The sequence below is a fragment of the Zingiber officinale genome, chromosome 11B (assembly GCF_018446385.1).
Source record: "Zingiber officinale cultivar Zhangliang chromosome 11B, Zo_v1.1, whole genome shotgun sequence".
NCBI lineage: Eukaryota > Viridiplantae > Streptophyta > Magnoliopsida > Zingiberales > Zingiberaceae > Zingiber > Zingiber officinale.
Window position 1 is genome coordinate 74,855,425 of NC_056007.1, and position 69,413 is coordinate 74,924,837.

The 69,413-nt window shown below is 42.4% G+C and overlaps 2 protein-coding genes and 1 non-coding gene across 6 annotated transcripts; all 3 read right to left on the minus strand.

Annotated features, from left to right (window-relative positions):
- Positions 1-24,476: 24,476 nt before the first annotated feature.
- On the minus strand, positions 24,477-25,301 carry LOC122034050. Its single transcript, XM_042593186.1, has 3 exons — positions 25,017-25,301; positions 24,829-24,890; positions 24,477-24,750 (listed from the first exon to the last, which is right to left on the minus strand). The coding sequence occupies exons 1-3, from the start codon at positions 25,240-25,242 to the stop codon at positions 24,631-24,633; spliced, it is 408 nt and encodes a 135-aa protein (XP_042449120.1). The 5' UTR covers positions 25,243-25,301; the 3' UTR covers positions 24,477-24,630.
- Positions 25,302-25,827: 526 nt separating this feature from the next.
- On the minus strand, positions 25,828-44,184 carry LOC122034676 (pto-interacting protein 1-like). Of its 4 annotated transcripts, XM_042594006.1 has the most exons (7): positions 44,140-44,184; positions 28,282-28,418; positions 27,881-28,167; positions 27,490-27,740; positions 27,298-27,424; positions 26,495-26,555; positions 26,001-26,048 (listed from the first exon to the last, which is right to left on the minus strand). In XM_042594006.1, the coding sequence occupies exons 3-7, from the start codon at positions 27,963-27,965 to the stop codon at positions 26,033-26,035; spliced, it is 540 nt and encodes a 179-aa protein (XP_042449940.1). In that variant the 5' UTR covers positions 27,966-28,167; positions 28,282-28,418; positions 44,140-44,184; the 3' UTR covers positions 26,001-26,032. The 4 variants fall into 4 exon arrangements, with proteins under 4 accessions (XP_042449939.1, XP_042449937.1, XP_042449938.1 ...); XM_042594005.1 differs by lacking the exon at positions 26,495-26,555 and having other exon boundaries at positions 25,828-26,048; positions 28,282-28,415; XM_042594003.1 differs by lacking the exon at positions 26,495-26,555 and having other exon boundaries at positions 25,828-26,048.
- A 13,539-nt stretch (positions 44,185-57,723) lies between these two features.
- Positions 57,724-57,829, minus strand: LOC122035604. The gene has a single exon (XR_006127137.1). It is a non-coding gene; the product is annotated as a small nucleolar RNA R71 (small nucleolar RNA).
- Positions 57,830-69,413: the final 11,584 nt, after the last annotated feature.

Here is a 69,413-nt window from a genome sequence, read left to right on the forward strand (position 1 = left end):
TAGATCCAACCCTTTTTGTAAAAACCTTTGAAAATGATATCTTTATAGCCCAAATTTACGTTGACGATATTATTTTTGGATCAACCAACTCAAAATTTCTAAAAGAATTTACCAAACTAATGGAAAATGAATTTGAAATGAGTCTAGTGGGTGAACTTAATTTCTTCTTAGGGTTACAAATTAAGCAAACCAAAGATGGAATTTATATTTATCAAACCAAATATGCTAAGGAATTAATTAGTAAATTTGGAATGGAAAACTCAAAAATTATTAATACACCAATGGCTACTAATGTTAAAATTGACTCAGACTTAGAAGGTAAACCAGTAGACTTGAAATACTATCGAAGTGCGATAGGAAGTCTACTGTACCTAACTGCAAGTCGACCAGACATCATCTTTGCAGTAGGTATGTGCGCAAGATACCAATCTTGTGCAAAAGAGTCTCACTTAACCCTAGTAAAAAGAATCCTCAGATATGTTAAGGGAACCCTAAACGTAGGACTTTGGTACCCTAGATCGTGCACCTTTGATCTAACCGGCTACTCTGACTCTGACTATGCCGGATGTAAGCTAGATAGAAAAAGTACAAGTGGCAGTTGTCAATTTTTAGGGCACTGCCTAGTAAGTTGGTCAAGTAGAAAGCAACACTGTGTTGCCTTATCTACCACTGAAGCTGAATATATAGCACTAGGTGAATGCACATCTCAATTACTATGGATGATGCATACCCTTAAAGACTATCAACTTGAATATCAAAAAACAAAAATCTCAATCGATAACATAAGTTCAATAAATCTAACAAAAACCCCAATTCATCACTCAAGGACTAAACATATAGAAGTAAAACACCACTTTGTAAGGGATCATGTAGCTAAGGGTGACATTGTACTCAACTATGTTGAGTCAAAATCAAACTTAGCTGACATCTTTACAAAACCCTTACCTGAACTTGAGTTCAGTACACTTAGAAGACAAATAGGAATGTGCTGGATAGAATAGATACTTTCAATTCAGTCCTTGTTAATGTTTTGTTTCATTTTTTATAACTTCTAGGCAAAACTGATTTTCCAAAATCCCTACTTTACTAGACTTTCGAAAGTTGGATTTAGCCTAGGATTTCCCCCTAGAAATCATGTTCCCCCAGGACTCAGCCAGAGCATCTCACAAACACCTAGGTTTACCTTGATTGTGTTTGTAAACATAGAACGGTGTGAGATGCATAGGGTACAGCCTGGACTCGAGAATGCTTATTTCTATGCATCAATATGAGTCTGGGCGTTAAATACATGATTAACAGTAATCAAATCAAGTCTTCCAGCCTTAGTCAAATCTAACTGGATCAATTGACTTGACTTGACTAACCAAGTGAACACTGTTGCCCTCTAGGCAATCAGCAAGTAGCTAAACGGTTAGACAGTTGATGAAGGAAATAATAAGTTTAAGCATGTCTGTACTTAAGGGATCTGATACCTGATCAAAACAAATCTTTACTCATGCTTGGACTTTAGGGCTCTGATACCTTACTAAAACAAAATGACAAGCTATTAACAAATAAGGTTATCGCTTCTCCTTTGCCTTAAGTATTTTTGAAACACATTTCAAAGCAGCCTTTTCAAAAACTTTCTCCAAATTTTCAAGTGTCCTCTATTCTGAAATTTTTTTTTTCTTGTTAGAAAGTTATTTAAGCTGAAACCTTTTCGAAAATTTGTCAAGTTAAAATTTTTTTTTGAAAATTATTTAAAGCTTTGAAACTTTTTTAAAAAAGTTGAAAATCTTCCCTGGAAATTTTCTTTAAAAACCTGAATATTTTCTTCCAGAAAATTTCTGAAGCTGAAAATTTTGTTTGAAAATTTTTTTTGAGATTGACATCTTTTGTTTAAAAATTTCTGAAGTTAAACTTTTGTTTGAAAATTTTTTCTATGAAAATCTTGGAAACTCCTAAAACACACTAAGAGTTCCTCTTTGCAAATCACTTCAAACAAAATCAATTGACAAAATTTTGAAAAATATTGCTATTCTAAAATGTTACCTTGCTCCTTGCCTAAGTTAAAATGTTTTCTGCAAAAATCTGTCTTGAAAAATTAAGTTTTTCAAAACTAGCTCATTTTTTATATATGGCAAAGGGGGAGAGTAGAGAAATTCAAAGAAAGAAATAAAATAGAAATTCAAATTCAAAGAAAATATTTTAAAGGGAGCTTGTATTAAGGGGGAGCTATGTTTATGCTTATCTTGCTATCACGCTTATCTTGTGTCTTGTGCTTATACATAACAACATATTTCTTTTACTTAACATTGAATTTCGGTTGCCATTATCTAGTAGAGAAATTCAAAGAAAGAAATAAAATAGAAATTCAAATTCAAAGAAAATATTTTAAAGGGAGCTTGTATTAAGGGGGAGCTATGTTTATGCTTATCTTGCTATCACACTTATCTTGTGTCTTGTTCTTATACATAACAGCATATTTCTTTTACTTAACATTGAATTTCGGTTGCCATTATCAAAAAGGGGGAGATTGTTGGTGCGGGAAGCATCCGACGATCGAACCTTAGTTTTGATAATGGCAAAGGATTCAAAGTTAAGTTAGTGGGTGATCTAACATGTTTGAATAAGTGTTTCAGGAAAGTCCTAGCTACGGTTAGGCAGGTGAAAAACCCTAAGGGGTGGTAACCTTAGGTCCTAGGGGGCGGTAACCCTAGGTGGAGGAAAACCCTAAGGGGCGGTAACCTTAGGTCCTAGGGGGCCGTAACCCTAGGTGAGGGAAAACCCTAAGGGGCGGCAACCTTAGGTCCTAGGGGGTGGTAACCCTAGGTGGAGAAAAACTCTAGGGGGCGGTAACCCTAGGTCCTAGGGGGTGGTAACCCTAGGCGGAAAAGTCCAGTTGGTCTGGAGGACCGGACTGACATCAGGTAATCTCTCCTGAGGGGAGTAGGTGAGGACGCGTTCCCCGTAGAGGGAACAGTAGGTGTCGGGTCGACCTAGGGTTTCCGGTTGGGAATCCGAAGTCAGACTCGGACAGTCCGAAGACTGTCAGTTATTCCTTACTGTGTTTTATCAGATTCTAACACTGTCTTGCAGGGGATTTTGCTCGGACTAACCTTGTTTTGCAGGTGAGGAACCTGCTGGAAAAAGGTGGTCCGGGCGCTCGGAGGTCCGGGCGACCGGAACAGGTCCGGGCGTCCGGGACCAAACTTTATCCCTGCCACGACTTCTCCACGTGGAGCATCCTGGTTGGTTGGCCACGTCACACTCCAGGCGCCCGGAAGGGATCCAGGCGCCCGGAACCGCATATAAAAGGAGGGTTGAGGTGCAGCTTCAAAGTACAACGAATTCCAAGCTTTCTTTTGTGAAGTGATGCCAACGAGACGACCTTGAAGTGCTACTACTCGACGTCGACAACCCGAAGCTCAGACTCTTCAATCTTTTGTTGTCGGTATTAGTTTACTTATTGCATTAATTGTAATTCTAATTGTAATCTTTCCGATATATAGTTGTTGCCCACCGAAAGCGGTCAAGGACCGCGGGCCTTCGAGTAGGAGTCGCCATAGGCTCCGAACGAAGTAAAACACCTGTGTCTCTGTGTGTTTGATTTTACTTTCCGCTGCGTTTCTATTCTGTGTTTAAAATCGTTAAAATAGCCATGAGCGCTATTCCCCCCCCCCCCCCCCTCTAGCACTTTCGATCCATCATTAGGCCCTTCGAAAATGGATACGGATCCGTGGCTTCTCTCTGATTCTGCTTCTGATTCGTTCTCGCTTTCGGATTCGTTGATTTGGTCCTGGGTCGTCAATGCAAGGAAGCTCGTCTATTCGAGCTCTTCATCAGACTCTTCTGATGAGGATTCGCCCCAAGTTTCCTTCAGAGCTTTCTTCTTTCTTTGCTTCTGTGCATCCTTTTGATTTAGACAGTTGGCTTTGATATGTGCCTTTTGGTTGCACCCGTAGAAGGTTACTTCGAACTTCACCTTTGAACTTGGTTGAACCTCCTTGGACTGGATCACCATCTTGATGTCCTTCTTGTTGAAGCCCTTCTTCTTTTTGTAGAGCTTTCTTACCAAGTTGACGAGTTCGATCGGCTGTGATATCGTCGTCGTAATCGTCTGAGCCCAGTTTTTCTTTTGACTCCGATTCAATTCTGCGTCTTACTTTTGGTTCACGCGCTATGCTTGTACCTGCAATCAAAGTTATACCCTTCTCGGCTGGACGTGTATTAATCTGTTCGTACAATTCAAATTCTGAAAATAATTCATCTAATTTGATTGAAGAGAGATCCTTGGATACCTTGTAAGTATCTACCATGGATGCTCACAAGGTATTCCTCGGAAAAGCATTGAGTGAATACCTGATTATGTCTCTATTTTCCACCTTTTGTCCGACTGCATGGAGACCGTTGAGGAGGTCTTGGATGTGTGCATGCAATTGGCTTGCCATTTCACCCTCCTGCAACTTTATATTATATAATTTGTTAAAAATGAGATCCCTCTTACTTACCTTTGTGTCTGATGTACCCTCTGTTGGAACCGAAATGTAGCTAAAGGGGGGGGGGTGAATAGCTCGTCGCATGCTCGTGTGCTTCGTTGCTTGTTTCTTCAAAGATATGCAGCGGAAATACAAAGAAACAAATGTATACAACGCTAACAAAAAGGATTTACTTGGTATCCACCTCACAAGAGGTGACTAGTCCAAGGATCCACGCACACACACACACCTCCACTATGAATAACACTCCTTTACGGTAACTACCGAAGGCGGAGAAGCCCTACAAGACTCTCAATACAAGAAGAAAGAAAAGGGCTATAAAGAACAAGCAAAAGCTTACAAGAAGTGCAGTAAAAGCCCTAACCCTAACTTCTCTTCTTCATCTCTTGACTTGGACAAAACTTCCAAGAATCTTCAAGATCTGGCGTGGAGAGCTCTGTGGAGAAGTTGTGGAGTCACCTAAGATGATCTGAGATGAAAGCCGAGAGTTCTCGAAGTTCTACCGAAGGAATCGAGCGCGTGCAGCTAAATATGACGCCAACGGTCGAATCCCGATCTATTGGATTGCTCCCAATCGATCGGAGAGGCTTTGGATCGATCAACTGATCGATTCAGAGCGCCTCTGTGCTCTGGGAATTTGCCTGGATCGATCAACTGATCGATCCAGGGCTTATCGCAACAAACCGCAGCTTCCCAATCGATCCACTGATTGATTGGGACCTTTGGATCGATCAGCTAATCGATCCAGCAGGCTTCTGCGCGCTCGCGACTGCCTCCCAATCGATCCACTGATCGATTGGGACGAAGGCTTCTCACAGAGACTCCCAAATCGATCGGACGATCGATTGGGCTCCAGCCAATCGATCGGCTGATCGATCCAGCTGCTGGTTTTTGCCCAAAACTAAGTCCCAAGCCCCCCAAACCAACATCCGGTCAACCTTGACCTGTTGGTACATAAAACCTAGCATCTGGTCACCCTTGACCAGCTAGGACTCTCTCACCAAGTGTCCGGTCAATCCCTTTGACCCACTTGGACTTTTCTCCTCGTGCCAAGTATCCGGTCAATCCCTTTGACCTACTTGGACTTTTCTTCTCGTGCCAAGTATCCGGTCAATCCCTTTGACCTACTTGGACTTTCACCATATGTCTGGTCAACCTTGACCCATCTGGATTTCCCCGTGCTTGGCATTACTCACCAGGACTTCCCTTCTGCCTAGCTTCACTCACTAGGATTTCTCTTCTGCCTAACTTCACTCACCAGGTCTTTCACCTAGCTTCACTCACTAGGATTTCTCTTCTGCCTAGCTTCACTCACTAGGTCTTTCACCTGGCTTCACTCACCAGGATTTCCTTCTGCCTAGTTTCACTTACTAGGTCTTTCAATCTGCCTGGCTTCACTCACCAGGACTTTCACCTAGCTTCACTCACTAGGTCTTTCACCTGGCTTCACTCACCAGGATTTCCTTCTGCCTAGCTTCACTTACTAGGTCTTTCAATCTGCCTGACTTTACTCACTAGGACTTTCACCTAGCTTCACTCACTAGGTCTTTCACCTGGCTTCACTCACCAGGATTTCCTTCTGCCTAGCTTCACTTACTAGGTCTTTCAATCTGCCTGGCTTCACTCACCAGGACTTTCACCTAGCTTCACTCACTAGGATTTCCTAGTCAAGTATCCGGTCAACCTTGACCTACTTGACTCTCCATCACAATCTCCACACATGAACAATTACACCTGCAATCTCCATGTGTTGTCTACAGGTATCGTCAACATGTATTGTCAAACCATCAAAACATAAACACTAAGACTCGAGCTTAACCCAATTCAAGCTCAGTCAAACTAGGTCAACCTTGACCTGGGGAATATTGCACCAACAATCTCCCCATTTTTGATGTTTGACAATACGTTCTTTAAGTTAGGCTAATCTCATAGCCTCAACCTTCTTCATGCCACTAGGTAATGAAGACGTAAGTTAAACCCTACATTCTCCCCCTAAGAGGGCAAACTCCCTCTTAGATAATGAAGGCCTAACTTAAACCCTTCATTCTCCCCCTATTGGCACACATCACAAACATACCCAACTTTGGGCACACATCAACAAGAAACTCTCCCCCTGAAGAGTTGCTCATCGTTGTTCACAACTTCACTCGTTGTGATTAACACGATAATGAAGGTCCCATACCCTTCATTATTTTTAACCCTACATTCTCCCCCAATGTAGACAAATGCTCATCCTTGAGCATTTTTAACTTAAACAATGAAGATATCCACTCTCCATTGTAATCCAATGCTCAACCTTGAGCATCTTCACTACAGAATAACCCAAATGAAGGTCACATACCCTTCATTTGTATCGAATGCTCATCCATGAGCAAACACAACTTGAACCACTTGAACAATGAGGATATCCACTCCCCATTAAAGTTCAAACGCTCAACCTTGAGCAAGGTCTTAAAAGAAGGTTAACCACCTTCCAAGGTTCATGAGACAAATAGTTTTCATGTCCTTAAAGAGTACCTCCCCCCAAAGACATGGTGGTAACTTCTATCATTGCACCAACAATGACTTGGAATCCCTAAACCTTTAGGAAACCCAAATTTAAAAGTTTTGAGGTTCAAAAATTCAATATTGAAACCAAACCTCAACCTAAACTTCAATTTAGTCTCTCTTAACCAATCCATCCTTGTTTTCAACCTGAAAACACCCTTTTCATGTATACAAATGTATTTTGAGGGGTTAGGAATGATTTCCTAGACTAAACAAAGGTAAAACCACTGAAAATCAGCTTTTCCGGCTGAAATCAGGTTCCCCGATCGATTGGAGTTGGGTCCCAATCGATTACACTGCCTTGAATCGATCCACTGATCGATTCAGCCAGTCTGGATCGATCGACTGATCGATCCAGCGAGCTTCTGCTCGCAAGAATGGCCTTCTTAATCGATTGCCCGATCGACTGATGCACTCCAATCGATCAGGTGATCGATTGGAGTTTTGATAGTTGCTGAAATTCCATTTCAGTCAACTTCAGAAACCCCTAGAAAATTCTACAAAAATTTAAAAATTATGAAAATTCGTGTAGACATTATTTAGGGTATACTTTATCATGGAAAAATAGTTTCCTATGAAAATACATCATATTTTTAAAGATTGATACAAACTTGAAAACTTACAAAAACTTTAATGTTTTCTTCAAGTTTGTGCTTAACTATTCAATGGTGATTACTATCAAAAGATAGCCTTCACCAAGGTTTTTCAAAAGCATTTTAAAACCATTTTCAAAACCAATATCCCATCATATTCCTTGGGCTTAATGCACATGACTTGTACATTAGTTTTCCCAATGATGGGAAACACATAACTATGTGTTTTGATGAATTTAAAACTCAAAAGAATGCACTAAATCAACATCTTGAGTTTTGTTCATCATTCTAACATCTCACTTGTATCTAATGTGCACTAAAACACATACAAGTCACCTTATAGGTCTTTGTGAGATGTAGATTTTGGTTTTTCCCTAATCTAGGGATCATGCATATCTATCTAGGCATTTTTGAATTATAGACATCCACCAAGGATGTTACTTGTTAATTAATGTCATTAGTCCTTAATAAACAAGGAATTAAAATATAATGCATGATAATGTTATGGCATACATTAAAAAGAAATAATTTTCAAAAGAAAATTTCCTATAACTATATGATGTATGTATGACATGACATGGTATTTTTGTATTTTTCATAATGAGTCATGAATGCAAAATACAAAACTAAATATAATGTCATGGCATATAGTGAGCAAGCAATCATGACAAGGTTTAGCATAAATAAAATATACCTAGATTTTCTATCTAAATATCCTTAAGCACATAGCTAATCCTAAAACTTAAACCTAGATTGCCCCTTATAGTTCAAGAAAATGCCAAAACCTAAATTGACATTTCTATTTCTCTTGATTAATTTATGCCAATTAACATTAAGCTTATTCCTCAAATGTTGGCATATTTCATTCTTCCACAAGAGTAACACTTTAAATTAAGACTTAGATTTGCCTTAAATTACTTAAGAAAATACCAAAATTCCAACTTGGTATTTCTTATGTTTTCCCAAATTATGCCAACTAAGATATCTCCGGAATTAGGCACATTTTACTCTTCCAAAGAGTAAATGATAAATCTATTTCATTTTCAAAGGTTAATAATAACCTTAAAAATGCTCTTTGAGTAAACCCTTTATTCTTTTCATTTTCAAAGGTTAATAATAACCTTGAAAATGTTTCTTGAGTGTCAATTTCTTCAAAGTTGGGTTAACTACCCTTCTTCTTAGAGTTGACACTCTCTAACCCATCTATGGGATAGAGAAAATACTCCTAGGAACCCAAAACCTATTGGTGCTTCTTGGATACTCTAGGTATTCACTAGGGATAACTTCCCTAGATACCTTCCTAGTGACCTTGTTTGGCTTCTTAGAAGCCTTGGTCACATTTTCTAGGTCAATTTTAGGGATCTCTTCCCTTGTGACATTCTTTGTGACTTTCTTAGACTTATTAGAAGTCTTAGTCACGTTTGTTGTTGCAAAGATACTTCTAGGAATAACTTCCCATGTATCCTTGACTTGACCACTAGACCTAGAGTTTGTTCCATAACTATATGGAACCCTATGGTAAGTAGGTACATCCTTTTTAGTTTTAGGTTTGTATCCTAAACCTCTATGGCCCTTGGATGACCCTTGTTGTCCTAAACCTAGGTTTTGCTCATTTTGCCCTTTAAGGATATTTTCCATCCTTTTTAGGGTCTTTTCTAGTTTGTCAAGTCTTGACCTCAAGACTTGATTTTCCATTACTAAGTCCTTAGTTTTTGGTTTTCCATTAAGTCCATGAGCATTTTTGTTTCTAGGCTTGTAGTTATTGACCTTAGTGTTCTTGCCTAGATTTTTATCTACATTCCTAGCCCTAGGTGTAGTGGTTTTAGCATGAAAAGCTACATGATTTTCCTTAACTTTATCATGCCTCCTATTTTCATGGTAAATAGCATTGAAATGATATAAATTAGAACTATCATGCTTTTTACCATAATTTAGAGGGCTAGGCTCAATAAAAGTTACCTTTCTTTTTACCTTGGAGGCTCCCCCTTGAATTGAGCTTCCTCCTTGAGCCTTGACCACCTTCTTCCCCTTAGGGCATTGACTTTAGTAATGCCCTTTTTGTTGGCACAAGAAGCACACAATGTGCTCCTTGCTCTTCTTTGTTGTGGGGATGGTCTCCTTGGGCTTCTCTTTGCCCTTTAGTGCCACTCGGCCCTTCTTCTTGGCCAATTTGGGACACTTGCTCTTGTAGTGTCCATTCTCCCTACACTCAAAACATATAATATGATTTTTATTATTAATTGAAATGTTTATACCTTCATGTGTAGGGATGGCACTTGCTCCTCCATTTGACTTGGAAGTAGAGGCTTCCTCTTGATCCGAACTTGATACTCCTCCAATAGATTTGTCTTGACTTGTGGAGGTGGAAGCTTCTTTATCCTCTTCTTCCTTTGACCTAGATGTGAATGCTTCTTCCTGCTCCGGGGTCAATGATCTACACTCCCCCTCAATCCTAGAGGTGGAGGCTTCATCATCTTGTACATGGAATAAGGAGTACGCTCCCTCCTTGTTCCCTTCATTGCATTCCCTGGAACAAGGCTTCATCATCTTCTTCTTGGACTTCTTCTTCGGAAGTTGAGCATCTCTCAACTTCGGAGTCCTCCTCTTGGTCTTGCTCCAATGAGTCGTCCACTTTGGATTCCTCTTGATTCGGTACAGTGGAGGGTTCTTCATGGAGCTTAGCCAACTTGCTCCAAAGCTCCTTGGCATCTTCAAATTTTCTAATTTGAGCCAAAATGTTGCTCGGCAATAAGTTGACCAAAAGCTTGGTCACTTTGTCATTTGCCTTGCTCTTTTGTAGTTGCTCTTGACTCCATTTGCTTTTCTTGAGAAGCTTGCCCTTGGAGTTTGTTGGAGCTTCGAAGCCTTCTATTAGAGCAAACCATTGCTCTATCTCCACCATTAAGAAGCTTTCGATCCTTGATTTCCAAAGATCGAAACTTGTAGATGTGTACGGTGGAGCCACCCTTGTGTCAAAACCAAGTCCATCTTGGAATTGCATCTTGAAGTTGAGCTTCTTGAATTCTTTAACTTTGATAATTTTGCTCCAACTTCTTCACCCTCTAGCTTTGGTTGTTTTGTTTGTCCCTTCCGGCGATGATTCCGGTGAAGAGCGACCTTGCTCTGATACCACTTGTTGGGACCGAAATGTAGCTAGAGGGGGGGGGGGTGAATAGCTCGTCGCGTACTCGTGTGCTTTGTTGCTTGTTTCTTCAAAGATATGCAGCGGAAATACAAAGAAACGAACGCATACAACGCTAACAAAAAAGATTTACTTGGTATCCACCTCACAAGAGATGACTAGTCCAAGGATCCACACACACACACACACCTCCACTATAAATAACACTCCTTTACGGTAACTACCGAAGGCGGAGAAGCCCTACAAGACTCTCAATACAAGAAGAAAGAAAAGGGTTGTAAAGAACAAGCAAAAGCTTACAAGAAGTGCAGTAAAAGCCATAACCCTAACTTCTCTTCTTCGCCTCTTGACTTGGACAAAACTTCCAAGAATCTTCAAGATCTAGCGTGGAGAGCTCTGTGGAGTCACCTAAGATGATCTGAGATGAAAGTCGAGAGTTCTCGAAGTTCTACCGAAGGAATCGAGCGCCTGCAGCTAAATATGATGCTAACGGTCAGATCCCGATCGATTGGATTGCTCCCAATCGATCGGGGAGGCTTTGGATTGATCAACTGATTGATCCAAAGTGCCACTGTGCTCTGGGAATTTGCCTGGATCGATCAACTGATTGATCCAGGGCTTATCGCGACAAACCGCAGCTTCCCAATCGATCCACTGATCGATTGGGACCTTTGGATCGATCAGCTGATCGATCCAGCAGGCTTCTGCGCGCTCGCGACTGCCTCCCAATCGATCCACTGATCGATTGGGACGAAGGCTTCTCGCAGAGACTCCCAAATCGATCGGACGATCGATTGGGCTCCAGCCAATCGATCGGCTGATCGATCCAGCTGCTGGTTTTTGCCCAAAATCAAGTCCCAAGCCTCCCAAACCAACATCCGGTCAACCTTGACCTGTTGGTACATAAAACCTAGCATCCGGTCACCCTTGACCAGCTAGGACTCTCTCACCAAGTGTCTGGTCAATCCCTTTGACCCACTTGCACTTTTCTCCTCGTGCCAAGTATCGGGTCAATCCCTTTGACCTACTTGGACTTTCCTTCTCGTGCCAAGTATCCAGTCAATCCCTTTGACCTACTTGGACTTTCACCAGATGTCTGGTCGACCTTGACCCATCTGGATTTCCCCGTGTCTGGCTTCACTCACCAGGACTTCCCTTCTGCCTAGCTTCACTCACTAGGACTTCTCTTCTGCCTGGCTTCACTCACCAGGTCTTTCACCTAGCTTCACTCACTAGGATTTCTCTTCTGCCTAGCTTCACTCACTAGGTCTTTCACCTGGCTTCACTCACCAGGATTTCCTTCTGCCTAGCTTCACTTACTAGGTCTTTCAATCTGCCTGGCTTCACTCACCAAGACTTTCACCTAGCTTCACTCACTAGGTCTTTCAATTGGCTTCACTCACCAGAATTTCCTTTTGCCTAGCTTCACTTACTAGGTCTTTCAATCTGCCTGGCTTCACTCACCAAGACTTTCACCTAGCTTCACTCACTAGGTCTTTCACCTGGCTTCACTCACCAGGATTTCCTTCTGCCTAGCTTCACTCACTAGGTCTTTCAATCTGCCTGGCTTCACTCACCAGGACTTTCACCTAGCTTCACTCACTAGGATTTCCTAGTCAAGTATTCGGTCAACCTTGACCTACTTGACTCTCCATCACAATCTCCACACATGAACAATTGCACCTGCAATCTCCATGTGTTGTCTACATGTATCGTCAACATGTATTATCAACATATATTGTCAAACCATCAAAACATAAACACTAAGACTCGAGCTTGACCCAATTCAAGCTCAGTCAAACTAGTTCAACCTTGACTTGGGGAATATTGAAAATCACTACAAAAAAATACTTGATTGGTGGTTGCACTAAATTAAAGCGACCCCGCTCTAATACCAATTGTTGGATCGAAAAGCGCTAGAGGGGGGGTGGGGGTGAATAGCGCTGGTGGCTTTCACTTTTCGTTTCGTAAAATCAATGAGTAAATGCAGTGGAAATATAAAACACAAACAACGCAAATGCCAAGTCTTTTACTTGGTTCGGAGCCTGGGACGACTCCTACTCCAAGGTCCACGCTCGTTGAGCATTTACTTTGGGCAACAACTATAAGCTTGCAAATATTGCAAGAGATTGTTACAATAAAACTGTACTGAAAAACTATACTGACAACAAGAAATTGAAACTTCACAACTTCGGGTCGTCGGGGTCTTGTTATAGCTCATCCGGATTGTCTCATTAGTAGTGCACTGAAGAAAGATTGCTTTTTCTATGTTGTCCTCAGCTGCTGGTCGAGGATGGCTGATATAAGCCGTTGAGGGCGCCTTCTTGGCCCTTGAGGCGCCTCCATCACCGGCGGATTCTTAGCGTGGATAAGATTTGTAACTCCCGCAGCTTATCCTCTTGAGGGTGCCTCTAATGCCCTTGAGGGCACCTCCAAGCCCGTCTGAGGCGCCTCCAGCTCCTTTGGAGGGCGCCTCCAGCTCCGCTGCATAGACTCCTCAATCCTTGCACCCGAGGCGCCTCCAAGCTCCTTGGAAGGCACCTCGAGTACTATTCATCCGAGGTAAAACTTGCTCTTTTGTCCCTGCAAGATATGTTAGTCTCAAAATACCAAGCATATCCTGCAACACAAAGTTAGCACATAATAATTATATAAACATAAATGTTTGACAGTCACCAGACTGTCCGGTTCTGACTTTGAATTTCCGTTCAAAAATCCTAGGTCGAACCGATGCCTACTATTCCCTCAGCGGGGAACGCATCCTCACCTACTCCACTCAGGAGAGTATACCTATTGCCAGTTCGATCCTCCAGATTGACTGAGCTTTTGCTCAGCATCCAAGTCTTCAGGTCTTTCCGCTAGACGCCCACTCCATGACCCACCCAGACTTTCCACCTGATCCGCGACACCGGGATTTTCACCTAGAGTTCCCGACTCTAGGACTTTTGCCCGAAGACCTCGACCCGTCAAGGCTTTCTGCCTAGGGTTATCACCCCCTTGGGTTTTCTACTTGCCTAACCGTAGTTAGGACTTTTGCCTAAGATACCTTAGGACTTATCCTGCAAACTCATTCAAACACATTAGATCACAAATAACTTTAACTTTGAATCCTTTATCATTATCAAAACTCAGGTTCGATCGTCGGATGTTTCCCGCATCAACGCCTTGTGTGCTCCACACAAGTCTAAAGATGAGTTGTTTGAGGTGTGCTATCCCTATGGTGAGCAATATGCAGTCAACCTAGATGTTAGAACTTGTGGTTGCAAAATATGGGATTTGACTGGGGTGCCATGCATTCATGCCTTTTTAGCTATTTGGGCCGCTGAACAAGAGTCATTGGACTTTGTGGATGAGTGTTATAGTGTTGAGAAATATATCCAGTGCTATGAATATGACATTCTCTTCCTTAATGGATGCCATGAATGGGAGAAATCTACCGAATTTGCCCTTTTCCACCATTAAATGAAAGACATGTAGGCCGACCTAAGAAATTGCAAAGGGTATCACAAGCTAAAGTCTTTGAGAGTAGGTACAAGGCCATGAAAGTAAGCAAGAAGGGGTAGGTTGGAAAGTGTACATTTTGCAAAGGGGTGGGTCATAATTGGAGATCATGCAAGCTCAGGAAGAACACTCACATTGCTGCCAATGAAGATAAGAGCTATGAAGTTGATGATTTAGCAGTTGGGGCACAGTTAACTCAGCAAAATGAATAAACAACAATGAAAGGTGTGGATGTGCTACAGTCCCAAGACACGAACTTGAGTGGAATATCTGACATTGATACTAAAGTTGGAAGTGATCAGGTAGTCCTTTCAATTCTGTATGGAATATGATAATAATTAAGGGTCACTCAGAGTTTAATTGATTTTTTTAATTGCAGATCGCATTGCATGAAGATAACTGTAAAGTCAATCTGGAAGCTTCTTTAAACACAAATGCAAAGCATAGGATGTCAAAAATGAGAAAAGTGGAACAAACAATGGTGCAAATCAATGCCATATTACTTTACAATAATTTTAAAATTTTTAGTATTACTTTATCAATGTTTATGTAATGATAGGTTACAGAGGGCTCAGCCTTTGATAAGCTATCTTATAAAGAAAAATATGACATGTTTGAACTCCAAGCACTTCCTTTTCCAATTGGTTCTTAGCCAACATTGCAGAGTAAGAGAAAATATACCCTAATGTCAGAGAAAAAGGTGAGAGCTCTATTTTATATTATTCAATCATTATGCATAAAGTCTAACATGAACCAAATAATGCAATCTATTGAATCTGTGGGTGTTGTGCAAGCAATTAATGCAAAAGGTAAAAATAAATTTGGTGGAAAATTAACTCACAATGTAACACAATGCACAAATAAATCTACTATAAAAACCACGAGAGGATCTGTCAAAGTTAGTTTACTTATTTTTTTGTTGTCATTGTTAGAGTAAATGAGACACTTGATGTAAATTTTATTTGTTCAATTTTTTTTTTTATAGTGTTCAACTCATTATGTTTTTAGAAATCATAATCTGTTTTTTTGTTCTGCTCCACCTGCAATAGAGAACAAAAAGTTAGAAGATATAAAGTCAATCATTTTTCTAATTACATCTCAGCCGACTGCCCTTGGAGTTGGAGGCGGGTTAGAAACCAGCCAACAACCAATCAACTTAGATGATATTATAGATGTTGTTGCAATATTCTTGGGTTAAGGTTGATCTATTTGACTAAACTTGAGTTGGCTCAAGCTTGAATTAGCTCAAGCTGGCTCAAGCTTACGTTTTGATGTTTGACAATACATGGAGATTACATATACAATCATCTGTTTGGGGAGATTGTTGATACAATTCCTCTCTGGTCAAGGTTGACCAGTTTGGTGTGAAGAAAAGTCAAGTAGGTCAAGGCTGACAGGATACTTGACTGGGAAAAGTCCTAACTGGAGGTCAGGCAGATGGAAAGTCCTTGTGAGTGAAGCCAGGCAGGTGAAAGTCTCGATGAGTGAAATCGGACAGTGGGAAAGTCTTTGTGAGTGAAGTCAGGTGAAAATCCTAGTGAGTGAAGCTAGGTAAAAGTCCCGGTGAGTGAAGCCGGGCAGTGGGAAAGTCCTAGTGAGTGAAGCTAGGTGAAAATCTTAGTGAGTGAAACTAGGTGAAAGTCCTGTGAGTGAAGCTAGGCACGTGGAAATCCAGGTGGGTCAAGGTTGACCGGACACCTGGTGTTGGGAAGTCCAAGTAGGTCAAAGGATTGACCGGATACTTGACACGAAGAAATCCAGATGAGTCAAGGATGACCGGACATCTGGTGGAAGTCCAAGTAGGTCAAGGCTGATCAGACACTTGTCACAAGGAGAAAAGTCCAAGTGGGTCAAAGGGATTGACCAGACACTTGGTGAAGGAGTCCTGGCAAGTCAAGGTTGACCGGATGCTAGGCATGAAGTTCCAACAGGTCACGGTTGACCGGATGTTGAGTTTGGGAACCTTGGACTTGAGTTTAGGCAAGTCAAAGGTGGGTCAATCGATCAACCGATTGATTGAACCATAATCCAAACGATCAGTTGATCGATTGGATGTGTGTTGTGAAGAAGGGTTGGCCCAATCGAACAGGCGATCGATTGGGAACAAATGTCGTGAGCACAAAACCTCTCCCAATCAATTAGTCGATCGATTGGGCATCTCCAATCGATCGGCCGATCGATTGGGGACTGGATTTCTCGCGCACAGACACTAGAAAGGCTGGATCGATTGGTCAATCAACTCAGCCATTTCCAGAGAGCACAAAGGCGCTCTGAATCGATCGACCGATTGATTCAGAGTCTCCCCAATTGATTGAGAGTCATTCAATCGATTGAGATCCGACCGTTGTGTAGGTTTAAAGCTGTTGTGAGCGATTTCTTCGACATGGCTTCGAGCATTTCTCCTTCGATCTTCACGATCTGTTCTCCACTGAGCTCACCGACACACACCAGATCTTAGAGGCTCAGAGTAGAGTGTTGTTGCACTTCCAAGCAAGTCAAGAGGTGTATTCAAGCAAGAATAAAAGCAAGCTAGGATTTTTACCGTATAAATCTTGTAAGATTTGATATTGTGTTAGCTTGTATTTTGTTCTTCTTGTATATCTTTGTGTGTGAGCTTGTACAAGGCTTCTCCGCCTTCGGTAGTTACCGTAAAAGAGTGTTTTCATAGTGGATGAGTGAGTGAGGGATGAATCCTTGGATCAGTCACCTCTTCTTGAGGTGGATACCAAGTAAATCCTAGTTTTAGCATTGCTTGAGTACTTTCCGCTGCATATCATCATCAAAAAAGCAAGCAAAGAGTGTACGATGAGCTATTCACCCCCCCTCCCCTCTAGCATATTTCGACCCTAACAAGTGGTATCAGAGAGAGGTCGCTCTTTATCGGAATCATTGCCGGAAGGGGCAACAAGCTAGAGGGTGAAGAAGTTAGAGCAAAATTCATCAAGTCAAAGAATTCAAAAGGCTCAACTTCAAGATGGAATTCCAAGATAGACTCGGATTCGACACAAGGGTTCCTCCACCATTCATAATGACGAGCTTTGACTCTTGGAAATCAAGAATCAAAAATTTCTTTATAATGGAGATAGAGCAATGATTTGCTCTAATGGAAGGCTTTGAAGCTCCAAAAAATTCAAAGGGCAAAATTCTCAAGAAGAGCAAATGGAGCCAAAAGTAAATTCAAAGGAGCGAGGCAAATGACAAAGTGACCAAGCTATTCGTCAATTTATTGCCAAGCAATATTTTGGCTCAAGTTGGAGAATTTAAGGATGCCAAGGAGCTTTGGAGTAAATTGGCAAAGATTCATGAGATTCCCTCCATTGTACAAAATCAAGAACAATCCAAAAAGGGTGACTCATTGGATCAAGACAAAAAGGAGGAGGATTCCAAGGTTGAGAGGTGCTCAACATCGGAAGAAGAAGAGGAAAGTCCATCCTCAAGAGGGGCCATGAAGATAAAGGCAAAGGAGTGTACTCCTTATTTCATATGCATGAGGATTCGGAAGTTAAGAGATGCTCAACATTCGAGGATGAAGAGGAAGAAACCTTCACCTCTAGAATTGAGGGGGAGCGTGGACCATCATTGCCGGATCAAGAAGAAGTCTTTACATCCGGATCAAAATAATCAAGTGTCTCCCCTACATGTGAAGGTATTAAGGTTTCAATTATTAATAATAAAAATTATATTATATATTTTGAGTGTAGGGAAAAAGGGCACAATAAGAGCAAATGCCCAAAGTTGACCAAGAAAAAGAGTCAACCGACACTAAAGGGCAAGGAGAAATCCAAGGCGACCACCCCCACAACAAAGAAGAGCAAGGAGCACATTGTATGCTTCTTGTGTAATCAAAAAGGACATTATCAGAGCCAATGTCCAAAGGGGAAGAAGTCGGTCAAGCCCAAGGGACAAGTCAAGGGGGAGCTTCCAAGGTAAAACCCAAGGTATCATTTATTGAGTCTACCCCATTAAATCATGATAAAAAGTATGCTAGTTCTAATCTATATTATTTTAATGCTATTTACCATAAACATAGGAGGCATGATAGAATTAATGAAAATCATGTGGTTCTTCATGCTAAGACTACCACACATAGGGTTAGGAAGGTAGATAAAAATTTAGCCAATAAATCTAAGGATTTTAGTTATAGGCCTAAAAATAAAAATGCTCAAGGACAAAATGAAAAATCAAAATCTAGGGATTTATGGAAAAAAAATTCAAGTCTTGAGGTCAAGGCTTGATAAAATGGAAAAGACCCTAAAAAGGATGGAAAATATCCTAAAAGGGAAAAATGAACATAACCTAGGTCTAGGAGTGCAAAAGTCATCCAATGGCTATAAAGGTTTGGGATACAAACCTAAGGCTAAGAAGAATGTAACTTCTTACCATAGGGTTCCCTATAGCTATGGAACCAACTCTAGGTCGAGGAGTCAAGTCAAGGACACAAGGGAAGTTATCCCTAGGAGTATCTTTGCAACAACAAATGTGACTAAGACTTCTAAGAAGTCCAAGAAAGTCACTAAGAATGTCACAAGGGAAGCAATTCCTAGAGTTGACCTAGAGGAGGTGACCAAGGCTTCTAAGAAATCTAGGAAGGTCATTAGGAAGGTAACTAGGGAGGTTATCCCTAGTGAGTACCTAGAGTATCCAAGGAGCACCAATAAGTTTTGGGTTCCTAGGAGCATTTTCTCTACCCCTTAGATGGGTTAGAGAATGTCAACTCAAATGGGAAGGGTAGTTAACTCAACCTTGATGAAGTTGACACTTAAAGAGCATTTTCAAGGTTATTGTTAATCTTTGAAAATGAAATGAATTATTGATTTACTCTTTGTAAGAGTAAAATGTGCCATAATCTAAGAAAATTGATGAAATTTTAATTGGCACAACAAAGCAAGAGTAAAAGAAATGCCAAGTTGGGAGTTTGGTATTTTCTTAAAGAGTTAAGGGCAAGTTAGGCCTTAATTTAAATTGTTTACTCTTTGGAAGAGTAAAGTATGCCATAAATTTAGGAAATGGTTTTAATTTTCATTGGCACAAAAAGGAAAAGAATAAAATAAATGCCAAGTTGGGTATTGACATTTTCTTGAAGGAAATAAGGGCAATCTAGACTTAATTTTAGGTTTAGCTAAGGTTAAGAATGCTTAGATAGGTAATCTAGGTATATTTTATTTATGCTAATTTACCATGATTGTTTGTCCATCATATGCCATGATATCATATTTTGCATTCATGCTTATTATGAAAAATATAAAATACCACGTCATGTCATATATACATCATGTAGTTATAGTAAATTTTCTTTTGAAAATTATTCATTTTGATATATGCCATAACTCATCATGCATTATTTTTTAATTCCTTACAATTAAGGATAATGTCATTTACTAACAAGCAACATCCTAAGTGGATATTCATAATCCAAAATGCCTAGATAGATATGCATGATCCCTAGTTTAGGGAAAAACTAAATTTTACATCTCACAAAGAACTATAAGGTGACTTGTATGTGTTTTAGTACACATTAGATACAAGTGAGGTGTTAGGATGATGAACAAAACTCAAGATGTTGATTTAGGGCATTCCTTTTGAGTTTAAGGTTCATCAAAACACATAGTTATGTGTACTCCAATCATTAGGAAAGCTAATATATAAGTCATGTGCATTAAGTCCAAGGAACATGGTTGAAAATTGGTTTTGAAAAATATTTTAAATATACTTTGAAAAATCTTGGTGAAACCTATCTTTTGATAGTAATCATCATTGAAAAGTTAGACATAAACTAGAAGAAAACATTGAAGTTTTTATAAGTTTTCAAGTTTGTGCCAATCCTTAAAAATAAGATGTACTTTCTTAGAAAAATATTTTTCCATGATAGTATATATCCTAAATAGTGTTGTCACGCTCCGCAAGTGTACGGAAATGTCGCAAGTAATATAAAAGATTATCGTATCCACAGGGACTGGAATAAGCACTAGAAATGTCTCAATGCGAATTAGCTAAACAACTATCCAATCGTTTCAAATGCAAAGTGAAGGTAAACAAATCTAATATTATAGATCTACAAATAAGAGTTTAGTGTTTTGGGTTATGATAAGGGAGATTCTAGGAGTTTCGGTTTCTTTGTAAGATTTCTTGAATGTAAATGGTTCACCAATTCTTATCCCTCTATTGCCAAGCACTTATAGAAAGTTGCCGGTTCTCTCTTGCAATAGACAACCGGCTAAGGACTGAGAAATGTATCTAAATATGATCAATTAGACGTGAACCTACGTTGTCCTTACACAGAAGCACACCTATTACTATGCCTTCCTCGGATATCAACATAGAAGCCCACAACTTATTAATCTATCAAGATACAAGAAACTAATCACAAAATCCATCCTACTCTCTTGAATGTTCCTATTTCCTCTTCAAGATTATCTCTCAAATGTCCTTACACGGGCTTGCACCTGTCACGTGGATCCCTCGGATGATCGAGTGAGAGTTTATCTTTACAAAGTCCACAAGAAATCCAAACAATCAATCAAGAATGAGAATTAAGCACAAACCACCATTAATCATTCAAGATCTAATTGAAACAAGCAAGACAATGTCATTGAAACAAGAAAATGGCAAATCCATAAGAGATTACATCAATCCATCATACAAATACTCCCTTAATCCTAGAATACAAGATCTACTCCATGAATCGAGGAAGAATATCCGAAGAAATGAAGATTACAAGTATTTCTTAAATCCCCAATCCAAGAAACCAAGAAAAGGGGAAAAGAGAAAACTTATCTACGAAGAAGCCTCGTCTTCGGATCCAATCCTCGCTCCGGAGTCGAAATCGTCAAGAACTTCCTTAGAATCGCCCAGAAATCCTCCCAAGAATGGGAGGAAACCACCAAATCTTGCCTTCTCTCAAAGGGAGAGAGATCCCCTTTCAATTCATGAAGGAGGGTTTAAATAGAGGAGGGAATCGGGCGCCACACGGCCGTGTGAGATTCACACGGCCATGTCCAGTTCCTTCTCTGCCAAAGTTGCACGGCCGTGTGACTCACACGGCCAGGACCCTTCTGCTCTTTGGAAATGCCACACGGCCGTGTGGTGCACACGGCCACAGCCTGCTTGGTTTCTGGAAACCTCACACGACCGTGTAGATCCACACGGCCATGTAAGGCTTCTGCTCTGGTTGGCTTCAAATCTTGACACGGCCGTGTGAGGTTCACACGGTCATGTCATCTTCCTCTTCTGTTGGTGTCAAATTCCACACGGCCCGAGCTCCATACCAGTGCAGGGCCGTGTGAGATACACGACCTGGTGCTTTCTCCCTTTGTTTCCTCCAAGGCTTGCCCAAAGATGTAGATTCTTCACCAAATTGACTCCTGTGTACAGAAAACGCACAAAAAGTAGATCTCCGAACCAAAAGAGTAAATATGCTAAAAGGAAAGCTGGAAGTATAAAAATGCATAGATCAAGCATGCTCAAAGTATGTAAATGCGCGTAAAAACATGCATAAAAAAGTATATAATCTACGCACATCAAGTGTCTACAAGAGTTTTCATAATTTTTAGAACTTTGTAGAATTTTTAGGGCATTTCTGAAATTCGGCTGAAATTGGATTTTAGAATTTCAGAAACTCAATCGATCAACAGATTGATTGAGATACGCTCCTTCACGAGCAGAGTCTCGCTGGATCGATCAGCCGATCGATTCAACCTGCATGGATCGATCAGTGGAAAACCTAATTTTGGGAGTGCTAATTTTGGCTGAGAAAGCCTGATTTTAGCATTTTAAAACTATTTTTTAGTCTATGTAACCATTGCTAACCCCTTGAAACACATTTGTATACATTTAGGGGGACTTTTCATAATGAAAACATGAATGGATTGGTTAAGGGAGACCAAGTAGAAGTTTAGGTTGAGGTTTGATTTCAATATTACAGTTTTGAACCTCAAAACTTCTAAATTTGGGTTTCCTAAAGAATTAGGGATTCTAAGTCATTGTTGGTGCAATGAAAGAAGTTACGAGCATATCTTTAGGGGGAGTCACTTGCTAAGGACATGGAAATTATTTTCCGAAACCATGGAAGGTGGTATATCCTTCTCTTGAAAAATGCTCAAGGATGAGCATTGGATACAATGAAGGGTATAAGACCTTCATTGTATTTGCGAAAAGATTTAATGCTCAAGGGTGGGGATTGAAGATAATGAAGTGTATGAGACCTTCATTGTTGGATTGGTTAATGCTCAAGGGTGAGCATTGGAGATAATGAAGGGTATGGAACCTTTATTGTGGTGTTGTGAATAACGAGTGAAGTTGTGAACAACAGTGAGTCACTCTTTAGGGGGAGAGTTCTTTTTGATGTGTGCCAATAGGGGGAGAATGTAGAGTTTAAGTTAGGCCTTCATTACCTAAAGAGGGAGTTTACCCTCTAGGAAAGGGGGAGAATGAAAGAAACACTCATTTATACTTTGGCATGAAAGGAAGTTGAGGCTATGGGATTAACCTAACTTAAAGGTATTGTCAAACATCAAAAAGGGGAAGATTGTTGGTGTAATATCCCTAGGTCAAGGTTGACCTGGTTGACTAAGATTGAGTTGGCTCAAACTTGAGCTTGATGTTTGGGTTTCGATGTTTGACAATACATGGAAATTGCATATGTAGTCATCCGTTTGGGGAGATTGTTGATACAATTCTCCTCTGGTCAAGGTTGACCAGTTTGGTGTGAAGAAGAGTCAAGTAAGTCAAGGCTGACTGGATACTTGATTGGTAAAAGTCCTATCTGGAGGTTAAACAGATGGAAAGTCCTGGTAAGTGAAGTCAAGTAGGTGAAAGTCCATGTGAGTGAAACCAAACAGGTGAAAGTCCCAGTGGGTAAAGCCGGCCAGTGGGAAAGTCCTGGTGAGTGAAGGTAGGTGAAAGTCCTAGTGAGTGAAGCTAGGTGAAAGTCCCGGTGAGTGAAGCGGGGCAGTGAAAAAGTCCTGGTAAGTGAAGTCAGGTGAAAATCCTAGTGAGTAAAGCTAGGTGAAAGTCTTGGTGAGTGAAGTCGGGCAGTGGGAAAGTCTTGGTGAGTGAAACCCGGTGAAAATCCTAGTGAGTGAAGTTAGGTGAAAGTCTTGGTGAGTGAAGTCGGGCAATAGAAAAGTCCTGGTGAGTGAAGCCAGGTGAAAATCCTAGTGAGTGAAACTAGGTGAAGTCCTGGTGAGTGAACCCAAGCACGTGGAAATCTAGGTGGGTCAAGGTTGACTGGACACCTAGTGTTGGGAAGTCCAAGTAGGTCAAAGGATTAACCGGATACTTAGCACGAGGAAATCCAGATGGGTCAAGGGTGACCAGACATCTAGTGGAAGTCCAAGTGGGTCAAGGCTAACCGGACACTTGGCATAAGAAGAAAAGTTCAAGTGGGTCAAAGAGATTGACTGGGCACTTGGTAAAGAAGTCCTAGCAGGTTAAGGTTGACCGGATGCTAGGCATGAGGTTCCAACAGGTCACGGTTGACCGGATGTTGGGTTTGGGAACCTTGGACTTGAGTTTAGGCAAGTCAAAGGTGGGGCAATCGATCAATCGATTAATTGAACCATAGTCCAATCAATCAGTTGATCAATTGGATGTGTGTCGCGAAGAAGGTTTGGCCCAATCGATCAGGCGATCGATTAGGAGCAAATGTCGCAAGCACAGAACCTCTCCCAATCGATCAGCCGATCGATTGGGCATCTCCAATCGATCGACCGATTGATTGGGGACTGGATTTCTTGCGCACAGACACGAGAAAGGCTGGATTGATTGGTCGATCGATTCAGTCATTTCCAGAGAGCACAGAGGCACTCTGAATCGATCGACCGATCGATTCAGAGTCTCCCCAATCGATTGAGAGTCATTTAATCGATTGCGATCACTACAACAAAAACCCTCATAGACATCAGTTTTCCACCGCTGTCTATTACATTTTCGACCGATGTCTATGAAGGCGATGTAAAAGGTTTGTCATTTTAGACATCGGGTTAAAACCGGTGTAGTATCACTTAACGACACCGGTTTTCGAATCGGTTATGAATCGGTGTAGTATCACTTAACGACACTATTTCAGCAACGGTATAAAACCGATGTAATATTAGTTAATGACACCGATTTTAGCAGGGGTGGAAAATCGATGTAATATCAATATTGTTTAACGACACGGATTCAATTTCCGAAACAGTGAAAAACCGATATTATACAAACAAGTCAATATCCATGTAACCAGCACAAATATTATTCTTACAATTTAAAAAGATAATAGGTATTGTACACATTAAATCCGTATCCACAAATTACACAAATATTCTTCTTACAATTGGCCAGTTGAGGTACCAATTAACCTACTGCTTAAGTAAGAAGTCCTTTTATTCAACTATTCGGCATCCATCTCTTTGCTTGATTTCTTCTTCCTCATGGAGGCCACCTTCTTTATCCTTTCCTTTACGTCAACTGCAGATGCATCTGCCACTTCAGCTTCAATGTCTCCTTTCTCCTATTTTTGATCATGCTCTTCCTGTTCATTTGATGATTTTTCTTTCTTGGATTTCTTCTTCTTTAAGATTATGTTCGCTGAAGGAGCACCAACACTTTCTTTCTTCTCCCCTTCACTACTTTGCTCCAGTTGCTTCTTGTCTGCATAACAAGGATAAACAAATTCAACACACATTAAACAATCACTTCATATATATGAAGCAACTCAAGTGAATTAAAATTTACTATCTATCAAAAATAAACTAATTATGTGAAAGAAGACATTACCAGTTGTCTCATTTTGTGCAGTATTACTATCTTTATTTGCAATGCCCATTTCATGTAGAAGTGCATCCAACTCTGCCATTTCCTTTTTCTTAAGCTCCTTCTTTGACAGTTGCCTTTCAGCATCTTTAGGTGGTGCTGAAACAGGAGTAGGTTTCTCAATGGTTGGTTCTTTCCTAACAGTCTCTGGTTCATTTTCAGGTTCCTTAACATCATCATCATCACCCATGTCAAGACCATCATCCTCACTTTCACTTTCCTAAACACAGGAAAAAAGAGAGTACTTGTTATAAATAAATAAACTTAAATATCTAATATAAACAAACATGTAAGAAAAGAACTGACTCTCACATGTGAGAGTAAAGCAAATAGTAGATAAGCATAATCACTAGCAAGCAACAGAATTAGTTAATAGGAAGAGAAGATTTTTATTTAAATAGATAAACTCAGAAACTCAAAAAGATTCTACTTATATTGACATAATAAATTTTTAAAAGAACAAAATAAAATAGGAAGAGAAGATTTTTATTTAAACAGATAACCTTAGAAACTCAACTTGTATTAGAACAATCTGCTAGCAATGTGTCCTATTCTTCTACAAACCAAAATTGTTGTTGTCTTCTCAGAAAATGGGATAATATGAAAGAATACCAAAGAATTAACAAGAGATTAATAAAAGTGAACTGATAAGAGTTAAGACTACTGATTTACGAAGGAAAACATACTCATACAGAGGATCCAAATGCAGAAAAATAGGAATAAGCATTACAATAGAATTCTTACAAACACAGGAAAATAGGAACAATAATTAAAATCAGCTGTCAAGAGCTTGATTTGATAGATCAAAATCAGCTATTTTTGCAACATCATCATCAAAGAGTAAAACATTACTTGACTTGATATCACGATGAATGATATGAGGCTGGGCTTTCTCATGCAGGTATTCCAATCCTTTTGCTGCTCCGACAACAATTTTAACTCTTTGGAGCCATGACAACACTGGTCCTGGTTGTGCTCCTTTAACTCCTTTTCGTCCTGTGCATAATTATATACATCACTGTTTGCTACTTTTAAATAAATTACTTGAAGTGCTAATCTTCTAAATCCATTGTCACTTTAGAACTCTCTAGGCAAGCTTGATACATGAAATCATAGTATAGAGCATCAACATAATGATGATAAAATCTCATCTATTGCTTCGCTCTGCGAATCTATTTTATCATTTAGTTCAGGAGTAAAATAAACATAAATGATTTTGGACTATCTGACCATATAGATGTTTTACTATCTATCACTGGGAGAAAGAAGGATTTAATGTGACATATAAATGATAAACATCTTCCAACAGTTGGAATGATCATGAGATGAGCCACACACAATTGGTTGTACTAGGAGATTAGAAAACAAATTCAGAATAACATTTAATTAATTATAGTTTTTTGTGTTCCTTGAATAATTCTACTAAATTCTTTAATGTGCACATTTCTTTGTACTTCACAGGTTGTACATGTTGGTGAGAAATATAGACAAAAGCCAGCAGTCCTGCTCCCATGAAAAAGAAACTTAGCCACTTATCTTCAATCCCTGACATTAACTTAAGCCGAACATTTACCTGTTCAATAAGCATACAAAGGAAAGAACAACACATGGTTCCCTCTGTTTAATTGATGAACTTAGGTTTAGTTTGTATTAAACATTGTTATGGATATTATCATGTGGCAAAATAGTATTGCATAAGATCCATTGCAAAAATTACAAGTTGTCAAATGACAATTGACAAAGGCAAAGGATGAGGCTCTCCTTAATGGAAAAGGGGAATCTTAAACTGCCTGAGATATGTTGATTTTTAGTGTGCCACGTGATAGATGTGAAAATTTCTAGTTTACTTAGCTTGATTAAAATGACATAAGGGTTGTAGATGTGAAAATTTATTTTAAACGGATTACTTAGATTTTATCATAGGATATGTTTTGTAACAGATGTATGCTTAAATATTTTCATACACATTGCCACATACTCTCATCAACATAATTAACTTTAAAATTTTGACGCCATAGATGTCCACATGTATCTGTGTTCTTTATATAAACTATGCAGTTGAGTGGTTTAAATATTTTGGTGACATATATGTCCACATGTGTCTGTGTCCCTTATATAAACTATGCAGTCAAGTGACCAATCATATATTGTTTGTATATGTTTTCTAATACTTGATTTTAATCAATGTGCCATTGTAATAACATGGTTGCAATAATGGATAAGTTTGCCTAAGAAAAGTTCATACCATGAAGAATGTCATGGAGAGACCCCATTGTAGCAAACTCATATGCTAACAGACGGAGATTTCCTTCAACATTGTAACCAACCAACTCCATGACATTCTCATGCTTCAGCCGTGACACCATGGAAACCTGTAAAATTGTTCATATGAGCATGACACCCCAACTAATAAGGTTAAACTAAGTATGACTAAAACCTGTGCCAAAAACTCTTGGTCTGGCTGCTTGCTTGAATCTAATTTTTTTACAGCTGTGCTTCTCTCATTCTTTAGGACACCAAAATACACTCTACCAAATGAACCCTCCCAAATCAAAGCTTCATCACCAAAATTTTTTGTGATCTCCCTTATCTCGTCAACAGGAATAGCTGGGACTGCAATAGGTTGTGGCTTAACAGTTTGGGCACCCTTAGAAGGAGTATTGGCAGAAAGATAGGCTCCATCATTTCCTGCAAAATAGGCATCCATATTCATTAGAACTGAAAAATTGCTAATGATACCTCTAAAATAGATTTAGTCATCCAGTTGAAATGGAAGAAGACTTAATTTGGAATAAAAAAACTCTAGTGGTCATTTTAGGTATCCTTACCAGCTGAATGGCTTGCAACATAAGGGCCACCACTGGCAGCAGTTCGATTATTATCATTCTCTTCGCAACATCCAAAGCACGACATTTTGTGTTTTTTAAGAGCGCTTGTGATGATGCTACCAGACTTGTAAGTTGTAACTAAGAAAACCTGTTTACAAAAGAAAAAAAAATCCAGTAAACATGGGCACAAAGATGCCACCTCCCCCCACTCCCTCGACGCTCCCGAGAGCGGATCCTGCGAAAGCGATTGTGGATCCGAGCACAACCCTCCACCCTAGCTCCAGTTCCTGCCACCCCAAATTTGTAAACTTCCAATCTCAAACCAAAGCAGAAAAAATAGGAAAAAAAAAAGGAAAAAAGAACACGATTTGGTTGAGAGAAGAAGGGAAAGGGTTTCATACTGGCCAAGCGTGCGAGTGAGAGCCATTCTTGGGGAGAGAATTCACAAGGCGACCGAGGAGAGGAGGCTTGTCGTCTTCCATGAGATCGCTGCGGTTGCTTCCTGCCTGCGCCGTTGACGACCCAAGAGGCCTCTCTGCTGCGATCGACTGGAGTCCTAGGATCATACTGCAGCAAAGGAAGAGTGTAACGACCCGCCTCCTACTGGCTAAGCTGTGAAGCCGACGCTACATTAATCTATGCTAAACTATTCCCTGACCATTACTAAACCTAGTTGCGGAAGCTGTACTAATTAAAATTTTGCTAAACTATTGACATTTCTTGATTCTATACATGCTCAGGGGTGTAATCTAACTATTCATGACTCATTATACTTCCTCCATGGTCAAGGAACTGAACTAAAGGCTTCCTAGCACCATTCGGGCCTCCCAATCGATCCACAGATCGATTGGAACAGTTGAATTGATCTAGTGATCAATTCAGCCGGCTACTGTATGCGGGGCTTGGGTTGGATCGATCCAGTGATCGATCCAGCACGCTACTGTGCTCGGGCAATATTCTGGATCGATCGGCTGATCGATTCAGATTGGCCAATCGATCCAGTGATCGATCCCAGAGCCTTCTGTTCACGACAGAATTTGCTGGATCGATCGGCTGATCAATCCAGAGGCCTACTGTTCGCGGTACGAACTTCTCAATCGATCGGCTGATCGATTGAGAAGCCTCCAATCGATCAGCCGATCGATTGGGGTTTCTGATTTTGTACCAGAAGTCTGATTTCAGCACTTGTTCGTGCCAAAACTTCCCATGTCAATCCTAAACTAAATGTAAAACATTCTAACATCACACAAATAATATTTTAAGCATGATAGGGTGCATGACTAACTTATTCATAGCAATTAACATACTAAGGTGCAAAACAATAAAATGCTAAAAGGTTCTAATGCTTAAAACAAGCTTGCTGAAATTCCCTAAGATCTCTATTCCAAGTTCCATCCACACACATCTTCGTAGCATTGCCCTCCAGCCTCCGCTAGTCCATTTTCCCTTTACCTTTATCTGCAGTATAAGGAAAAGAAAGTATCTGTAAGCTTTCGCTTAGTAAGAAACCATCTACCTCACTAAAACATGCAATCGATGCAAATCATGCTTTGAAAACATGCTATTTGAAAAGAACATACTGAATATGCTAAACATGGCATGACATACAACACATAGAAATAAAACTGATCATAGCAATAGAACTAATCATAAACTATCATGTTGTATCAACAGAAAACTAAACTGATATAAAACTGAGCTAAGCTAATACTAATCTGATGCTAAAGCTGACTGAATTCACATGACTAATTTGTGATGTTTGAAAACTATATTCATAAATAGATTAAAATAATAATCAAGCTGCTGTTTGGGCCCGGCAACTGTACTTTGCTGTGCGCGCATCCCCAACTAGACCCGGGTTTGTAAGTCCCGAATTTAGTAGGGTTACTAGGTAGCTGAACCTAGGGACGACTATGAGAGTCCAACCCAATGGATATCTAATCCAGTACAGTGCCACTGAAAAAGTAAAATACTTAACATAGCTAATTATTGATTGTCTTGCTCTTTCTAGGTTATCTGAACCTAGAGCTAGGTTGTCTGAACCTAGAGGCGACTGTGGGAGCCCACCCATTGGACATCTAGTTCCATAAAAGCTATAGCAAGACCATATGATCTATAAAAATGCTTCTATTGCATTTATCTAAGCTATTAAAATGCCTATGATGACATTTAACTAAGCTAAGCATTTAATCAAACGCTTGGTGTGCGCTAATTCACACCCTATTGCTAAAAATCTGCATACGACTAAAACAATACATACAATCATACGAAAGCTACTTATACTGCAGGTGAGGGGTTTCTTACCTCCTGCTCGAAGTTTCTTACGATTCTAATCGCTAGACTTCCGGAGAAGACGATCCTTTCGACGATCTTCTCGCGTCTATGCGTTCCTCTTGCGGAGGGGAGCGTCCTCGTATCCAAGATGTCGCTGGAAAGTCCTCCTATGGCCCTAGGGACGGAATCCCTAGGTGTGCTTGTGGTTGGCGCCGAGCGAAGAAGAGGAGAAGGGGGCGGCGTGGCTAGGGTGAGGGTGAGGAAAAGTTACGTTAAAAATAACTCTTCACTTATTAATTCCCTATTTATATTAAGTGGGTAATTTCGCCCAACTCTAATATAAATTTAATTGCCTCCCTTTCCTTTCAGCACGGCCCTGCTGGGTTCAACTGGTTACTAGAATTATCCGTAAACCATAGGTCTCGGGTTCAATTCCCGCTTAGGCCGTTTTCGGTTTCTATTTGTTTTTGCTACTTCCGCTACTCTAAATATTCTGTAAAAATATCCTAAAATTCCAGAAAAATAATAGAATATTTCTAAAATTTATTTTGAGAATTTTTGGGCGTTACAATCCCCCATACCTTATAAAAAGTTCATCCTCGAACTTAGAATAACTCTGGGTACTTTTGTCTCATACTGGCTTCTGTCTCCCAGGTTGCCTCTTCTGATGTGTGACTTTGCCAAATTACTTTCACTAATGGTACTTCCTTGTTCCGTAATTTCTTAACTGCTCGGTCTATTATCTGAATAGGACGACTGTCATAGCTGAGGTCTTCACAGACTTGTACCTGCTGGGGCTCAATCACTTGGGTGGCATCTGGGATATGCTTTTTCAGCATAGAGACATGAAATACGTTGTGGACAGCTGACATTTCCTGGGGTAGCTCTAACTCATATGCTACCTTGCCCACTCTTCTGCTAATAGGGTATGGTCCCACATATCTGGGACTTAGTTTGCCCTTCTTCCCAAAACGCATTACTCCCTTCATGGGAGCTACTCTGAGGAACACTGAATCCCCAACTGAAAACTCTAAAGGTCTGCGCCGTGTATCAGCATAGCTTTTCTGGCGGCTCTGAGCTGTCTCTATCCTCTGGCGGATCTGCTGTATAGCTGCTGTGGTATCTGCCACTAGATCTGTCTGAAGTTCTAGTTCTTTCTGTTCACCACTCTCATACTAGCAGATTGGAGATCTACACCTCCGCCCATAGAGAGCCTCGTAAGGTGCCATGCCGATGGTGGCCTGATAGCTGTTGTTGTATGCAAATTCCGCTAGACTCAGATATTTGCACCAACTTCCTCTGAAATCTAGGGCACATGCGCGGAGCATATCTTTGAGTACCTGATTTACTCGCTCCGTTTGACCATTTGTCTGAGGATGGAAGGCTGTGCTGAATTTTAACTTCGTGCCCAAAGCTGACTGTACACACTCCCAGAAGTGTGATGTGAACCTACTGTCTCTGTCTGAAATAATGGTTCGTGGGACTCCATGTAGTCTAACGATCTCCTTGAGATACAACTGTGCTAGCTGTTCCATGGAGTAGGATTTCCTGATAGCTAAGAAGTGGGCTGATTTAGTCAACCTGTCGACTATTACCCAGATGGTATCAAACCATTCGTGGTTCTGGGTAGTCCCACTATGAAATCCATAGAAATGTCTTCCCACTTCCATTCGGGTATCTGAATGGGCTGCAAAACTCCTCCTGGTCTCTGTTGTTCTGCCTTAACCCTTTGACAGGTTAGGCAGATGCTGACATATCGAGCGATGTCTCTCTTCATCCCAAGCCACCAAAAATGCTTCTTCAAGTCCTGGTACATTTTGGTGGAGCCAGGATGCATCGCATAAGGAGTCTTGTGAGCCTCATCTAGAATCTTCCTGCATAGTTCCTCTTGATCTGGAACACATAATCTGTCACCAAAGTACAATACCTCGCTATCTGATATTCTGAACTCTCCACCTTCTAATTCTGCCACTCCTTGCTTGATTTTCTGAATTTCAGGATCCTGTTCCTGAGCTGTCTGAAGATCACCAAGAAAAGTAGACTCTAACGTCATAGTAGAGAGCTGTCCAACTACGAGTTCAAGACCGAAGTCTGTGATCTCCTTCTATAGGGGCGGTGACATGGCTGCTAGAGATAATAGAGCAGCACTGGACTTTCTGCTAAGTGCATCTGCTACCCTATTCGCCTTTCCTGGGTGGTAGAGGATGTCTATATCGTAGTCCTTGACCAGTTCTAGCCATCTGCGCTGTCGCATATTCAGATCCTTCTGAGTGAAGAAGTACTTCAGACTCTGATGATCTGTATACACTCTGCACTGAGCTCCATACAAGTAATGTCTCCAAATTTTGAGGGTGAACACCACTGCTGCAAGCTCAAGGTCATGAGTGGGGTAATTCCTCTCATAATCCTTGAGTTGTCTGGAGGCATAGGCGATTACCTTGCCATCTTGCATCAGCAGTGCTCCTAGTCCCAAGTTAGAGGCATCACTATATATATCAAAGCTATCTGCGTTCTGTCAGAATAGGTGCACTGGTCAATCTTATTTTTAGCTCGCTGAAGCTGTTCTCGCAGTCCTCTGTCCACTGAAATTTTCTGTTCTTTCTGCTAAGAGCTGTCAGTGGGGAGGCTATCCTGGAGAAGTCCTCTACGAACTTTCTGTAATAACCTGCTAATCCCAGAAAACTCCTGATCTCACTGGCATTCTTGGGTCTTTTCCAGTTACTCACAGCTTCTATTTTACTGGGGTCTACCATGATACCATCCCTTGAGATGATGTGACCCAGGAAGGACACCTGATCTAACCAAAATTCACATTTCGTGAACTTGGCGTACAACTGGTTCTGCTGGAGGGTCTGCAGTACTATTCTCAGGTGCTCTGCGTGTTCTTCCTGAGTTCTTGAATAGATAAGAATGTCATCGATGAACACGATAACGAACTTATCTAAGTATTCTCTGAATACCCTGTTCATGAGGTCCATGAAGGTAGCTGGAGCATTTGTCACGCCAAAGGGCATGACTACGAACTCGTAATGTCCGTATCTGGTTCTGAATGCTGTCTTGGGTATATCCCTTGATTTTCACAGATGATAACTCTTTGATGCAGGTTCTTAGAACCTGCTCCCTTTAGGCGATCGAACAGGTCATCTATTCTGGGAAGAGGATACCTGTTCTTAATCGTGACTTGGTTCAGTGCCCGGTAATCTATACACAGGCGCATGCTCCCGTCCTTCTTCTTCACGAACAATACAGGCGCTCCCCATGGTGAGTGACTCGGACGTATGAAGTCCTTGTCAAGCAGCTCCAGTAGTTGCTCATGAAGTTCTTTCAGTTCTGCTGGAGCCATGCGGTAAGGTGCTTTGGAGATAGGATTTGTACCGGGAATGAGTTCTATCTTGAATTCAATCTCCCTGTCTGGAGCTAGGCCTGGTAACTCTTTAGGGAAGACTGCTGGGTAGTCACTACGACTCAGACCTCTGCTAACTGTTGGTCCTTGTCCTGGCTGGTACTGACTACGTGTGCTAAGAACCCCGTACATCCTGAATCCATTAACCTCTGTGCCTTCATAGCTGAGAGAAACTTCTTGGGTCTTCACTTTGGTTCTCCGACGAACTCGAACTGTGCTTCTGCTTCAGGTTGGAATACGACTTTCTGTTTACGGCACTCGATGGAAGCTCCGTATCTGATCAAGAAGTCCATTCCGAAGATGACATCATAGTCAGTCATATTTAGCACTATCAGATCACAAAAGAGTTCTCTGTCTGCTATAATGACTGGTACTGCTCTGAGCCAGTGCGTGGATGCCATAATTTTTCCTGAAGGTAAGGTCGTCAGAAACTGACTACTGAGTACCTCTGGAGGTCTTGCTAACTTCTCAGCAAATGCCCTGGATATATATGAATGGGTTACCCCAGTATCGAATAAGACAGTTGTACTTTGCTGTAAAATACTAATCTGACCTGTAACAACTGTCGAGGCATTTGCTACGAGATTCTCGCATTCGTCATAGCTGGAGGGGCTTCTAGTCTGCCCTGGCTGATGTGTGGACCATCTAGAGCGGCCTGCATCTGATGTAACTGAGCTGGCTGACCTCCATACTAAATCGGCTGTGGTGGAGGAAGACTAGTCTTGTTCGGGCACTGCTTAGCCATATGCCCTTCCTATCCACACTCAAAGCATCTTCGTGTGCCTTTACGACAAACTCCAGGGTGGAATTTCCCACAAGTAGCACACTTTGGATAACTAGGCTGTTTGCTAGCTGGACCTCCTTTTGGGTAACTCCCTGGTTTGCGCTTATTGCTGGAGTTCCTTTCGATTGGGCTGTGGCCTGTTGTTTACAGTACACCGAGCCTCCTTGACCTTTGGATTACGAGAGAACTTGCCTGCTTGATATTATTACGGTAGTGCTCGGTGGTGAGCACTGCGACTAGTTCTTGGTGGTTTGCGGCTGTGAGCGCGCCACCACGTTCATTGCTATTCCGGCCTCGGCATCTTGAGCATCAACCGTACTCTTTCTTTCTCTGTGCTGACTAGTTCGAGGCATAGACGAGCCAATCTATTGAATTTCTTCACGGCTTCCTCAAGCGATAGGTTGCCCTGACGAAACTCGGTGAACTCGTTGTAGTGGCGGTTTGTGACCCTCATGTGAAAGAATTCTTCAAAGAACTCCTTCTCGAAGTCCGCCCATGTCATCTGGTTTCGCTCTGATTCTCTCCCACCACATCGTGCATCTCCTGTCAGCGAAGAAGGCGCACTTCACCTTCTCATGTTCTGGCCAGTCCAGAAGCTCCATCGTACTCTCCAGTGTTTTGAACCAGGCTTGTGCATCCCATGGTTCACTGGTGCCTAAGAAGTTCTCGGGCTTGACTCTTTGCCACTGGATCAGATAGGCTTCTCTCTTTGCCTCTACTGCTGCTGGGGCTACTGGTGCTGTAGGCTGGACTGGTGGAACCTCTAAGACTACTGGCGTTGCTACGTTTGGTTCCGGGGTGACTGTGGGAGTATTCTGCTGATTAGCCTTTAAGGTGGCTGCTATTCGGCTAACTGCTGCTGTAACTGAGCCACTAATGCTGTCAGGTCTGGGAGAAACACTGAACTGCCTGCCTCATGCTGGGGCTCAGTAGCTGGTGCCCTTCTAGCTGGGCGTCCTCGTGCCATTTCTAAAGACATAGAGGACATACATAACTAAGGCAATCATGTTTATATATCTACTATCATTATCATGTTAGGTGTTATCATCAATCAACATACTACAATATCTATAAACATGAAAGAAAGAACATAATAAAGTGAGAGACGTTTCTTACTTGGAAGCTGCAGGTTCAATGCTGATGTGTGTGTAGGAAGTATGGAAACTGCTCTGATACCACTCTGTAACGACCCGCCTCCTACTGGCTAAGCTGTGAAGCCGATCGTTACATTAATCTGTGCTAAATTATTCCCTGACCATTACTAAACCTAGTTGCGGAAGCTGTACTAATTAAAATTTTGCTAAACTATTGACATTTCTTGATTCTATACATGCTCAGGGGTGTAATCTAACTATTCATGACTCATTATACTTCCCCCAAGGTCAAGGAACTGAACTAGAGGCTTCCTAGCACCATTCGGACCTCCCAATCGATCCACAGATCGATTGGAACAGTTGAATCGATCCAGTGATCGATTCAGCCGGCTACTGTATGCGGGGCTTGGGTTGGATCGATCCAGTGATCGATCCAGCACGCTACTGTGCTAGGGCAATATTCTGGATCGATCGGCTGATCAATCCAGACTGGCCAATCGATCCAGTGATCGATCCCAGAGCCTTCTGTTCGCGACAAAATTTGCTGGATCGATCGGCTGATCAATCCAGAGGCCTACTGTTCGCGGTACGAACTTCTCAATCGATCGGCTGATCGATTGAGAAGCCTCCAATCGATCAGCCGATCGATTGGGGTTTCTGATTTCGTACCAGAAGTCTGATTTCAGCACTTGTTCGTGCCAAAACTTCCCATGTCAATCCTAAACTAAATGTAAAACATTCTAACATCACACAAATAGTATTTTAAGCATGATAGGGTGCATGACTAACTTATTCATAGCAATTAACATACTAAGGTGCAAAACAATAAAATGCTAAAAGGTTCTAATGCTTAAAACAAGCTTGCTGAAATTCCCTAAGATCTCTATTCCAAGTTCCATCCACACACATCTTCGTAGCATTGCCCTCCAGCCTCCGCTAGTCCATCTTTCCTTTACCTTTATCTGCAGTATAAGGAAAAGAAGTATCTGTAAGCTTTCGCTTAGTAAGAAACCATCTACCTCACTAAAACATGCAATCGATGCAAATCATGCTTTGAAAACATGCTATTTGAAAAGAACATACTGAATATGCTAAACATGGCATGGCATACAACACATAGAAATAAAACTGATCATAGCAATAGAACTAATCATAAACTATCATGTTGTATCAACAGAAAACTAAACTGATATAAAACTGAGCTAAGCTAATACTAATCTGATGCTAAAGCTGATTGAATTCACATGACTAATTTGTGATGTTTGAAAACTATATTCATAAATAGATTAAAATAATAATCAAGCTGCTGTTTGGGCCCGACAACTGTACTTTGCTGTGCGCGCATCCCCAACTAGACCCGGGTTTGCAAGTCCCGAATTTAGTAGGGTTACTAGGTTAGCTGAACCTAGGGACGACTATGGGAGTCCAACCCAATGGATATCTAATCCAGTACAGTGCCACTGAAAAAGTAAAATACTGAACATAGCTAATTATTAATTGTCTTGCTCTTTCTAGGTTATCTGAACCTAGAACTAGGTTGTCTGAACCTAGAGGCGACTGTGGGAGCCCACCCATTGGACATCTAGTTCCATAAAAGCTGTAGCAAGACCATATGAACTGTAAAAATGCTTCTATTGCATTTATCTAAGCTATTAAAATGCCTAGGATGGTGATCCGGCGGTAAGAATGGGGGGCCCACCTTCTGAAGGGTCCCAACCTAAGGACGGATGGAGGGCTGGCCAAGCGGGTAATGGTCCGAGCGGAGCTAGAGATAACCCATCCATGGGCTTGGGTTTCCGACGCCAAGGCAGGAAGATCGAAGGGCCGAGCGGAAGTCCGCTCGGCTGGGACTGAAGGGCCGATCGGGTGGTCCGTTCGGCCAGGATAGGGGCGAGGGTACAAAGGTGGCCGAGCGGCCTATGCGCTCGGCTCGGGTTATGGGATATCAGCAGAAGCATGTCTGATGATTAGGCCGTACACAATATCACACGATGGAGGATCTTGCCGTCACATCATGGGAAAGTTGATACAGTAGCAGTATGGCCTCATGGACGTCTTCCTGACAGATCCATATCTGGGCATGGCCCTTCTGGCAGACCCATACCTGGGCATGGTCAAAGGCAGGTGATTGCTTTGACTGGCGCGCCCAGGCTTCTTCGAGAGGTCTATATAAGGCCTCCATTTCTTCACCGGAGGTATGAATGAATAAAAGGAAAAAAGTCTTCATCTTGAGGCCACCTATTCTTGATTCCTCGCCTGACTTGAGCGTCGGAGGGCCGTCGCCGGGACACCCCTCCCGGCTCGGTTTTGCTGCAGGTTCACCGGAGCGCTCGAGGATTCAGCAGGGAGCGCCACGTGCCCAGTGTCCGTTGACTCCTGGTTCGGATAGGATCAAATTGGCGCCGTCTGTGGGAACGCTCCTGCATCCGACTGGAAACAATGGATGAGGCTGGACGACAACACACGGTGGCGCTTTCGACGGAAGAACTCGAAGCTCTGGTCGAGATAAGGGCTGCCAAACTTGTGGAACAAAAACAGAAAGCAGCGGCCGAACGGCCGGAGCAACAAGCAACATCTGCGTCGGGTGGCCGAGCGGAAGCACCTCCAGCCACCGTCGCATTCCATCGGGCCTTATTTCGCACCCCTGAAGTTGTACCAGCCCGAAGAGATAGAGGATCTTCTTCAGACGAAATGCCCAGACGAGATGACAGAAAGGGGAAAGCTCCCCGAGCGGACTCATCTCCCGAGCGGATCAATCGCCAATTTTCGGAGGCTATTCTACTAGACCCTCTGCCCAAGCACTACGTGGCTCCGACGATCGGCGAGTACAATGGAACAACAGACCCGGATGATCATCTGGGTAAGTTCGATAACACAGGAACGAAGGCCGCGCGCCGTTCGGCCGGAGGTAAAAGGGTCGAACCAAGCGCGCGAGTATCGAAGGCCCTGTACCGTCTGGACGGAGGGAAATTATCCAAGCCAAAGTGCTCGATGAAGCAGATCCTGAGCCGTTCGGCTAAGCGTACGTTCTCCAAGTCGGGTGAAAGGTGCGCTAAATATAAATTTATATACTTTTTGGTCACCTATGTACTTGCGATGCAGGAAGTAGAAAGATGAAAGCACATTGAGTATTCTCTGCTGAAAGGAAAGCCAAGGTCGCTCGACCTGGTAAGGAGTTAGCCTTAAAGGCCGTCTAGCCCAGACGTTAAACCGTAGAGCCGCGCCGACCGGCTATAAAAATCGAGCGGAAAACCAACGAGCACCGTCGTTAAAGATCGAGAGCCGCGCCGATCGGCTATAAACATCCGAGCCGACGAGCACCGTCGTTAAAGATCGAGAGTCGCGCCGATCGGCTATAAACATCCGCGCCGACGAGCACCGTCGTTAAAGATCGAGAGCCGCGCCGACGAGCACCGTCGTTAAAGATCGAGAGCCGCGCCGATCGGCTATAAACATCCGCGCCGACGAGCACAGTCGTTAAAGATCGAGAGCCGCGCCGATCGGCTATAAACATCCGCGCCGACGAGCACCGTCGTTAAAGATCGAGAGCCGCGCCGATCGGCTATAAACATCCGCGCCGACGAGCACCGTCGTTAAAGATCGAGAGCCGCGCCGATCGGCTATAAACATCCGCGCCGACGAGCACCGTCGTTAAAGATCGAGAGCCGCGCCGATCGGCTATAAACATCCGCGCCGACGAGCACCGTCGTTAAAGATCGAGAGCCGCGCCGATCGGCTATAAACATCCGCGCCGACGAGCACCGTCGTTAAAGATCGAGAGCCGCGCCGATCGGCTATAAACATCCGCACCGACGAGCACCGTCGTTAAATATCGAGAGCCGCCGATCGGCTATAAACATCCGTAGGCGAGCACCGTCGTTAAAGATCGAGAGCCGCCGATCGGCTATAAACATCCGCGCCGACGAGCACCGTCGTTAAAGATCGAGAGCCGCGCCGATCGGCTATAAACCTCCGCGCCGACGAGCACCGTCGTTAAAGATCGAGAGCCGCGCCGATCGGCTATAAACATCTGCGCCGACGAGCACCGTCGTTAAAGATCGAGAGTCGCGCCGATCGGCTATAAACATCCACGCCGACGAGCACCGTCGTTAAAAATCAAGTCGGTCCGGCGAGTATAAACACCCCGAGCGGACGAACGAATATCAGAGTAAGAAACCGCGGAAACTACAAATATTAAAACATTCAGGCCCGATTGGGGGTTGGTCCTTCGATACTCGGCGTTTGTTAACTTCACGCAGGCAAGATACGTGCAGAGCGAGTAGGCCTCCCCGCTCGGACTTTATGCAATGGGCCAAGCCGATCGGACGCGTGACGGTGAACGCTTAAGAGCATGACTGACTCTAAGCATACACGTTAAGCAAACAGAAGAATATTATGGATAATGAGTAAGAAGACAAAAGCAGATGGACATCGTTTCATTAGAGGAAAAATTAGGCCGAACGGCACGTACAAAAATTTTGCATCCGCCGAGCGGATGAAATACAGAAAACACTTAACTCGCCTCACTCAGGGTCTTCAAAATTAAAGAAGGCGTCCGGGATATCATCGATCATGGCCGCCAGGTCGGAGGCGGGAATATGCATTCCCTCAGGAAGGTGGCCACCCCTCTTCAAGTACGCCATGGCGACCTTGACCGCTTCGGCGAAAGTAGAGGAGACGCTGCCACCGAATTTTACGCCAAACCTCTCCGAATGGAGGTATTCCTGGCGCGCTGCTGCTAAGCGACTCGGCTCTCCCTCTTTATATTTTTTGAGCACCGCCCGGGAGGCGATTAAGGAATCTTGGAGGGCCTTCAAGTCCATCGCAGCCTTTGTGCGTTCTGCCGAACGGTCCTCTCGCTCGGCGTTCAGCTGGGCCTCCAGATCCTTGGATCGCTAATCTAGCGCACGGACATCTACTTTCATCTTGTCCAGATCGGCTACTGCTCGCTTCTTCCGAGTAGTAGCACGTTTGGCATCCGCTTCGTGCTTCTTGACTTGACCCTCTAGCCGAGCCACCTCCATAGCCAGGTCGGCAGCCTTCTTTTGTTCGGCCTCGAAGGCTTGTTTCTCTCGCTCAGCCGACGGACCCCCCGACACTTGAAGTTTTTCCAGGAGCTCCTCCAGCTCGGCTAGCCGATGGCTAGTGGCGATTTGCTCAGCCCAACGCTATGAGGGGAATAATAACATCATAAGTCAAACAGTAGCATGGTACAGGAAGAAAAATGAACGTACCTGAGTGGCCTGCTGCATGTTGTTATCGCCGAGCTGCTTGGGCGTCATGAGGGCCACTTGAATCTGCGCATCCTCAAAAAGCTTGGCGAGCGGACCCGTCAAGGTTATTTCGTGAACGGGGCTCGATGGCCGATCGGCGAACAGTAAATATTCCTCCGATGGGAATCGGAGGGTGGTCTTGATGGTCGGATGGCCGGGTGGCGCTTCTTCAATCGCGGCCGCCTGATGCGAGGACTCCCCTATGGTGGAAGTTTCGCCCAACCGACGTAAGCGGCGACAAGTCCGGGGAGGAGAGCCGGAGGGCTGTGCGGTGGGCGAAACCGCAGGGGTCCCGATCTGTGATGGCGTGCGATCCGGCGAAGTTACGTCGATTGGCGCCTGTGGTTCCGCCTCTTGGGTCGGCGGACGGCTGGAGTCTCTTCGACGTTTCCGCCGAACCTCCAATGGGGGATCCCCGACCTGGGGAACGCCCAGCTCGGCGGGAGCAGAGGAAACAGGATCCGCCTCAACCTCCGTTGAAGCGGATTGGGGAGCTTCTGTTTCCGGGGCGGACTGTGTCCCCCCCTCTCCTACGTCCGCCGGGCGGCTAGGGATAAGACCCCGCTCGGCGAGTTCCTTTTTTGTGGCGGCCTCAATCTCCACGGCCTTCAACTTCAGATGATCAGTAGCCTTGGAGCGCCACATGACTTCAGCTGCAGTAAACGAAATTAAAATCAATTAGGCAAAAAAGACTAAGAGAGTAAAGAATCCTTACTCATGCGGAAGGGGAGATTTGCCCGAACGGGAGACAATCCGAAAATATACAACACCCCCTTGAGCAGCAACTGGTCGATCTTGTATCGCTGACCGGACAACCAGTTCGCCGCATGGAGATAGGCTGGATTGCTTCTGAACTTGCCAAGCTCCGGCTGAGTCGGCACAGCGGTCTGCCATTTGGTTCGGAATGCTGGCCGCTCGGGAAGGCGGATATAGAAGAAGAACTCCTTCCAGTGTTTGTTGGAGGTCGGCATATTATCAAAAAATTTAAAGCCTATTCTACTTTGGAAAATAAAAGTGCCCGGCTCGGATTGTTTGGGGTAGAAGAAGAAGTGGAATATTTTGGGGTCAAGGGGGATACTGTGCAGCTTGAAGAGGACGACCACCCCGCTCAGCAGCCTAAAGGAATTCGGCACAAGTTGGCCGAGCGGGATGCGAAAATAGTTACAAACCTCTAAAATAAAGGGATGGGTAGGAAATCTAAGGCCGCCCTGGAATTGGTCTAGAAAGAAACAAATGGTGCCGATCGGCGGGTCATGTGGCCGGTCAGTCGGGTCGGCTATAACTATTTCATGGTTATCGGGAATCCCATACGTCCTAACCAGGCGCCGAGCACCCTCCTCATCAAATCGGCTCTCCATGGTCAGATACCAAGGGCCCTGAACGCCAACAGCGGGTTCGGAGGAGCTTGCCATCTCGGAGAGGCGAAAGAATAGCAAGAAATCGAAGGGAAACGAAAGGGGCGAAATGAGAAGAGAAGACCTAGTAAGTGAAGGAAGAAGACTCACTGGGAAGGAAACGGGTGGAAAGAATCACCGAGGCGATGATCGCCGCCTAAAAACAGACACTAGATCGTCGGAGGTCGCAGCAGAGGAAGAAGCAGAAGGCAAAGCGCGAGCAAGTGACCGGCCAAAAAAGGGACGGAGGCTTTATACGGCCGAGGCCGGTCAGCCTCCGCCGTCCGATCTAGGTCACGAGAAACGAGGACGCCATCGGGCCGTCCATTTCAAACGGGGGCGTCCCATCGTAAGTGATGCCGCCGCCACACAATGGTCGACACGTGGCGCCCTGTCATCGAGCGCAATTAATGCGCCCATACCGCGCACGCTTCGCCTTAATGAAAAAGATTGCACGATTTCCGAGAAGATTTAGACAAGCAAACACCCATGTTGAGCGACAAGACAACCAAAACGAAGAGCCGAGCGGCTGAATTTGGCAGAAGGGCCGAACGGCCCCATGGATATTATAAGCTCGAGAAAGGCGGCAGCTCGGACACATATGGTCGATCGGTCACTCACTTCCTCCTTCGACTAGACTTGAAGGTAAGGCAAGTGATCCGGCGGTAAGAATGGGGGCCCACTTCCAAGGGTCCAAACCTAAGGACGGATGGAGGGCTGGCCAAGCGGGTAATGGTCTGAGCGGAGCTAGAGATAACCTATCCATAGGCTTGGGTTTCCGACGCCAAGGCGGGGGGCCGATCGGGTGGTCCGTTCGGCCAGGATAGCGGCGAGGGTACAAAGGTGGTCGAGCGGCCTATGTGCTTGGCTCGGGTTATGGGATATCAGCAGAAGCATGTCTGATGATTAGGCCGTACACAATATCACACGATGGAGGATCTTGCCGTCACATCATGGGAAGGTTGATACAGTAGCAGTATGGCCTCATGGACGTCTTCCTGACAGATCCATATCTGGGCATGGCCCTTCTGGCAGACCCATACCTGGGCATGGTCAAAGGCAGGTGGTTGCTTTGACTGGCGCGCCCAGGCTTCTTCGAGAGGTCTATATAAGGCCTCCATTTCTTCACCGGAGGTATGAATGAATAAAAGGAAAAAAGTCTTCATCTTGAGGCCACCTATTCTTGATTCCTCGCCTGACTTGAGCGTCGGAGGGCCGTCGCCGGGACACCCCTCCCGGCTGGGTTTTGCTGCAGGTTCGTTGGAGCGCTCGAGGATTCAGCAGGGAGCGCCACGTGCCCAGTGTCCGTTGACTCCTAGTTCGGACAGGATCAGATGGCATTTAACTAAGCTAAGCATTTAATCAAATGCTTGGTGTGCGCTAATTCACACCCTATTGCTAAAAATCTGCATACGACTAAAACAATACATACAATCATACGAAAGCTACTTATACTGCAGGTGAGGGGTTTCTTACCTCCTGCTCGAAGTTTCTTACGATTCTAATCGCTAGACTTCCGGAGAAGACGATCCTTTCGACGATCTTCTCGCGTCTATGCGTTCCTCTCGCGGAGGGGAGCGTCCTCGTATCCAAGATGTCGCTGGAAAGTCCTCCTATGGCCCTAGGGATGGAATCCCTAGGTGTGCTTGTGGTTGGAGCCGAGAGAAGAAGAGGAGAAGGGGGCGGCGTGGCTAGGGTGAGGGTGAGGAAAAGTTACGTTAAAAATAACTCTTCACTTATTAATTCCGTATTTATATTAAGTGGGTAATTTCGCCCAACTCTAATATAAATTTAATTGCCTCCCTTTCCTTTCAGCACGGCCCTGCTGGGTTCAACTGGTTACTAGAATTATCCGTAAACCATAGGTCTCGGGTTCAATTCCCGCTTAGGCCGTTTTTTGTTTATATTTGTTTTTGCTACTTCCGCTACTCTAAAAATTCTGTATAAATATCCTAAAATTCCAGAAAAATCATAGAATATTTCTAAAATTTATTTTGAGAATTTTCGGGTGTTACAAAGAGTACAACAACCACATACCGCCCTCTCTCCAGATCTGCGGCCATGGCGGCGTCGGGGGGATGGAATGCAGCCGAGTGGTGTACAGCCGAGTGGGCTGCTTTATTTTTAACTGCGTGGTTGTGTCAGCCAGAGGCTGAATTTGATATTAACTGCATGGTGTTTGTTTTCTTTTATTGTTATTATTCCAGCCGCATGTGGCTGAGGTATATAGTGCTTGTAGAAAAGTTTCATATTGTCCGCCGTACAGGGGTGATGCTACCGAAATTTTCTTCGGACAGAGACTCTGGGATGTCACACCCCAGAGGAGTCTCTGTCCGAAGAAAATTTCGGCAGCATCTCCCCTGTACGGCGGACAATCTGAAACTTTTCTACAAGCACTATATACCTCAGCCACACTCAGCTGTACCAAAACCAAAACACAAATCTGCTAGCCGGCTAGACTTACACAACCAACAACATAAATACAAAATACCACATAACAACATCAACACTCCAAAAATAAAACCAGAGTACAGAGCTAAACAAACTGATACATAAAACAAACAAAACATACGTGAGACCGATAAGTCTTCTGATGTGACGTGGGGACCAGCAGACAGGATGCTCCAAGCGACACCATAAATAACCTGGTACCTGAAAAAGATAGTGTGAACGGGGGTGAGTTCAACAACTCAGCGAATACCAATGGACATGAGTAGTAAGATATATCTAACAGCAACAAAACATGGAATACAGCTTCCTAATCATATATAGGGAATATGCAAAACTGAAAGGTAACTGAGGAAGCTGTACTCACCAGGAACTCCTATCCAGACAAAAGGGTCGTCAAACCGAAAGTGTCAATAATATACAGGTCAAAAGTATGCATCCAAACAAAATGCAGCAACCAAATGCAGCAAACACAATCGTAAGAATATAATACATCAATGCATATGATGCTAATGATGCGTCCTGGTCACCCTGACGCCAGTCAGTCATCTCACACACAAATGGCGAGACCGAGTGGGTAGGGCTATGACAACTGTGCACTCTGTCGTCACTGCTCCTGATGAGTGACCGAGTGGACGGGATGCTGTCGGAGTACTCCTGTCCTGTGACCCCAAATCATAAATGGGGGAGCTCAATGCTCTCAACTCCCGGTACACGATGACGGGGAGGTATCTCTGCCGGCTACCACGCTGAGTCACCTGACCAACGGAGCCAAACAGAGTCCACCGTCTGCCGGCTACTACGCTGCTACACTAAATGCCAGCGGAGCCAAACAGAGCGGAACTAACTGCCGGCTACGACCAACGGAGCCAAACAGCAGAACCGCCACACACCTGCCTGATATACCACTAAACCATGAGTGGGGGTGTGTGCAGTACATGTAACTGGCGATGGGCTTAACCATAGTGGAGCTGACAATCGCACAGCAAGCAATCATGATGCATGTCACTATGCATAACAAAAACTGATCAACATAACCATATCCATATATACAAAATGGGTACTGTAAAAGCGATGGTCAATCCACGGATCTAGGGCATACAGGTCCTCTATGGTATAGCAACCTAGATCCTAAACATATCTCCTTCCATAACATATGTACCAACAATATGCACATATCAAGAATCAAAGTCTAGGTACACGAATCATATATGATATACAAATAGAGGTACACAAACCAGTCATGGCATAAAACCTAAGTATCAGACAGTCTCGATACACATGACTGAAACCAAAAGTCCATAACCTAGTCCTAAGCTCAGTAAAACATGGTATGTCACTTACTCTAGAAACTAAGATACTCATGGTAATACAGTACTCATGGCAATAAATCACATGATATAAGCACGGATACGTCACAGGCGATAAACCTAACATGCTATGGATATCAAACAGTGACATACCAAAGACAAACATGTTCATTGCTTGTAGTTATAAAATACTATGCATATCCAAAGACAATATCATAAAAGATAAGTCAAGAGGTACTCGCCTCCAACCGGTAAGGTCCAATCCGATCCAAATTTGACGTCGAGATACTCGTCTCGAATCAACCTCCTGTAATCACATTTTACAATTAATTATATCATTAAATCAAAATGACCAAATCCTAAACCTATTAGGAATAAATCATGGTGAATCAATCCAATAGATCCACATCCCCTTCACAATTTACCACATATCACCAATTCCAACACATAAGCAATTATGTATGTATCAATTCCTACCTAAATCAATATCCCCATTACCGATCTAAAATCTTCACATTCCACCTGCCAGTGAATTTTAAATCCAAGCCCCCTTAAACAGAACAATCCAACATGAGACTAAAGAGGATAATCTAGAGAGGAAAATCAAACCAACAAAAGAGTAATAATCGTATGCTTATACCTCCTCAATGACCTGATGGAGCCATTTCATGACAACCAGAGAACCAAATCGAGGCAGGAAACGGGGTCAAGCTCACTGCCAATACAAAGGTAAGTGGCACGGTCCTGTTGAAGCACAGCGAGGAAGAGAAATCCAAAAATCCAGTGAAGAGTAGAAGATAGTATACCTCCCTGGTCCAAGATAACGCAAGCCACCATTTGATAGGCCAACCATAGCCAACCCAGCAAACTAGGGCATGGCGTCGGACAGAGTGGAGAGGAGGAGATGGACTTCTGCCGGCACAAGAATCTCCACAGCAATGGGCACGGGTAGATGAGGAGTGCGGTAGTGGCGAGAAGTGGCTGTCGGAGGAGGAAGGGAAGAATTGGCCGATGGTGGCTCAAAGGTCTCGTCGGCGGCAAAAACTCTAGGGCTCAGCACAAGAAGGGGAAGAGAAGGAAGGGTTGCAAAAACCCTCAGCCACAGTTTTTATACCGGAGGAGGAGAACCGGTGGGGAAGGGCGGCGGCGATGCATCGGTGGGCGGCGTCGGCACCGTAGGGCACGGGTTGGTTGAGGAAAGGGGGCGCGACACGCGGGGGGGAAAGGAAACGACGATGGGCAGAGAGGAAAAAGGAGAAAAAGAAAGAAAATAAAAAGGAAAAATAAAAAACAAAATTTCAACTTTTCCTCATTAAAATGGGGTAACCTAACTAGGCTTTCCTGGGCCCCATTTTTATCCCCGTAAACCCGTCCATACGGTCTCCGAAAAATTCCCAGAAAATTTCTAAAAATTCCAGAAAATTTCCTTATTAATATTCACCTATTTTCGGTATTTTACATTTTCCCCCACTAATAAAAAATTTGGTCCCCAAATTTTGTTATCTACCATCAGCAAGTACTAACAACAGATATAAAGTATAAATGCTGAACGGTAAATTAAATCACACATCTCAAGTGAAAAGATGGGGTATTAAGCTCGGATTGTATCCTCAAGCTCCCAAGTAGCCTCCTCGTCCGTAAAATACTGCCATCCGACTTTAACCAGCCGGATAGTTTTATTCCGCAACTGACGCTCTTTCTGGTCCAAAAATCCATACCGGAACCTCCTCGTAAGTAACATCAGGCTGAAGGGGGACTGAGATATCTGCCAACAAATCTGTCGAGTCGGATATATACCACACATGGAATACATCGTGAACACCTGACAGGAACGATGGTAGTATCAGACGATAAGCTACCCCTCCAATCCTCTCCAAGATCTGGAAAGGTCCAATGTATCGCGGAGCTAGCTTACCTCCAAGGTCAATCCCTTCACCCCTTTCGTGGGTGAGACTCGCAGAAATACCTGGTCGCAAATGGAGAACTCTAAGAGTCTCCGACTCCGGTCAGCATAACACTTCTGGCAGTCCTGTGCCTCTAACACTCTCTGTCTAACAGTACGGACCAACTCTGCCTCATGCTGAGCTCTATAAGATCCCAACAATTTGGCCTCCCCAACCTCATCCCAGAGGGTGGGTGTCCGACAAGGCCTACTATACAACGTTTCAAACGGTGCCATCTGGATAGCCAAATGCAAACCGTTGTTGTAGGCGAATTTCTACCAATGGCAAATGGTCCTCCCAACTGCCTCAAAAATCCAATACACGTGACCTCAGCAAATCCTCTAGAGTCTGTATGGTCCGCTCTAACTGTCCATCTATCTGCGGATGGAAAGTTGTATTGAAACAGAGCTGCGTGCCCAAGGTCTGCTGCAGACTCTATCAAAAACGAGACGTGAATCGGGGTCTCTATCCGAAATAATAATCAACGGGACACCACGTGATCTGATGATCTCCCGACAAAATAGATCTACCAATCGATCAAGGAAATCTGTCCCCCGATTAGCTAAAAAAGTGCGCGGATTTGGTTAATTGGTCAACGATTACCCAAATCGCGTCATGGTCTCGTCATGTCCTCGGCAAACTCACCACAAAGTCCATAGTAATATGTTCCCACTTCCACTCGAGAATAGGAATCCGCTAAAATAAACCGACAGGTCTCTGGTGCTCGGCCTTCACCTGCTGACAGACAAGACATCTAGCTACGAAATCCGCGATGTCTTTCTTCATACTGTTCCACCAGTGGGAACGCCTCAAATCTAGATACATACGGTTATCGCCTGGGTGGACAGCAAATCATGAGCGATGAGCCTCCGGAAGTAACTCCTATAAGACCGGATGAGACTGAAGTACGCATAATCTGCCTCGGAAGTGTATAACACCCTCCTCGTCTCGTGTGAACTCGGTCTGCTACCCGTAAGCTATCTGGCTGCAAATAAACTGCAAATACTGATCAGCAGCCTAGGGCTCTCGTATCCTCGTCCTGATCAACGATTGAGCAACCATGGTAACTAGAGTACCCTGCTCTGTCTGTCCTTACCCCTCAAGGCCCAAATCGGAGAAACCTTGAATCAAGTCTGTGACCATAACTCGGTGGCAAGCTAAAGTCCCTCTGGACTTCCTGCTAACCGCATCCGCAACCACATTAGCTCTTCCCGGGTGATAGCTAATGGTAATATCATAATCCTTCAGGAACTCCATCCATCTTCCCTGTCGAAGATTAGATTCCTTTCTAAGTGAACAAATATTTGAGACTCTTATGGTCGGTGAGAATCTCAAATGTAACACCGTATAGATAAGGCTGCCAAATCTTCAAGGCACAAAATAATGACGGCCAGCCATAAGTCATATACTGGGTAGTTCTACTCATGCTCCTACAACTGTCGAGAAGCATAGGAGACTACTCTATCGTGCTGCATCAGAACAGTGCTCAAACCCTGAATAGTTGTGTCGATGTAGAGGACATATCCGTCCTCTCCAGAAGGTAAAACCAAAAATCGAAGCCGACACTAGTCCCCGCTTCAGCTCCTAGAAGCTGGTCTTGCAATCCTCAGTCCAAGTAAACTTCACGCCTTTTATGGTCACGCGTGAAAGTAGCATAGCTATGCGGAAGAAACCCTCGACGAAAGGTCTATAATATCCTGCGAGTCACAAAAGACTGCGGACCTCCTACACTGATTTCGGCTGTTCCCAACGGTAACAACCTCTATCTCCTTTGGAACCACGGTACACTCCTACTGGTGACCGTGTGTCCCAAACATCATCACAAAAGACAATCCAATTCAGCACTACTGATAATCACATATAGATATTCTCGTCGAATCATCTCTAGATCTATGCAAATGTGGTGCACATGACTCACCTCGGATCCGAAATAGATCACCACATAGTCAACAAAGACAATGGAAACCAATCTAAACATCCTAGGCATACCCATATCATCGAGTCCATGATAACATCTAGGCTCTGTAAGCCCTAATAATAAAACCAAAATACATAATGTCCGTATCACAGGCATTCTTAACAATAAGATCCCCAACAATAAACAGATCTAATCACCAACGATATATAATCACCAAAGAATAGAACCTCCAGTGTGAGAGCAATGATCTATCACACGAAATACCACATATGTGGGAGCAACGCTCTACCACAAACAATCCGTAATATGTGGGAGCAACGCTCCACCACAAACAAACAATAATATGTGGGAGCTACACTCCACCACAAACGATCCATAACATGTGGGAGCAACGCTCCACCATAAACAATACATAAGTGCCCAAGGCACCTAACTATCCAGCTAGAAACTGCACGAGATCTCTCTACCACAAATCACTGTGGGTAGCCTAGGGTATAACAACCCAGTAAGCAAATCAAATCTATAGTCAACTCAATCAATATCGTAGTGGGTCACCCGCTGATAAGAAAATGGGTTGACAAGGTAGTCCAACAAATGGCATAATGCAGACACTCCACATCCTGCATTCAACATAAGTAGAATCCTCATGATACTACCAACAATACACCTGGCACACGTGCACACACAACATAAGTATAATCGACATAATCCTCCAATTATTGTACACCAAACATATACACAACTCAGGTATATTCAGTATAATACCTCCCACATGTCAATCAGGCACGTACAGCTAACTAAATAGCTATAATCCACAAGGAACCTACAATAACCACATCAAGATGGAAATACCCACACTATCTGCAAATGAACTATCCATCATAGAACTCCTTCAACTCATAACAATCATATCTACACACCACATAAATATGCATAATCAACATATTTTAAATCCAATCTACCACACAAACCTTACGCCATCTTCTAAGTTATCCAATTAGGTACATACAGTCCAAAATTAAAGTACTCATGGAATATGATACATCGATCCTCTATCGAATGACCAAGTCGTCATTAGTATATGGCTAATTCAATCCTTTCCCACGTCAGTATAAGCTAGGTACTCGATGTGCTCAAGATATCCAACTAAGCACGAATAACCCAAGATTCAAACATCTAAAAGTAAAGTAAGTCAATCCCCTACTGATCGGATCAACAAAACTAATCGGTCATCAACTAACTAATCAAGAATAAATAAAGCCTCTACAAGCATCTAAGGTAAATCGATCACGACTACCCAAGTCAACAAACATCAATCTATCTTCTACTGACCGATCTAACAAGAGTAAATCAATTATCTACGGATGAAATTAACTAAGATAACCTGGTATACTACTGGCTAGGTCAACATAAAGATATAGATACTATCTATTACCCAACTAATAATAGCAAAGGCTGGTATGTACCTCAATCCGCTATCCAACTAGTAATAACAGAAACTAAAACTACTGGTGTATGATATGAAAAATCACCAGAAACTGTAATCCCTCAATCTCTATTAAGGTCGATCATCGTCTGTGGCTAACCCCTCACATGTAATATGGCTACAACATCATACAGATACCAGATACAAAGTGTCATAACTATCACAGTCAACAATGCACACTCTAACTAAATAGTAGGATAATAGTATACCAACATACCTCCTATAGCTTGGAGATGTCCTGCTACTGCCAGGTCCCAAAATCCGAAAAGTCACATCGAGAAGACCAAAACACAAAATCTGTAACACCGGAAAAATAAGACACGTAAGTCGATCTCTGATACCAAATAAATTGATATCAGATAAATCTCGAAAATCCAGAACACATAGCAAGTATCGTATACATGCTCTGATACCACTAAATTGTCACGCCCCAGAGGAGTCTCTGTCCAAAGAAAATTTCGGCAGCATCTCCCCTATACGGCGGACAATCTGAAACTTTTCTACAAGCACTATATACCTCAGCCACATGCGGCTGGAATAATAACAATAAAAGAAAAAAACACCACGCAGTTAAGATCAAATTCAGCCTCTGGCTGACACAACCACGCAGTTAAAAATAAAGTAGCCCACTCGGCTGTACCAAAACCAAAAAAACACAATACTGCTAGCCGGCTAGACTTACACAACCAATAACATAAATACAAAATACCACATAACAACATCAACACTCCAAAAATAAAACTAGAGTACAGAGCTAAACAAACTGATACATAAAACAAACAAATCATACGTGAAACCGATAAGTCTTCTGATGTGACGTGGGGACCAGCAGACAGGATGCTCCAAGCGATACCATAAATAACCTAGTACCTGAAAAAGATAGTGTCAACGGGGGTGAGTTCAACAACTTAGCGAATACCAATGGACATGAGTAGTAAGATATATCTAACAGCAACAAACATGGAATACAGCTTCCTAATCATATATAGGGAATATGCAAAACTGAAAGGTAACTGAGGAAGCTGTACTCACCAGGAACTCCTATCCAGACAAAAAGGGTCGTCAAACCAAAAGTGTCAATAATCCTGTATGCAGGTCAAAAGTATGCATCCAACCAAAATGCAGCAACCAAATGCAGCAAACACAATCATAAGAATATAAATGCATCAATGCATATGATGCTAATGATGCGTCCTGGTCACCCCTGACGCCAGTCAGTCCTCTCACACACAAATGGAGAGACCGAGTGGGTAGGGCTATGACAACCGTGCACTCTGTCGTCACTGCTCCTGATGAGTGACCGAGTGGACGGGATGCTATCGGAGTACTCCTGTCCTGTGACCCCAAATCATAAATAGGGGAGCTCAATGCTCTCAACTCCCGGTACACGATGACGGGGAGGTATCTCTGCCGGCTACCACGCTGAGTCACCTGACCAACGGAGCCAAACAGAGTCCACCGTCTGCCGGCTACTACGCTGCTACACTAAATGCCAGCGGAGCCAAATAGAGCGGAACTGACTGCCGGCTACCACGCTGGGTCATATGACCAACGGAGCCAAACAGCAGAACCGCCACACACCTGCCTGATATACCACTAAACAATGAGTGGGGGTGTGTGCAGTACATGTAACTGGCGATGGGCTCAACCATAGTGGAGCCGACAATCGCATAGCATGCAATCATGATGCATGTCACTATGCATAACAAAAACTGATCAACATAACCATATCCATATATACAAAATGGGTACTGTAAAAGTGATGGTCAATCCACGGATCTAGGGCATACAGGTCCTCTATGGTATAGCAACCTAGATCCTAAACATATCTCCTTCCATAACATATGTACCAACAATATGCACATATCAAGAATCAAGGTCTAGGTACACGAATCATATATGATATACAAATAGAGGTACACAAACCAGACATGGCATAAAACCTAAGTATCAGACAGTCTCGATACACATGACTGAAACCAAAAGTCCAGAACCTAGTCCTAACCTCAGTAAAACATGGTATGTCACTTACTCTAGAAACTAAGATACTCATGGTAATACAGTACTCATGGCAATAAATCACATGATATAAGCACGGATACGTCACAGGCGATAAACCTAACATGCTATGGATATCAAACAGTGACATACCAAAGACAAACATGTTCATTGCTTGTAGTTATAAAATACTATGCATATCCAAAGACAATATCATAAAAGATAAGTCAAGAGGTACCCGCCTCTAACCGGTAAGGTCCAACCCGATCCAAATTTGACGTCGAGATACTCGTCTCGAATCAACCTCCTGAAATCACATTTTACAATTAATTATATCATTAAATCAAAATGACCAAATCCTAAACCTATTAGGAATAAATCATGGTGAATCAATCCAATAGATCCACATCCCCTTCACAATTTACCACATATCACCAATTCCAACACATAAGCAATTATGTATGTATCAATTCCTACCTAAATCAATATCCCCAATACCGATCTAAAATCTTCACATTCCACCTGCCAGTGAATTTTAAATCCAAGCCCCCTTAAACAGAACAATCCAACATGAGACTAAAGAGGATAATCTAGAGAGGAAAATCAAACCAACAAAAGAGTAATAATTGTATGCTTATACCTCCTCAATGACCTGATGGAGCCATTTCATGACAACCAGAGAACCAAATCGAGGCAGGAAACGGGGTCAAGCTCACTGCCAATACAAAGGTAAGTGGCACGGTCCTGTTGAAGCACAGCGAGGAAGAGAAATCCAAAAATCCAGTGAAGAGTAGAAGATAGTATACCTCCCTGGTCCAAGATAACGCAAGCCACCATTTGATAGGCCAACCACAGCCAACCCAGCAAACTAGGGCATGGCGTCGGACAGAGTGGAGAGGAGGAGATGGACTTCGGCCAGCATAAGAATCTCCACAGCAATGGGCACGGGTAGATGAGGAGTGCGGTAGTGGCGAGAAGTGGTTGTCGGAGGAGGAAGGGAAGAATTGGCCGATGGTGGCTCAAAGGTCTCGCCGGCGGCAAAAACTCTAGGGCTTAGCACAAGAAGGGGAAGAGAAGGAAGGGTTGCAAAAACCCTCAGCCACAGTTTTTATACCGGAGGAGGAGAACCGGTGGGGAAGGGTGGCGGCGACGCATCGGTGGGCGGCGTCGGCACCGTAGGGCACGGGTTGGTTGAGGAAAGGGGGCGCGACACGCGGGGGGGAAAGGAAACGGCGATGGGCAGAGAGGAAAAAGGAGAAAAAGAAAGAAAATAAAAAGGAAAAATAAAAAACAAAATTTCAACTTTTCCTCATTAAAATGGGGTAACCTAACTAGGCTTTCCTGGGCCCCATTTTTATCCCCGTAAACCCGTCCATACGGTCTCCGAAAAATTTCCAGAAAATTTCTAAAAATTCCAGAAAATTTCTAAAAATTCCAGAAAATTTCCTTATTAATATTCGCCTATTTCCGGTATTTTACATATCGCCCTCTCTCCAGATCTGCGGCCATGGCGGCGTCGAGGGGATGGAATGCAACTCTGTCACCTCGTCCTCCATGGGTCGAGCCGCCTACGCTGCTACCCTCTGCGTCCTCAGTCAAACACAAGGCAAGCTGTGTTGTGCATCGATATAGGAAGGGAAAGAGGGAGATGAGTGTGAGAGAGATAGTCGGATGGCCAGGGTTGAGGTGGAAAGTGGTGGACAGCGCGATATAGGTTTAGGTTTAGAGGGAAGAGTGAAATGTTATAAATTTTGGCTAAGTATTGGTGGGAAAATTAAATTATTTTATTTTATCATAGACACCGGGTTTTAAAAACCGCTGTTAAAATCGGTGTCTATTAACGAAATTAAAAAAGGGGACTCATAGACATCGGCTTAAAAAATCGATGTCTATGAGTGAAAATCTACGCTTATAGACACCGGTTTTTGGAAAAACCGGTGTAAAATACTCAAAGACATCATTTTTTGCTTAAAACCGATGTTATTCCACCGATGTCTATGAGGGTTTTTCTTGTAGTGGATCCAACCGTTGCACAGGTTTAAAGCTGTTGCGAGCGATTTCTTCGACATGGCTGATGTGCGTAGATTTTATACACTTGTTTAGCATGCTTTAATGCACATTCACATATTTTGCGCATGCTTTATCTATTCATTTTCATACTTCCAGTTTTACTTTTAGCATATTTACTCTTTTTTTCAGAGATCTACTTTTGTGCATTTTCTGTATGTAGGAGTCATATTTGGAGAAGAATTTATGATCGAGGCCAAATCTGCAAGCTAACGTAAGGAGGAAGACACCATCTTAGAAGTGCCACACGACCATGTCTGGGAGAGTGACCTGGGTCATGTGGTGATGTTCACCCATGCAGCATTGGCAGAGCAGAGGAGTGTCCAGGCCGTGTGGTGAAGCTTTCCCGTGTAGCTTCTGTAGAAAAGGAAAAGGCCACGGCCGTGTGTGCATCACATAGCCGTGCCAATTTTGAAGCCATGAGAGCCACGGCCATGTAGATCTACATGGTTGTACAAGCCTTCCAGAAGCCAAACAAACCTTGGTCGTGTCCCAGACACGACCGTGTATAAGTTCCAGAGCTGGAGGCAACATAGGTCATGCAGATCTACACGGTCATGTGAGATGGGCAGTGGCAGAACATGTCACGGCCATGTAAGATGGGTAGTGAAGAGAATGAGCTAGGTCGTGTGAGCTTCACACGGCCGTGTCTCGGGGTCGTGTGGTGCCCAAAGCCCTGCTCTATATAAGGGTCTCTTCCATCATTTGAAGGGGGGTTCTCCCTTTTGGGGGGGAAATAAAATTTGGGCGATTCCTCACATTCTTGGAGGGATTTTCTAGCGATCTAAGGGCATATCTTCAACGAATCAACTCCGAGATCGAGGATTGGATCCGAAGACCTTTCTTCATCGTAGATAAGCTTTTCTTCCCTTTCTCTTCTTGGATTTTGGTATCAAAATGCTTATGATCTTCTTGTCTTTGGGTTTCTTTTCTTGTTCTATGGATTAGAACTCCTTGTTCTAGGATGGAGGGAGTATTTGTAATATGATTTCATGTAAACTCTTGTGGATTTGCTAATTTCTTATTTCTATGATTTTGTCTTGTTTGTATTTATTTAATCTTGTGTGGATTGTTACGATTGGACTTAATTACCATACTTGATTGAATGTTTGAGTATCTTGTGGATCTTGTAGAGGTAATTCCTCATTCGATTATCCGAGGGACGTACGTGACAGACAAGGTCGTGTAAGGACGATTGAGGGATAATCTTGAAGGTGAAATAAGGTCATTCAAGGGGGTAGGATAGATTGTATGCATTAATCTTTTATATCTTGATATGGGTTGAGAAGTAATGAATTTCTATGTTGATTATCCGAGGGGTGCATGTGACAAGCAAACCCGTGTAAGGACATCATAGGAATCATTCCTAATTGATCACATTTAGATATAGATTTTAGTCCTAAGCCGATTGTCTATTGCAAGAGAGAATCAGAAACCTTCTACAAATGATGGACAATTGAGGAATAAGATTTGATAGATCATTTACATTGAATAACATTACAAAGAAACCAAAACTCCTAGAACATCCTTTTATCATAGTCCTTATTCCTGTTTCTATGCTTTACTTTTCATAGTTGCACTTAGTTTTTATAAATCAATTGATTAGTTGTTTAGCTAATTTGTGTTGAGATATCTTTAGTGGTTATAACCAGTCCCTGTGGATACGATATCTTTCTTTATTACTGACGGCGTATCCTTACACTTGCGGAACGTTAACAAGTTTTTGGCGCCGTTATCGTGGACTGCGCTTATAACATTAGAGATTATCAATTGAGTTAGGCTAAATATAACTTTTCTTTTCTTTTCTTTTCATTAGCATAGTTGTAACTAATCTTTAGAATTCTATTTTCATAAGTATATCTTTCTACATCTTGTCAATATTTTTTCTAACATTTTAATCTAACTTTTCTCTTTCTTTCTTCTTTTCTTTTGAACAAATATATCTTGCAATCTTGTTCTTGTGTATACGAAGATCTAACTTTGCAGGAGAACTTATTCCTCTAGACCCCGAAATGGACAGAACATTTCACAGAAGAAGAACTTCACAAAGACATCAAGAAGAACAAGAACATTCTAGCATGGCAAATAGACCATTAAAGGATTATGCAGCACCTTATGCTAAAGGGTTTCGATCTAGCATTTCAAGACCTTCTGTTGAAGTAAATAATTTTAAGATCAAACCTGCTATTATTTCTATGGTGCAGCAGAATCAGTTTGGTGGAGGACCGCATGAAGACCCAAATCAACACTTGGAGGTCTTTTATGAGATATGCGGTACAATGAAAATGAATGGTGTTCCTTCTGAAGCAGTGTGTTTATTATTATTTGGGTTTTCTTTAAGAGACAGAGCTAAGCAATGGTTAAACTCTTTAGCTCCAAATAGCATCACCACATGGGAACAGTGCGAACAATAATTTTTGGACAAATTCTATCCACCTAGTAAAACAGTTCATATGAGGAATCTTATTGCAAGTTTCAAACAAGCTGACTCAGAATCTTTATTTGAAGCTTGGGATAGATATAATAATATGCTCAGACAATGCCCACATCATGGCTTGGAGAAGTGGCTAGTGTTGCACACATTCTATAATGACATTAATTATCATTCTAAGGTGTCCTTAGATTTAGCTACTGGAGGGGCACTCATGAATAAAAGCCTAGATGAAGCTGAGGAAATAATTGAAAGTGTAGCACAAAATCATCATCAATGGGCAAATGAGAGAAGTGGTAGCTATTCTTATATAAACCCAACAAAAGCGTTAGGAAAGTTTGATGTTGATGTAGTTACTTTAATGGCTGCAAAACTGGATGCTCTTACAAAGAAATTAGAAAGCATGGGAGCTAATTCAAATACAGTCAATGTCATTGTATCTACTTATGAAGTATGTGGAAGTTCTGATCACTCTGGTGATTCATGTCCTTAGGGAGCTATCTCTGCACAAATCAATCAATTGGAGCAATGTGATGCAATCATTGGTCTTAATTAGAGACAGAACAACCCATACTCAAATACATACAACCCTGGGTGGAAAAGTCATCCTAATTTTTCTTATAGAAATAATCAAGAGCAAGGACCATCTATGGGGGCAAGACCTAATTTTCAATCTGGGCAGCAAAATTTTCAACAACAATAATCTTTTCAAGGCTATCCAATGTCTAAAATTGAAAAGATGTTTGAAGAAATTATCTCAAATCAGAATGAAATGAAGCAAGATATTTTGAAGCTTACTCAGGAATGGATAATTCTGAAAAACATCAAAAGATTCAAGATAGTCAAATTGCCCAGTTAGCTTCTTCATCTTCCAGAGCACCAGGTCAACTTCCTGGAAAACCTAATGTTAATCCTATGGAGCACTGCAATCAAATTAAACTTAAGAGTGGACGGACCTTGGGAGATCCTCAAGTGACTGCTCAAAAAGGGATGAATTTTGAAGAAGAGTTCTCTCCTTCAACACAAGAACCTATTCAGGTTCGAGAAGATGAGGAGAGTACCGCTAAGGTTGAAAAGACTCTTCCACTTTGCTCACGAAGTCAAGTAGTTCCTTTTCCTCAAAGACTTGTTATGCTCAAGAAGGATGAAGAGTTTGGTAAATTCTTGGAGAAAGTCAAAGAGATATGTGTTGAAGTTCCTCTCATTGATGCAATCTTACAAATGCCCAAGTTTGCCAAATTCTTGAAGGACATCATGTCAAGTAAGAGAAGAAGAGGAAACATAGAGACCATAGCACTTATGGAGGAATGTAGTGCTCTTTTTGAAAAGAACATTTCCCCAAAGCTAAAGGATCCAGGAAGCTTTTATATTCCTTGCAACATAGGAGCTGAATTTATTGAGAAAGCTTTTTGTAATTTAGGGGCAAGTGTTAGCCTCATTCCTTATTCTATTTGTAATAAATTAGGTCTCAAAAACTTTAAACTTACTACTATGGCACTGCAACTAGCTGACCATTCCTGCAGGTACCCTATGGGTATAGTTGAAGACGTGCTAGTAGAGGTAGGTGGGAGTATAATTCCCACTGATTTTATAGTACTTGACATGGAGGAGGATCCAAAAATTCCTATCATATTGGGAAGACCATTCCTTGCTACAGCTGGAGCTATTATTGACGTTAAAAACCATAAACTTTCTTTGGTAATTGGTAAGGAAAGGTTGGAATATGATTTATCTAATGCCTCTAACCATGTCTCTTCTCTTTTAAATGTTTGTAGAAGGGCAAACATTTACAAACTTGAGGAATGGAATTTTCATCCTCATGAGAGGCCACCAAATGAGGAGTATACTTTGGTGGAAGATGTTGGGAGAAGGTCTCCCAACGAAAATGAGAAATACATCTGCCCTCCACGGGCGAGAAAAAGAGAGAATCGACAACCTTCTACAAATGATGAACAATTGAGAAATAAGATTTGGTAGCTCATTTACATTGAATAACATTACAAAGAAACCAATACTCCTAAAACATCATTTTATCATAGCCCTTATTCATGTTTCTATGCTTTTACTTTTATGCTTTACTTTTCATAGTTGCACTTAGTTTTTATAAATCAATTGATTAGTTGTTTAGCTAATTTGTGTTGAGATATCTTTAGTGGTTATAACCAGTCCCTGTGGATACGATATCTTTCTTTATTACTGACGATGTATCCGTACACTTGCGGAACATTAACAAGTTTTTAGCGCTGTTGCCGGGGACCCAGAGGCAAAATCTGCACTGCCCGTGTCATCCAACACTACCGTGCAAGATTTCCTGAGAAGAAGAAAGAAGAGGTCGTGTCCCAGATACGGTCATGCGAGTTGGACCGAGGAGAAGATGGCTGAGGCCGTGCATATTTGCATGGCCGTGTGAACCAACCCGACGAGGAGAGGGATGGGGTTGTGTAAATCTACATGGCCCATGTGGTGTGACTTCCCTGGGTCGTGTCTGTTATACACGGCCATACCTAGGCCGTGTCGGCCGCACACCCCCACCTTCTCAAACACACTCTTCTCTCCCAAACTTTTCTCTTCTTCAACCTTTCTCTTAAACCTTCTCAGATCTACATCTCAAACTCTTTCTTCTCCATAAACTTCATCAAGATCTAGACTTTTCTCTTCTCCTATATCCAAGATCTCCAACTCATTAGCCAAAGATCTTGTTTCTCAAGATCTATTCCTTCAAGATCTGACTTCTCCGAATAAAAACAACACCTTTCCCCACTTAATCTTGACAACATGTCCAGTATTTTGAAGAAACTTCGCAAGGGAAGTGGTGGATTGAGCGGAGGGAAGGAGCCAACAAAGGAAAAAGGGAAACAACCAGCAAAAGGCAAAGGAAAGAGGATAGCACGCGATGAAGGTAACGACAATGAATTCAATATCATTTTTAGAAATGCATATCATAAATCTTGATTTGAGATTCTTGTCAATAGAAAGATTGTGTGCACACATTATATGGATCCAACCGTTCTAGACATATTAGGAATTAGAGATGATGTAGATTGGATGATTGGGTTCCTAGATTGGGATGATATTTTGTACACACATCTACCTACATATCCTTGTATTATTTTGGAGTTCTTGAGTTCACTAGATATTCACTTTGCCAATGAGGATGACTATGTTGGCAAGATAACTTTTAGGCTTATGAATCAAGAGTTTCAGTGGGCATTTAGTGACTTTAACACTTGTTTTGGATTGTCTACTGGTAACTCTCGCAGGTTTGATTCTAGGTTTAATTGGAATCAATTTTGGAGTTCGATCACTGAATTAGAACAACCTTATGAGCCCTCTAGAGCTAAGGCTTCTCACATGCAAAACCCCGTCTTTAGATACTTGCATCGTTTTATGAGTAAGACTATTTTTGGTAGAGGGGAAAGTGATGGAGTCATTAAGAAGATAGAGCTTTACGCTTTGTGGGCTATGTTACATAAAGTTGATTTCGATTCCAGTTTTCATTTTTTGCAAACCTTAGTGAGAGCCGGGAGGGCATCCTCGGGATCAATTATTTTTGGAGGTTTGATTACTCAAATAGCTATTAATTTGGAGCTTGATTTAGATGGGTTAGAAGTCATCCATGGCAATGACATGATAGACATTGATGCATGTCTTGCAATGAAAATAATTTGTCATGATGAGAATGGTTTTGCATTTCTTAGGAGGAATGATTTTCCTTTACCTCTTCTTTATCCCGAATGAACTTCCATTTGTTGGAACCCCAAGGTTGTTTTGGTGTGATCAACAAGTTAAGTTAGGTCATGTGTGTTTCTAACCTTGTGTCTAAGTGTGCAGGAGCTTAGGAGCACAGGTAGTCGAGTGGAAGATGCAGCTAGCGAGAAGGACAGCACGCGGTGTGTCCGAGGGGCGAGGCGCTGCGGAAGAGTACACCGACGGACGAGAAGGAAGCGTGCAGTGGTTTCGAGGGACTAAAGCTGGAGTGGAAGACTGCTCGAGGAGCAAGAGACGCAGCTAGCGAGAAAGACGGCACATGTTGCGTCTGAGGGACGAAGACTACGGATGAGTACGCCGGCAGACGAGAAGGAAACATGCAGCGATTCCGAGGGACGAGAAGCCGGAGGGAAGCCTGTTGGTGCGGGAAGCATCCGACGATCGAACCTGAGTTTTGATAATGGCAAAGGATTCAAAGTTAAGGTTTGTGGTGATCTAACATGTTGAATAAGTGTTTCAGGAAAGTCCTAGCTGCGGTTAGGCAAAGGGAAAATCCTAAGGGGTGGTAACCTTAGGTCCTAGGGGGCGGTAACCCTAAGTGAGGGAAAACCCTAAGAGGCGGCAACCTTAGGTCCTAGGGGCCGGTAACCCTAGGGGAGGGAAACCCTAAGGGGCGGCAACCTTAGGTCCTAGGGGGTGGCAACCCTAGGTGGAGAAAAACCCTATGGGGCGGTAACCCTAGGTCCTATGGGGCGGTAACCCTAGGTCCTAGGGGGTGGTAACCCTAGGCGAAAAGTCCAGTCGGTCTGGAGGACCGGACTGGCATCAGGTAATCTCTCCTTAGGGGAGTAGGTGAGGACGCGTTCCCCGTAGAGGGAACAGTAGGCATCGGGTCGACCTAGGGTTTCCGGTTGGGAATCCGAAGTCAGACTCGGACAGTCCAAAGACTGTCAGTTCTTCTTTACTATGTTTTATCAGATTCTAACACTGTCTTGCAAGGTATTTGCTCGGACTAACCTTGTTTTGCAGGAGAGGAACCTGCTGGAAAAAGGTGGTCCGGGCGCCCGGGATGGATCCGGGCGCCCGGAGGTCCAGGCGCCCAGAACAGGTCCGGGCGCCCGGGACCAAGTTTTATCCTTGCCGCGACTTCGCCACGTGGAGCATCCTGGTTGGTTGGCCACGTCACACTCCAAGCGCCCGGAATGTCATATAAAAAGAGGGTCGAGGGTGCAGCCAAAGAACAACGAATTCTAAGATTTCTTTTGTGAAGTGCTGCCAACGAGACGACCTTGAAGTGCTACTACTCGACGTCGACGACCCGAAGCTCAGACTCTTCGATCTTTTGCTGTCGGTATTATTTTACTTATTGCATTAATTATAATTCAAATTGTAATCTTTCCGATATTATAGTTGTTGCCCACCGAAAGCGGTCAAGGACCGCGGGCCTTCGAGTAGGAGTCGCCATAGGCTCCGAACGAAGTAAAACATCTGCGTATGTTGTGTTTGCTTTTACTTTCCGCTGCATTTCTACTCTGTGTTTTAAAATCGTTAAAATAGCCACAAGCGCTATTCACCCCCCCCCCCCCTCTAGCGCTTTCGATCCATCAATTGGTATCAGAGCGGGGTCATTTTGAATTGGTGCAACCACCATTCAAAATATTTTCCGTGGTATTTTCATATTTTTCGGAGTCAATTAGAATTTAGCTTCATAGCTATATTCTAATTCTTTTTCCTCGAATCGGTTTTCTGCTCGGAGTTGGTGCAGCACCACCCGAGTTCGTGATCCATTCTCTTCCTTCCGCACTACTAATCCAGGACCAAGTCCTGGGACATTTTGTCAGTTGTCTTCTTTTAGATTGATCTGAAATGGCCCTTCAAGAATGCTACAGTACAGCCCGCCCTCCGCTATTCACCGGAGACGATTTCGGGTACTGGAAGAGTCGGATGGAGGCATATCTCCAGACTCACTTTGAAGTCTGGATGATTGTCAAAACCGGACTCCAACTACCAACTGATAGCGCCGGTAAGCCACTACCGTACGAGAATTGGGACGCGAACCTTATCAAAAAGGTAGAAGCAAACGCAAAAGCAACGTATACACTTCAGTGTGGCTTAACGAATAAGGAACTGAATCGCGCCGGCCCATTCTCAAGTGCCAAGGAGCTGTGGGAGAATCTGATTGAGTTACATGAAGGCATTCCTGATACAAAAATAGGTAAGCATATTTTAATAAATAAATTATTTGAGCAGACTAATACTAGTCCGGCCGAGGAAGGTGTTGCGTTATTTGCAGGAACAAGAAAGAGAAAGAAGGCATTGAAGGCAACATGGGATGAGTCTTCTTCCGAGGAATCCGACGACGAAGAACTAGAGCAGACTAACTTTCTCGCATTAACAGCCCGGGACTACACCAACGAATCCGGAAACGAGGACGAATCGGAAGCCGAGTCCGAGAGAAGCCACGGATCTGCATCCGTTTCCGAAGGGCCAAACCCCTCTATAAGTCAAAATAGGTTATATTGCATAATTAATTATTTAATGCATAAAGTAGCTAAGTCCAAAATTCGAATCAAGTCGCTTCTAAAGGAGATAACACTCCTTAAATAGACGACTAATAACGAATCCTTGACTGATCCAGTTCAGACTGGAACCTCAACTCAAGTTCAAAAACTTGAGGAAGAGAATTCCAACCTGAAAAGTCAAGTCAAGGATTTGAAGACAACCTTAGAACGATTTTCCTTGGGATCCAAGAATCTTAACATGATTCTTGGAACACAAAGGGCAATCTACAATCGAACTGGACTAGGATACAAAACGAAAAACAAATATAGGTCATACCTATCTCTCATACAAAGAACAAATAGAAAAATGGTCCAAGCATGGGTTGCCAAGTCCAACCTGATCAATCAAGTTGGACTTGGACAGTATTGGGTCCCTAAGAATCAAATACATTACCTCAATAGACCTTATCGAGGCTATGATCCAGGGGGAGCTAAAACGAAAAAAATTCAGAATTAATTACTAAAATTCAAAATTCAAATTCGGAATTAATTATTAAAATTCAAAATTCAAAATTCAAAATTTAAAATTCGAAATTAATTATTAAAATTCAAAATTCAAAATTAATTACTAAAATTCAAAATTTGAAATTAATTACTAAAATTCAAAATTCGAAATTAATTATTAAAATTCAAAATTCGAAATTAATTACTAAAATTCAAAATTTTAAAATTCGAAATAAACTTAAAATTCAAAATTATTAAAATTCGAAATTAATTATTAAACTTAAAATTCAAAATTCAAATTCGAAATTAATTATTAAAATTCAAAATTCAAATTCGAAATTAATTATTAAAATTCAAAATTCAAAATTCGAAATTAAATTCAAAATTCAAAATTAATTACTAAAATTCAAAATTCGAAATTAATTATTAAAACTCAAAATTCAAAATCAATTATTCGAAATTAATTCAAAATAGAAGGAGGGTCCAGAATAGCTGACAACTCCAAAATCTATTTACCCGACTGGGTAACCGAACTTAATCTACCCGAAATGGGTAAACAAGAGTAAATTACCCGACAGGGTAAGTAAGGATAGATTAAAAGGGTTAGATTTAACTTGAAACACAGTACTGGTGAAGTTTTTGGATGATAGTACGTTGGGGAAGCTTGGGCATCGCATGTCTAGGAAGATATGACTTCGACCTGGTGCATTTGGCCAAGTGGAACTAACCGAAGCTACCCTTAAATGGATCCTAACTAGTTAGACCAAGGTTCAGTATTAAGTTCAATGGGTAGGACTACTTGGAAAACCTCAAAGGCATGGTTACTTTAATGAGCTCCTTGTGACTCACCATAGCCCAGAAGTTTATCCAAAGAACGCTTACTTGTTCAACCCAAAGCTAAACCCAAATCTAACATAAAGTTAAACTAAACCCTAAAAATTGAACTAATTCATCTCACAAAATGATAGGATTCCCTGATTTAGAATTTAGATCGGGTGAGATGACTAAAGATTAAAAATCAAATTGATGATTAAAAATTAAATTAAATTAAATTAATAGTTAAAAATTATCAATTAATTATTCAAATCCAATTATTAATAATTCAAATTAAATTGATAATCAAATCTTCAAAACTATTAAAAAATCATTTTCATAATACTTTAAAAAATTATTTTCAAAATACTTTAAAAAATCATTTTCAAAATCCTTTAAAAAATGATTTGAAAAATTATTTTCAAATTTATTAAAAAATCATTTTCAAAATACTTTAAAAAATGATTTGAAAAATTATTTTCAAATTTATTAAAAAATCATTTTCAAAATACTTTAAAAAATCATTTTCAAAATACTTTAAAAAATCATTTTCAAAATCCTTTTAAAATCATTTTCAAAATCCTTTAAAAAATGATTTGAAAAATATTTTCAAATTTATTGAAAAATCATTTTCAAAATACTTTAAAAAATCATTTTCAAAATCCTTTTAAAATCATTTAAAAAATCATTTTCAAAATCCTTTAAAAAATTATTTGAAAAATCACTTTCAAAATATTGTCAAAAATTATTTTAAAAAAAAATCATTTTCAAAATCACTTTAAAAATTAAAAACTTATGTTTTATATGAACTGCAAAGACAACTCCATCTCACGCTCACTCATAAGCTGAACATGCTTGTTAATCTAGAATGAGTGAGATGGAAAGTTAGGAAAATAATTCTAACCACTCATGCCTAGACTTCTGAACCCAAAGAATTTATTAAGGCATTAATTAAGGGGAAGTGATTTTGAGTTGGTTCTAAAATTAGTTTATATTCAAAATAAAAATTTGAATTGTATTCAAAATTAAAAACTATTTTTTACTTATCTTCAAAAATTCAGGTTATTCTTATCTTAACTTTAAAATTGAAATTATTTATGACCTGGCTTTTAAATTATAACTCTTCTAGAATGTTTTCAAAGCTAAGCCTTTATGTAAAACCTCTTTAAGCTAAGTACATAATCAAGTCTTCTTTAACTAAGCTTAGTTAGACTATACTCTAAACTTAGCTATTTGGCAAGAAGTTTTCTCAAGGCAATCATTTTTAAGCTGAATATATAGCTAAGTATTTTCAAATTTAGCTAAGTATATTTTAAAGTTAAAAAAAAAAAAAATTCAAAGCATTCTCAAAATGCTAAGTTTTGCTGAAAATGCTAAGTATTTTCCAAAGCATTCTCAAAATTTCATCAAAACAATTTTAAAAAAAAAAAACTAAGTCTTTTTAAGGTTAAATACTTAACAAAACTATTATCTTCATAAGTTTAGCTAAGTCTTTGATAAAAGTATTTAGCTAAACTGAGTCTTGATCAAATTTTTTTTTTGCTAAACCTTTTTTTTTTTGTTGTGATATCACAAACATTTGCTTAGTTACTTGTTAAAGACAAAAATAACCTTATCTTAGCTAAAAGTATATCTCAAACAAAAGGAAATGGAAATAATAACTTTAAGCATGCTTGTACTTAAGGGATCTGATACCTGATCAAAATAAATTTTAACTCATGCTTGGACCTTAGGGCTCTAATACCTTACTAAAACAAAATTTGTAAACTATTAAGGTTGCCTAATATATCACTAAGTTTTTTTTAATTCTGTTAGAATATTCACTAAGTTAAAAAGAGCTGAATATATCACAACGAAAAATCTCCTCTAGCAAAATCAATGCTTTGTCTTGAAACGTTAAGTTTTTCAAAACTAGCTTATTTTTGATATATGGCAAAGGGGGAGAGTAGAGAAATTCAAAGGGAACAAAAATCCAAAGGGGATGTCATATTAAGGGGGAGTTTGTAATGCCCATTTTTTGTCCCTTGTACTTATACCTTACTGCATATTATTACTTAACTTTGAATTTCGATTGCCATAATCAAAAAGGGGGAGATTGTTGGTGCGGAAAGCATCCGACGATCGAACCTGAGTTTTGATAATGACAAAGAATTCAAAGTTAAGGTTTGTGGTGATCTAACATGTTGAATAAGTGTTTCAGGAAAGTCCTAGCTGCGGTTAGGCAAAGGGAAAATCCTAAGGGGTGCTAACCTTAGGTCCTAGGGGGCGGTAACCCTAGGTGAGGGAAAACCCTAAGGGGCGGCAACCTTAGGTCCTAGGGGGGGTAACCCTAGGTGAGGGAAACCCTAAGGGGCGGCAACCTTAGGTCCTAGGGGGCGGTAACCCTAGGTGAAGGAAAACCCTAAGGGGCGGCAACCTTAGGTCCTAGGGGGTGGCAACCCTAGGTGGAGAAAAACCCTAGGGGGCGGTAACCCTAGGTCCTAGGGGGTGGTAACCCTAGGCGGAAAGTCCAGTCGGTCTGGAGGATCGGACTGGCATCAGGTAATCTCTCCTTAGGGGAGTAGGTGAGGACGCGTTCCCCGTAGAGGGAACAGTAGGCGTCGGGTCGACCTAGGGTTTCCGGTTGGGAATCCGAAGTCAGACTCGGACAGTCCAAAGACTGTCAATTCTTCTTTACTATGTTTTATCATATTCTAACACTGTCTTGCAGGGTATTTGCTCGGACTAACCTTGTTTTGGAGGAGAGGAACCTGCTGGAAAAAGGTGGTCCGGGCGCCCGGGATGGATCCGGGCGCCCGGGATGGATCCGGGCGCCCGGGACCAAGTTTTATCCCTACTGCGACTTCGCCACGTGGAGCATCCTGGTTGGTTGGCCACGTCACACTCCAAGCACCCGGAAGGGATCCAGGTGCCCGGAATGTCATATAAAAAGAGGGTCGAGGGTGCAGCCAAAGAACAACGAATTCTAAGCTTTCTTTTGTGAAGTGCTGCCAACGAGACGACCTTGAAGTGCTACTACTCGACGTCGACGACCCGAAGCTCAGACTCTTCGATCTTTTGTTGTCAGTATTAGTTTACTTATTGCATTAATTGTAATTCAAATTGTAATCTTTCCGATATTATAATTGTTGCCCACCGAAAGCGGTAAAGGACCGCGGGCCTTCGAGTAGGAGTCGCCATAGGCTCCGAACGAAGTAAAACATCTGCGTCTGTTGTGTTTGCTTTTACTTTCCGCTGCATTTCTACTCTGTGTTTTAAAATCGTTAAAATAGCCACGAGCGCTATTCACCCCCCCCCCCCTCTAGCGCTTTCGATCCATCAAAGCCCGCTCGAGAAGACCGGAAGTTGGGTTCGGGTGAGCCCTTTCCCGGATGGCAGAAATCATCCAAGTGAGCGGATCCGGAGTAGAAGACCCAGACCGAGGTGGACCGAACCGGAGCAAAGGTCCCGACGGAGAAAAGTCAACATCTGTTGACTTGGGGGTTCGGGGCACCCGGAACAGTCCGGGTCGCTCGGAACAGTCCGGGGCACCCGAAATAGCCCGGGGCGCAAGGAACCCTTCCAGGCGCCCGGACCGTGAAGTTTGACTAGATCTATCTTTGACTCAATCTGAACGTTGGGGGATAAAATTTATCCCCCCCAGGGCGCCCGGAACCCTCCAGGCGCCCCGACCAAGGCTATAATATAGCCTTGGTCCAGAAGCTTTTTAATTAGTTCAGAAATTGTAACAACGCTTGTGCGCTTCCACTGTTTAGATTAGTTTCTTTCTTTCTGTGCCTACATTGCTGTAAAAGAGGATTCTCCGCCTGAAGGAGATAGTAGTGCGATCATTTTCCTTGGATTAACAACCTCCCCGGTTGTAACTAAGTAAACATCTGGTGCCTCGTCTTTTTCTGTTTTGATTTATTGCTTTTCTATTTTATATGCAAGTGTTAGTTTGAAAAAGTCGGGAAGGGTTGTGTTTTGTTTTTTCAGGGCTATTCAACCCCCCCCCCCCTTCTAGCCGACCGCAACGGTCCTACAAGTGGTATCAGAGCCAAGGCACTTCAGGAGGACTAACCACCGAACGAAGCAATGAGATGGCCGGACCAAGCATCCACCCGCCGAAATACTAAGGGAACTTCGCCACCTGGAAAAAATTGATGCAGGTATTTTTTACAACAGATTTTGAATTAGTTTTAACA

Coding starts and splice junctions, on each gene's coding strand:
- LOC122034676 (XM_042594005.1), bottom strand. CDS start 27,965: ATGTCGTGCTTTGGATGTTGCGAAGAGAATGATAATAATCGAACTGCT. Junction 27,741..27,880: donor TGTTGCAAGCCATTCAGCTG/GTAAGGATACCT, acceptor CCTATTTTGCAG/GAAATGATGGAGCCTATCTT. Junction 26,049..27,297: donor TCTCCATGACATTCTTCATG/GTATGAACTTTT, acceptor AATTATGCACAG/GACGAAAAGGAGTTAAAGGA.
- LOC122034050 (XM_042593186.1), bottom strand. CDS start 25,242: ATGGGTGATGATGATGATGTTAAGGAACCTGAAAATGAACCAGAGACT. Junction 24,891..25,016: donor TGCACAAAATGAGACAACTG/GTAATGTCTTCT, acceptor CTTGTTATGCAG/ACAAGAAGCAACTGGAGCAA. Junction 24,751..24,828: donor AAAGTGTTGGTGCTCCTTCA/GCGAACATAATC, acceptor GATCAAAAATAG/GAGAAAGGAGACATTGAAGC.